The sequence below is a fragment of the Papio anubis genome, chromosome 6 (genome assembly GCF_008728515.1).
Source record: "Papio anubis isolate 15944 chromosome 6, Panubis1.0, whole genome shotgun sequence".
In the NCBI taxonomy this organism is placed as follows: domain Eukaryota; kingdom Metazoa; phylum Chordata; class Mammalia; order Primates; family Cercopithecidae; genus Papio; species Papio anubis.
In genome coordinates this window covers 26377918-26448865 of record NC_044981.1, presented here as the reverse complement: position 1 = coordinate 26448865, position 70948 = coordinate 26377918, and the positions used below count along the sequence as shown (strand labels likewise).

The following is a 70948-nucleotide window of genomic DNA, read 5'->3' as shown; positions in this document are numbered from 1 at the left end:
GGCTTCTTCTGTGTGCTGAGGATCCTGCATACACTTGATAGGTCTCAGAGGGCAGAGAACTAACCTGGAATAAAAATGACAGTTTCCTTCTCCTGGCCGAGCAGGGTGTTGTTGACAGAGCAGGATACATTCCTCACAGGCTTGTCTCTGATGATCACAGCTGTGGTGACCATGAAGAGGCCGTCTGCATCAGTGATGGAAACCTCCTTCAGGGCGGGCACGATCTCACTGTAGGGGTCCCTCCACACTGTGAGGGGCTCTGGGTACCACCCTCTAGATATGCACTCCAGCCAAATGCTCCCATCCTCTTGGACCTTGATTTCAATGAGGGGCTTAGAGCCAAGGCCTGGAGAGGGAGAAGGGCTCAGTCAAAAGGCAGTGGTGTCTTAGCCCCTACTGCACCTTGAAGGAAGGATGCTAGAAAGACCCCTGGTTTTGGAGAACATCAGGAAAGCAATACGCAAAATAAATTGTGAGATCTCTAAGAGAAAAGATCACATTGCACACTTTTCTTTATGCTCCACCTGAAGGCCCCATCACAGCACCAAGCATCTATCTGTCTGCTATAAATGCTTGCTGTGCGATTTATTCTGGCAAAGACTAATTTTCTCACTCCCAGGAGGGTGTGTCCAAATTCTCAACAGGCACGTTGAGAATTTCACTTTCTGTCCTGGGATGACTTCTCTGCAGACCTCAATTTCCTGAAGCTCTAAAATAATACACTGATGACAGAAACCTACCAGGTTGGCAGAATCCCTTTTTTTCCTTTTTTTTTTTTTTTTTTTTTTTAATGTAGAGATGCAGTTTTGCCATGTTGCCCAGGCTGCTCTCAAACTCCTGAGCTAAGGCAATTCACCTGACTTGACCTCTCAAAGTGCTGGGATTACAGGTACGAGTCATCATGCTCAGCCTTGGCTAAATCTTAAGAAACTTTTTGAACCAAAGTCACTGACACTTCTGTCTAGTTCAGGGCCTCACATCATCATGGCTATCTACCTCCATAGGAGGTGATGGTTTTTAGGAGAATGGACCGAGCTAGCTGGCAAAGCCAACTCTTATTCTAATTCACAGTTGTTTACTTCCCAGAGGTTCCACCCAATAGAGAATTTTCTTATAGTTCTTTGAGAACATCAATGTATTAGAAATATCTGGATGCCCCTGGGATCTTAAGATAACCATATCGCCTCCTTAATGTCAGAGATCATCACCAAAAATCCTAATAATTCAGGCTCATCCTAAATATATTCTATCTTTACTAGAATCTTCAATGAAAGAGAATACCTGGAGTGAGAGAGCTGCAAAAGCATGGTCCTGGGAGACCCTTCAGCCGTGTTTGACCATCCAAACTTCTCCTGAATAATTCCTTTGTAAAGTCTCCCAACAAATTATATTAAAGAAAGAAAATTAAAGCAATCACTTAAGCCTAGTGCTTTCTGCTCTGTTTAATTTTTGTCAGGAGAAAAAAACTAGTTGTGCATTTGAAGGCTCACACAGAAATGTTGAATTAGAAAAGAAATTAAAATACCTCAGCAAATTGGAAAACAAACTCCTACAAAACATTCCATGGGTTCAATACGGGTAACATGACACAATAGATTTAAGGGAAAGATCAGCCACCAACCAATCCAACAAGCAGAATACAATAAGCAAGCAAACAAAAAGTCCTACAGCAACCCAATTCAGTCTGGGGAAGGTCAGGACAGGGTTGGTTTTACAGAGAAAGAGTAGTGGGTCCCTGCCACATAGAAACCATTCATTACTGGGCAACACTGCAGTGCTGCTGTGAACACAGTCATGACAATGGGTCAAGAAGCCCTCCTTCCATGATGTTCTGTTTTAATCAGATGTAAGGTTGCCTTAATCAGATGTGAGTAGCAAAGATGGGGTCTCCTACCTGTTATGATTTGGGGCCTCCTGGGAAGAACCCAATTTCCTAGTCCTTGCCTCCACAGGTCTGATGGACTGAAATGCCACCATGAATTATTCTGCACCTTAAAGGCTTTTTCAGTCCTGAAATATACCTTTTAAAGCAAAATACACTAACCCTAAGACTGAGGTAATCACTTAGTGTCACTTTAACAAACTCCTAGAAATCCCAGTTTAAGTGCATTTCTATGCTGAAGCCTTGCCAATTTTTTCCCAGCTAAATTCTTAGTCTTTCTCTGTGGAGTTAGCAGGAATTACATATAATTTTGCTTCTGTATTTAGTTGTGCTTTAATAAAATCACCTATTTACATGTAAGTCACTCTCTCTGCAATCAGTATTTCAGGAAAGAGGAAAATGTCAAGATTAATATTTATCGAAAAATAAGATTTCATATGTCGTAGTTCTCTGGGCAGTTCTTATTGATTCTGATTGCCCCAGGACAATTTTTGACAGTGTCTCCTTTCACTCTCAGAAGTGCACAGTTCAATGCCAAGGCAGGCATAAGACTTTCTTTTCCGAGATTAATTATTTTCCCCCGCTCATGGCCTCAGCTGAGGAATGAGTGTGCTTCTGAAGAAGTGAAGCCCAGGCTGGGCGTGGTGGCGCACACCAGTAATCCTAGCACTTTGGGAGACTGAGGCAGGTGGATCACAAGGTCAGGAGTTTGAGACCAGCCTGGCCAACATGGTGAAACCCCGTCTCTACTAAAAAAATGCAAAAATTAGCCAGGCATGGTAGCGCATGCCTGTAATCTCAGCTACTCAGGAGGCTGAAGCAGGAGAATTGCTTGAACCCAGGAGGTGGAGGTTGCAGTGACCCAAGATCGCACCACTGTACTCCAGCCTGGGCAACATAGCAAGACTCTGTTTTGGAAAAAAAAAAAAAAAGAAATGGGCCGGGCGCGGTGGCTCAAGCCTGTAATCCCAGCACTTTGGGAGGCCGAGGCAGGAGAATGGCGTAAACCCGGGAGGCGGAGCTTGCAGTGAGCCGAGATCTGGCCACTGCACTCCAGCCTGGGCGACAGAGCCAGACTCCGTCTCAAAAAAAAAAAAAAAAGAAAAAAAAAAAAGAAATGAAACCCATAGCTTAGCAGAGCAAACCCACTCATGTGGCCTTTGTGCAGGAGGAAGCCACTCTATCTGTGGAAAGGGGACTCCAGATAGATATCCGTTGGTCTGCAATGGGCCTGAGGTTAAGGGAGAAATTTTCCCCAAAAGTGACACTGTGCAAAAGTAATAAAGCCAAATGAAGTGATGCACCTGCCACCACGAGGTGCAGGATGGCCTCATCGTAGGACCTGCCTTCTTGGAAGTAACAGCGGTAGGTGCCGTTCTCCTGGGTTGTGACGTTGTGTATGACCAGGGCCACACTGCCCCTGCTGATGCCTTTGCTCACAAACGTGATTCTTCCTCGGTACTCCTCCATTTGCTCCTCTGTTCTCTCTCTCCCACCCTTATACACAAACACTGCGGGGGAGAACTGAGACCGGAACCACCGCACCTCCATGTCCTCAGCATTTTTCTCGGGTGACAGATGGCAGCGTAACGTAGTGTTTTCTCCCACCATGGCCAGGATGGGACTAGCTGGCCCCACGACAGTAAACTGGGCTGTTCAACAAAGGGGCAGAATCAGACAAGGACACCAGTTATCACATCTTTAAGGCAAAAAAAAAGAAAAAAATTCCAGGGACAAAAGGAAGCAGATATTTCAAGGCCACAGGAGTTCTTGGGCTGAGAACCCTTCTGGGGACCAGTAGCTGTGGCTGGTCGGCAGCACCCACCCCTGGAAGCAGTAACTATTGAGGCTGCTCCTGCTTCATGAAGGAAACACTGGGGAGCCCGCCCTGGGCACCCTGTGCCACTGAGATTTTCCTCCATTCTGCAATCTAGCACTGTGCCTGAGTGTAGTGTAAACTTGAACTGTCCATTAGGGCAGTGTTAATAGTGAACACTTAGTGTTAACAATTAGTGTTAACTATCCACTAGACATTTAACAGTTCCAATTGAAATGAACTCTAAGTGTAAAACACATACAGATTATAAAGATTTAAAATTTCAAAATGTCAAATATCTCATTGGTAATAGTTTCTATTAACTAAGCATTTAAATATTGATATTTGATTATATGAAACAAAATATATTATTAAAATTTATTTCAAGTATGTTTTTACCTTTTAAAATAAAAAGTAGACTAGGCACAGGGTCTTGTGCCTGTTACTGCAGATATTTGGGAGGCCAAAGTGGTAGGATCCTTAACAGCTAGGAGTTTGAGACCTGCCTGGGCAAATAGTGAGACCCTGTCTTTACAAAAAATAAAACTTGAAGTTGAGTGTGGTGGCCCTTGCTTGTACTCTCCGCTACTTGGGAGGCTGAGATTGGGAGGATCCCTTGAGCCCACGAGTTCCAGGTTACGGTGAGTTATGATCTCATTCGCCATCTGCTTCATTCTAGCCTGGTGACAGAGCAATACACTGTCTCTTAAATAAATAAACAAATAAATAAAAAGTTAAAAAAAATTTTGAAAATTTGCACTTGTATATGCACTTGACCTTTATGCCTCGCTGTGTTTCTTTTGGACTGTGCTGGTATAAATTCAGTGAACATGTTCAGAATGAAGCATAAGTCAACAACCCCACAGTCCTTCCTTCTTTCCCTTTGCAGACTACAGGGTTGATGTTCCTTTCTGAGAGGTGACAGCAGCAAGTGGCACACATCCCTACCTGAGACCAGTGCACACAGGCTGAGAAGGAGGAGGAGGAGGGAGGCTGGCAGGGAGAAGTGCAGGGCAGCAGCTGGTTCCATGAGCACCCAGGGCAGGCAGGGACCAGAGGCCTAGGGTTACAGAAGAGGAAAATCAGCCTAGGAGTCTTGGTACCTCGGTGCTGGTCGAGTTCAGCCTCTCTTGTCACTCAAGTAAGTCTCATCGGTGCCCCAGCTTCTGGGAGTCGCTTGCATATCTCAAGGCTCAGGTATCTCCCGAGAGAGGGATTCCTTAAACATTCCATGAAGTAAGCCATCAATGCAAAGATCAAGGGGGCCGTTTTCCACCTTCCTCAGCTCACTTCTCTGGCCAGAGTCCGGTTTCTTTAGTTGTCCCTAGATTCTTTCACACCCTCCTCCCTCCACTTCCCTGTCCCCGAGACCCAGGTCGGGACACTCGAGGTAAAGCCAGGAGAGGCCGCGCCTCCCCACCAGTGTGGCCTTCCTCTCTCCCAGGACCCCCTCTCTTGTCCAGAGCAGATCCCGCTCCCCGCACCTACAGTCCCCACCCCGGAGCTGTAGCGCTTCCCCTCCCTTTCCTACCTTCTAGAATTAACCTCTGTTTTTCTTTTCCCCTGTGATCCTCACATGACGATTTTCCGATACAACTCACCCATGGGCACAGTCACCACCAGACAACAAAGCATCCCAAAGAGAAGAGAAAAGTTTTGTTCACCTCCCATTAATTGCGATGTTTGGAGTTGCGGGACCCAGGATCTGGGACCTGTTGCCCGGGTGTCCTAAAGTCCCAAGATTGCCACTGAACAGTTTAGAGCCCAGGATTGGCCGAGTGCAGCAGAACTAGCCAATGGTGTCTCGAGCCTTATTTCTCAGCAGTTACTAGGTAGAATACACACAAACCCCCCCCCCCCCCCAAATCTCAAGCAGCAAATAACCTTTTAGGGTTATTAGGTATTTCTATTTCCTTTTTCTTTGTTTGGAAGCAAGACTTTTTTCTTTCTTTCTTTCTTTCTTTCTTTCTTTCTTTCTTTCTTTCTTTATTTTTCTCTCTCTCTCCTTCCTTCTTTCTCTTTCTTTCATGTCTCCCTCGCGCTTTATTCTTTCTCTTTCTCTCGCTTTCTTCTTTCTTTCTCTTTCTTTTTTTCTTCCTTCCTCCCTTCTTTCCTCTCTCTTCCTTTCTCTCTCTTCTCTTCCTTTCTTCCTTTTCCTTCCTTCCTTCTTTCTTTCCTTCCTTCCTTCCTTCTTTCTTTCCTTCCTTCTCTCTCTTTCTTTCTTTCTTTCTTTCTTTCTTTCTTTCTTTCTTTCTTTCTTTCTTTCTATCTTTCTTTCTTTCTTTCTTTCTTTCTTTCTTTCTTTCTTTCTTTCTTTCTTTCTTTCTTTCTTTCGTATTCCTTCCTTCCTTCCTTCCTTCCTTCCTTCCTTCCTTCATTCCTTCCTTCGTTCTTTTTACAAGGCCAGATTCCCCAAGGGGTCGGTGGCTTTGCTGGTATCCACAAGGAGAGGGCTCTCTATGTAGAGGGTGATTTTGCTGGGGAGGAAACATGAGGAGGAAAACATAAGCTGCCCCCTTTCCAAAGCCAGAGGACTCTTGTTCAAGTCGCTGGCTTTGGAGGTTGGGTCTGGCACGCTGGAGGGGAAGCAGGCATGACTGGAGTGGGAGGGGTAGCAAAGGAAAGGAGACAGCAGTTGCAGTGGCTGTTATGAAGGTCTGGTTGTTCATTCCAAAGATATTGGATAAGAGGTGCTGAGAATACTGAGTGAGGATTAAAAACCCTTTCCCAAGGGGAGGTGGCATTCTGGTGAGGGCAGAAGATGGAAGTGGGCAAAGACTTTCTAGTTGGTCTTGACCTTCTGCCAGTAGGTGGTGGGGTTAGGTCCAGGGACCACACACACACACCAGCACACATACCCTCCTCCCCACGAACATAATCCCTCCCCCACAGAATCCAATCTTGTCATTGTATAGATATCTTCCCGAGGCCCATTTGTCAATAACCCCTCAAATGTCTAAATACCGAGTCTGGAACTGGTGTGGTGGCTCACACCTATAATCCCAGCACTTTGGGAGAGGGAGGCAGGCAGATCACTTGAAGTCAGGAGTTCAAGACCAGCATAGCCAACATGACGAAACCCCGTGTCTACCAAAAAAAAAAATTAGCTGGGTGTGGTGGGACATGCCTGTAATCCCAACTACTCAGGAGGCTGAGGCAGGAGAATGGCTTGAACCTGGGAGGCAGAGGTTAGGATGAACCGAGATCATGCACTGCACTCCAACCTGGGTGACGAAGTGAGACTCTGCCTCTAAATAAATAAATAATAAAATATACATAAATAAATGCGTAGTCTGGAGGCCTCCAATTTCCTTCTGATTCAATTCAAAACTGTGCAGCTAACACACCAGCAATGGTTCCACAGTGGCCTTGCATCCCAATGTTGTACTCTCTGTGGCCAGCGCTCCCTTTCCCATGCCATGCCTTTCACTTGAATTGTTTGCTTCATCTCTACGCCTTGAAATCCTGCCCAGCCTTCGTGCCTACTTCCTCCAAAAACAACTCTGGATGTTCCTGCCTGAAGGGTTCTCAGCCTCTTCTGACACCCAAATCTTTTGCTGTTCCCATGTCCTGTTTTGTATTATTGTTATACAGGTATCAACTGTGTTTTGCTGTGACTGGAGTACCTGCTCCTCAGGACAGACTTCTGCAGGATGTGATTCCTCTCTCCTTACAGGGCCCAGCTCTAAGCTCTGCTCTCAGCTGTTGTTCAATGCATGAGTGACATGCTCAGGGTAAGGTCATTTCCACCACAGCATGGCCCAGTTCCTGGAATCATTTGGCACCAGAGTGCGAGAGAGAGATGGCAGCATGATTAAGCCACTCTAGGTCAGAAGTTCAAGGACCAGGAAGGAGGAACCAGTAGGTCCCTTCTGCAGAGAAAGCTCTTTGATGAGACTAAGATAAAGAAAGCCCTAAGAACTGTTTTTTCTATTGAACTGACACTTGAACTGTCTCATTCTCATGCAGCCTCACTCATTACCTGATGTTTCTGGATTATAATTAAAATTGGATTCTGGGTTGAGTGACTCACGAGGGTAAATACATCAGTATTAGAACATTCCAACCGGGACTGGGCAGCTGTTGGGAAAGGACAGAAGAGAAGGATGCAAGGGTCTAAGAGCATGGCCAGCCAGGATGAGACCTGGCTTCACATTTTTATCTGAAGAAATAAGGCCCAGGGCTTTGAAGTAGCTTGTGCCAGCTAAGCCAGGCCTCAACCTCTGCCAAAGTTGATCTGAGAAGGAGGGAAACATGTGTGTTCTGAGAAGGAAGAGGATCAGTTAGCCATGGGGTAGCTTAGGAGGAAAGCAGGTTCTACTGGGGTGTGCCAGGTTAGATAGTAATGACCTAACCCAATCATGCTCTGTCCTGGGAGGGAAAAAGAGACAGAAAGGGTCACTTCAGAAAGATTCTTTATGGACATGGTGTACCAGCCAATCCTGGAAGAACCAGGACCCAGAGTGAGCACTGATTCACTGTTGGTTTGCAATAAACTCAAATCTTTGAAAGTAATATGGGTGTGTCATCTCCAGCTATGGAGTACTCCAAGGGGATCTGCAGGCATCTTGGCATGGAGAAAATCCATTTCTACACTGTCCTGTTCAAATTCTAGTTTCCTGACTCACAGAATCAATGAGCATATTATAATGCTTATGAAGCTTCCAAATTTTACAACTGTCGCAATATTAACTAGTACATTTACCTTGTCTCAACAGAACAAATTTTTTCAAAGAGAAGAAATGATATTGGGCTTCTAAAAGAAACAAACATGATAAAATTGTCTAAACTCTCCATTTGGAGCCTTCTCTCTACTCATCTACTTTTGTCTTCTCTGCAATCCACCATCCTTTAGTCCACACCATGAATGGAACATTTCTTCCCACAGCTCCCATGCACATCTGCTACAGGAGTAACTGGCCACATGTCACTTGGTCCTCTGGTCTAGCCTGGGTCAGATGTCCATCCCAGACCCAGTCCATGTGGTGAGGCTGCAGGGCCGTGTAATATGGATATGTTTTGGAAGACAAGAGGTCACTAATGCTAAATAAATGTGGTGCAGGGAGGGCAGAGAGACCTTGAAAGGCATTCACTATATTCTCAGAGGCAGAGCCCTTAAAACAGGCACTGTTGATGCCCTGTCCCATATTCTCCTGGCCTATCACAGTTTGCCAATAGCTGAGGCACAGTTTCCTGGAAGGATGACAAACTTCCCACCTCCAGTGAGTATCTCCCTTCTCCTTTGCCTGTGAGCTTTATCACACCCGTGATAGTTGCTTTTCTGCAGTTACATAGCCCAATCTTAAAGTGCATTAGAATTAACACTCCCAGGCCAACCTTCAACCAATTCAAGCAAAGGAGGATGGGAAGTGGAGATAAAGTCCCAGGTCCCATAGTCCTTAGGAAGATTCTAAGCTGTATCACACATTTCATGTGGTTTCTTAGAGAGTCCTAAAAGGGATTGAGCCAAGTTATCCACATGGTAACTGACTCATGAGTAAACCCTTTATCCCATTTCTCATGTAATTGGCTTTCTCTCATTTCTCAATTTATTTCTGCACTTGTGTTTCCTGGGATCACTTCCCAAATCAGTGTGGCGAGCTGAATAGTGCTCCCTCAGCACCCCTTTGAGCTATATCCACTAAGAAACTTATGAATAGAATGTATAACATGGCAAAATGGATCTTACACAGAATTCAAATTATGGACCTTAAAATAGAGAGATTATTCTAAACTATGTGGGTGGACTCAGTCAAATCACAGGAGTCTTTAAAAGTAAAAGGTGTACTGAGCGCGGTGGCTCACGCCTATAATCCCAGCACTTTGGGAGACCAAGGTGGACAGACTGCTTGAGCTCAGGAGTTTGAGACTAGCCTGGGCAACATGGCAAGACCCTGTCTCTACAAAAAAAATACCCAGGCATGGTGATGTGAGCTGTGGTCCCAGTTACTCGGGAAGCTGAGGTAGGTGGATTGCTTGAGCCCAGGGGACAGTTTGCAGTGAGCCGAGATCACGCTACTGCACTTCATCCTGAGTGACAGAGCAAATCCCTATCAAAAATAAATAAATAAATAAAATGAAGGGAAAAAAGGAGAAGTTAAAAGAATCAGAGCAATATAATGGAGAAAAAGAACCAGGAGAGGAGCCTCAATGTAGTGTTGCTACTTTGAAGATGCAGGAAGGGAGCTAGGAGGCAGAGTGTGGCAGCCTCTAGAAGTGGGTACAGCCCTTAGCTATAAACCAGGAAACAACTGGGACCTCAGTCCTATAAATGAAAGGAACTGATTCTGCCAACAATCTGAATAAGCAAGGAAACAGTTTCTTCCTTAGAGACTGCAGAAAGGAATCCACCCTGCAGACACCTTGATTCTAGCCTGTTGAGATCCCTGTGGGACTTCTCACCTACAGAACAGTGAGATAATACATTTGTGTTGCTTTAAGTCTATGAATTTCTAGTAATTCAGATGGCAGCAATAGAAGATGCATCCAATAAGGATTTTGTGAAAATGCTGCAGTGAGGTAAACTGAGACTGTGGTGAGTACAGTGGGTGAGCAGAATACTCTACTGTACTGAGTAGACACCATAGTCTAGAAAAAGCCAAGTTGAGGAGTCAGCATTATTAACACATTTATTGAACAACTAGAGCTTAACAAGCACTTGCCAAGTAGAGGGGATAGAGTGGTGAGCAATGATAGTGATAATAATGAGGAGCAGTTTTCCCTAGCAGGCATCAGTTGAAAGAAATATGGGTTTAACATCCACCAATGATCAGGAGTGAACAGATCCTTTTCCAGGAGACTGAGTCCATAGCGGGATTAAAATCATCCCTGTAATTCTTCTAGCTTCCTTCATCCAAATTACTTATATCACAGAGGATATTTAGGGTATTTGTTCTGCCTAGAAATCTTGACTGTAGGAAGCCTTGCTCTGGCTGCACGATCACTTATCACATTTGTTGGGTGGGCACACATCTGTGCCCCATTGAGTGTGGCCTCTAGTCTCTTTCCAAGTCACAGGCCATGTGGGAACTATAACGTTATTCTCTCAACAAAGACACTCTGCAGAGCCACTCCAAGGACTGCTGGGTCTAAGGCTCTGACAGTCAGCTGGGAAGGAGTCAATAGAGGTGTCAACTCCACAACCACCCACAGTGATCTCTATCCTGGAGCTGCCCTGGGAAGGGAACCTCAGGGCTACATGGAGGTTCTTCCCAAGGGGGAAAAATCAGGCTAGAAAAGAATGGGCAATTAGCCAGGGACTGAGGCTGACCATCTCCCAACTGCACAAATTACCGTATGAGTTATGTAAGTTACTTAATGTTGCCCTGCCTCAGCTTTCATACTTGCAAAATGAGACTACCCAATGGGGTGTTGTGAGGATTAAAGGACTGACACTCACCGAAGCCCTTAACACAGCACTCAGAACATTTTAAGTTCTCCATTAATGTTAGTTATTGTTGTTCAGATTCCAGCTCTGTCGTTCACTAGTCATGTCTACTTTGTAAAGTCAATACACTTTTCTACACCCCAGTCTCCTTATTTGCATAAAGGGGACAATAAGGTGGCACCAAACTCAAGCAACTGTCCTATGGAATAATCGAATGAATATCAGTAAAGTGCTTCAGTATGTGCCTGTAGCTTTATGGTTCTGATTGGTTGTTGTGGAGGGGGAGACCCTCAGCTCCAGGCTGGGCAGGGAGAAGCAGAGATGTTACTTCAGCCTGACGCTCCCCACTTTCATTAGCTAAGCCCGGAGTCACTGGTGTTTCCAGGGAATGATCAGGCATTAGGTCAGGATCCGGGGAACTCTCTACTTCTTTTGGTGTTGGGCAAATGGTCAGGGCAGTGGGCTCCAAGATCAAAATTCTGAATACAGGATACAGAGGCTCAGAGAAAGTGGTGTGCAGAAAGGTGTAGATATGAGATCCATCCGTGGCATTGTAGAATGAGATCTCTCCAGTCTCATAGTCCAGGAAGATCCCCACTTTCTTAGGGGCTCAGGAAGTTTCAGGTTTGTTCTGGGCTCAGTGAGAGCCTGATACTTATTCCCATCAGTCAGCCCCATGGTCCAGTATCCATTCTCTGGTGTCATTTTGACCCATCCTTTTTTCCTCTCCATGTTCTTACTACACACCCCAATATGCCACTCTTTTCTGTCCCCCACTTCCACCTCCCAGTAATGTCTCCCTGATGTGAGGTTTTCACACCAAGCACACAGTAACGCCATTCAAATCTCTCAGGGTCGTCTGGTAGGTCATGGGGCTCGTCAGCAGGCTGCACACTCCTCTGGTCCTCAGAAACAAGAAGGATGGCGTTTGCCATGTCTGGATCCAGAATCACATATGCTGCAGAGAGTTTGAGGAGGTGTCCATGGGGTCAGTCATTTTTCCTGGATTTCAGAACCTGAGCATGCAAGGCCTGGGCCATGCTGAGGAGGTCCTTCCAGAACCTGAGGTCCCTAGTCTGCCCTGAATGCGATTCTCTCATCCGTGTCATTGGTGAAAGCCCCAGGGGTCTTGTGACCAGAGGCGAAATGAAAATAAGGTCAGTATCTGGCTAACCTAATACCCTGATGCGGCCTCAAGAAGCAACAAGGATCCTCCTTCTACATTTTTGTTGTTTCCCTCCCCACACTGTTCTGCCCACTGATGCTTTATACTCAGAGGTTAATTTTCTTTCTTTCTTTTTTTTTTTTTTGGAAACAGAGTCTTGCTCTGCTGCCCAAGTTGGAGTGCAGTGGTGCAATCTCGGCTCACTGCAAGCTCCACCTCCCAGATTCACACCATTCTCCTGTCTCAGCCTCCCAAGTAGCTGGTACTACAGGTGCCCACCACCATGCCCAGCTATTTTTTTTTTTTTTTTTTTTGTATTTTTAGTACAGAAGGGGTTTCACCGTGTTAGCCAGGATGGTCTCAATCTCCTGACCTTGTGATCTGCCCGGCTTAGCTTCACAAAGTGCTGGAATTATAGGCATGAGCTACCACGCCCGGCCCTCAGAGGTTAATTTTCAATCTTCACTCGACCACTCGTGAGCTAAATGTGTTCCCCTTTTCTGCAGTTCTATTTTTCCATATATCCAATTTATTTAACAAGGTGGAGCTTCATCTGAAGAATTTCCTCACCTGAAAAATGGGGATAAACATACAAATCTCTAGCGCTGTTTAAGGCAATCATGTTATTTACTCAGCCCACAGCAGGGCATGAAGGAAGCTCCTGATGTTCTAATAGCTGCAAGGCCATCTCTGTGCTAGGCTATATGTGGGGCCTTAGATGCCCCAGATTCACTCTCCACCTTTCAGCTTTCTCCACCCTCTTCTGGGCCCCAGGAATCTGTCCTTTAAGAACAGTGCCACTGGGCTCCCCTGTCCTTTGGTTTGCCATTGGGTTTGGCCAACGGGAGGCCCTGATAGGAGATTGGAAGGAGAAAGAAAGGAGAGACACATCGTTTAATTTCCTGCTTCCTCCCTGCCAGCAGCAGCTAGTGCTGTTCTAACAAGGCCTGACGATTCGATTCTTCTCAGGAAGCCCTATCTTTGAGCTATCTCTTTCTCTGGGTTCCAGTAACTGCCTCCTTTTCCTAGCCCTCGCAGGCTAGGGGTGGAGACAGCTCCCCACTGTTGGGAACCATGGGGGTACTGCACTTTTCCTTGTTGCTTTCCCTTAACCCTCCTTTCCACACACCCTCTTCAACCACGCAGTTTGAACTCATCATCTCTTTCTTACTAGGTTTTTGACCAATGCATATTTATTATTGCTTCAGTCTTCACATCAACCTCCACAAAACACAGTTTGCAAACATCATTTAAAAATGTGGAGTCCAAAACTCAGAAGCATTAAAACCTTTGAGGAGACACAGTCAGTAGGAGACATGGGAAGCCTGGGAAGGACAAAGTTCTTTGGGCAGGCATTGCCTCCTCTCCTTGGCATTTCCATCCTCACTCTTCCTGCAGTATCACTCAGTGTGTGTCTCCTTCTCCTCAGCTCCACCCTTCATGTGTCTTCCTATCCACGAAGGAAGTCAAAGCAAATTTTCTCCCCCAAATCACAAGAGTTGGAGGAGGAAAAAGGCATATGGTCCCTCAGGTTGTTGGTCCAGGGAACATACAGTGATTTACTCACCAGGCTTGAAAAGGGCCATTTTCCATTCTGAAAGGAAGGAGACACAGATAAGAAAAAGATCAGTATTTTTGTTCTTTTCCACACTCCATTCTCCTTTCACTACACGTTTTCTCTGCTTTTCTTCAGAGTCTCTTCCAGGGTTCAGCTTCCCTCCTCTACAGCTCTGATGGATAAGAGGTGGCACCTTCTAAACAATGTCAGACTTGGCTCCCTGTGTCATGAGGGGTGCAGGCTGCATGGCCAGGCTTTGCCTGCGCATGTGCAGGGTCAGCAGTCTCTCAGAGGCTCCAGAAAAGCAGAAGTCACCCCCTCAACATGCAAAATAGAGTCTTCGGGTTAGATCTGATTAATCCAACTGAGAACATTAATGGGTCACAGCAGAATAAAGGTTAAAATATTCATGGCCCATAATCCAGCAAACTCAGAGAGCATCAGGCTCACTCACCATGTAGGAGGAGACGTCTCTCCTCCTACAATAACAGAAAGGTAGAGATGTCACCTGAACTCTGTCTTTTCTGTGTTGGCCCTTTCTGCTTCTTTTTGCATCCATCTAATATTTCTTTTTGACCATTTCACCCTTCCCTCCAGTCTCACTCTGCATGCTCAATTCTCTCTTCACCTCTTCTTCTTAATATCCAGTCTGGGAACATTGGCTGGATGCTAGTGGCAAGGCAGTCACTGTGAGAGTTCCTTCCCAATGGTGTCCTGCCAATCTATTTTGAATCTGTCTATACTCCTGTACCTGGGCATAGGTGTCACCATGTCTATATGCGAATGTCTAGGAGTACAAGATCCATCCTTCTCAATCTGTATCATTTCCTACCTTGCTCTAAAAAGAATTTGGAAAATTTAATGAACAACTTCAGGGACTAGTTTTTGATGCAGTTATAATAAATCTGTACCAACTGAGCCACTGTAGTTACTCCACTTTATTAGACACACTTTTCTCCCTCTCTCTTTTCTAATTTTCTTGTCTCTTAAATCTTCCATTCTTGTTTTCCTTTCAACATCCTCTAGATTATGGAAAACAACAAGTAAGTTTCCTGCCATAGAAAATGCACCTCATCCTTCTCTTCCCTCTTCCTTTTGAAGTGCACCCCTGGATTTCCTCAGGGTTTTTTAAGGCATAAAAGTCTGTGGCCCCTAGTACAAAGAGATTGAAGACTTTCTTTTTCCAAGAATGAGAAAGATAGAAGAAGAGAGAGAGAGACTCCTTCCGGGGAGTTTCTCCAAAGTGCCACAGTTATTTTCTTTTCCTGAGTAAAGAGATCCAGGACCACTTTTCAAACCTGGACAAAGATTTGTAGGCTGGAAAATATCCGAGGAGAGACAGTCATAGATTCAAATTCAGAGAAAATGTCAGAGCCACTCACGAGCCATGTGCTAGATTTTACTCCTCTCTGCAATGGAATGAACAGGGAAGGAAGAGTTATCAAGGCCCTCAAGGAGGGGATAGGAAGACATGCCTGGATCTCCTGGGGAATGGGAAATTACTGAGTTCTTCCTGGAGCTTCTCTGGAAAATAAACAAAAAAAAGAAAAAAAAAAAAGAACAGTTATAGTTGAGGGGAGTTTCGGAAAACAAACCTTAAACATGATGCAGTGCCAGAGTGGGGATGGGGGTGAGATCTTCAGGCTGGGCATGCAAGCCTGGGGCTTAGATTCTCTGTTCACTTTGGATACCTCTTAGGCTTATTTCCTGCTTTGTGGCAGCATATCCCATTTCTCTCATCTTTCACTCTCTTTCTGTCTCCCTGGACAGAGCAATTTTTTCCTTCTGCTGTTGCCTCAAGAAGTAACTGGCTCCTGCAAGAAGCAGCAGCGAGATAGGCAGGGTCCCTTCCAGGGCTGCGATCCAGGACTGGGTGCTCCTGAAGAAGGGATCTACGAAAGGGAGAGCTGTGGGTCATGGGCGCTGGTGCACTCAGCCTCCCCAGCCTCAGCACCCCAAGTTCTAGCTCTTTAGCCCAGGTCAGGGGCAGTGAATCTGTCTCATGAGGTTAAATAAGCGTTCTCTTCCTAAAGTCTCAGAGGACTATAGAGAAGACTTTGGTAAACCCTCACTACAAGCTACTACTATCACTTATCTTGAGATGTCTGCCTCTCATATGGAAATTAACTTGAGCAGAGTCATACTCATTTTTTTCTAAATATTTTTTCAACCAGTAACACATTTACATGGTTCAAAAACTATAAATACATGAAGTCATGCAACTCTCCCAACCACCCAGTTCTCCCTCCCTCCCTCTATTAACTTCTCCTTAGTCCACTTAATATGATGCTTAGGGATATAAACTGTGGAGTCAGAGGGCATGGGTTTAAATGCTGGCTCCCGCTTGTGACCAGCAGTGTGATGTTGGACTACTTACATAACCTCTGTTTGTAGTGGTCTAATCTACAAAATGAGGGTAATGGTAATACCTATTTCCTGAAGTTAGAAAAATTAAATTAGTACTTATAAAGGGCCTGATGGGCTGGGTGCAGTGGCTCATGCCTGTAATCCTAGCACTTTGGGAGGCCAAGGTGGGTAGATCACTTGAGGTCAGGAGTTCGAGACCAGCCTGGCCAACATGGTGAAAACCCATGTTTACTAAAATTACAAAAATTAGCTGAGTGTAGTGGCATGTCCCTGTAATCCCAACTACTTGGAAGGCTGAGGCTGGAGAATTGTTTCAACCTGGGAAGCGGAGCTTACAGTGAGCCAAGATTGTGCCACTGCATTCCAGCCTGGTTGACAGTGAGACTCTGTCACTAAATAAATAAATAAAGTGCCTGATGTACAGTGAGTGTTACAAGATTGCTTGTTAAATTTTAAAACTGTAAATTAATAACACAGTCAAGAACTAAAAAAAGTTATTTAAAATATATTCTTATTTTTCCTCTTATTTAAACCAAAAATGACATTCTATACACATCACTCTGCATCTTGCTCTTTCTGGATAAATTGTGTTTTGGAGATCTTTCCATATTAATATAGAAAGAATTATCTCTTTTTTCTTTCACAACTGGGCAGTATTTCCTTTATGGAAGTTGATCATCAGTAAGCTTCTGCATAGCTTCTAACCTTGTACAATCACAATGAATGCTGTAAGAAACTTTTTACAGGCTGGGCATGGTGAATCACACTTGTAATCCCAGCACTTTGGGAGGCTGAGGCAGGCAGATGAATTGGGGTCTGGAGTTTGAAACTAGTCTGGCCAACATGGTGAAACCACATCTCTAGTAAAAATATAAAATCAGCCAGGTCTGGTGGTGCATGCTTGTAATCCCAGTTAATGGGGAGGCTGAGGCAGAAGGATCTCTTGAACCCAGGAGAAGGAGGTTGCAGTAAGCTGAAACTGCACCATGGTACTCCAGCCTGGGCAACAGAATGAGACTCCCTCTCAAAAACAAACAAATAAACAAACACCCTAGAAACATTTTATATGGATCATCTCATACAAATGCAAGCTAATCTATCAGATAAACTCCCAGAACTGGAATTTTTGATAAATAAATACGTAGTTTGGATAGATCCCCCAATAGAGGTTGTGCTAATGCATACCAAAAATACAAGTGACATGAGCAAATGACTGAGAGTCACTGCCTTCCTACATTCCTGCCATAGCCATGTGCTATCAAGCAAGGCAGTGTGGTTTTGATTTTTGCCAATATCATAAGTGAAAAATGATTTCCTATATATGTTTCCCTAATGAGTGAGAATGAGCACCCTTTTGTGGATTATTTCCTTTCCTGTGAATTAACAATTCATGACCTTTGTTAAAATTTTTTACTCAGTTTTCAAAATCTTCTGTTTCAAGGAGATTAGCTTTCTCTATGAGTTTGTAAATATATATATGTTTTCCCATTTTGTCATTTGACTTTACATAAGGAACTTCTCTTAATGTTTTTACCCAATTCACATTACCTGTCACACTTTCTGTCAGGCAGGAAATGTTCAGTAAATGTTTGTGGCATGAACAGCTTTGTGGAGTGGGGAAGCTCCCCTGCAGCAGGGAGGAGCCTCCAGGTCCCTGCTTTGAACCTTACGTGTGGTGAAGACACCCATGTTGACCGCAGAGACTCACGCAGTAGAAACTCACACATAACCCTTCATCACCTGTCACAGCTCAACTCAGTAAAGCTGAGGCCAAGCAGGTACTGACCTTTGATGGAAATGCTGGCTGTCTTTTCCAGGCCGAGGAGGGAATTTCTGATGATGCAGGATACACCCTCCCCAGAGCTGCCTCTCATGATCACGGATGCTGCTAATGCTACAGGCCCACTCCATCTGCAACCACAGGTGCTTCCACAGCTGGGATGTCCTCTCCCTTGATGTTGCTCCACTGTATTTTGGGTTGGGGATAGCAGCCAGTGGACCTGCACTCCAGATGGATTCCTCCATCCTCATAACCCTTCACTTCAACGTGAAGATCAGAACCCAGTGCTGTGGAAGGATAAATTGGCCTAAATTCTTGAGAGCTCCTGTATCAGGGAGGGTCTTAATGGGAATCAATGGCAGACTCACATTTGATAATTCAAGGAAGATTTCATTCAGGAGCTATTTACACAAGTGTGGTCATGATGGAGAAAACTAAATGGGCTAGTGCAGTATCCCAGAGTCAGTAACAGTGGGGCTATTTCCACCCACTCCAATTACCAGAGGGAGGAGGAGAGGGAGCTGTTCTGGAGACATAAAAGAAGAGATTTATGGATTGAGGACATTCCTGAGTTGAGCTATGACCTTCTGCAAGGCAATGCAGCCAGCCTGAGGGTAACTTGCAGGAAGAAAGCCAGGGAATAAGTGCCCAGACCTCTCCCTTCTCTCTTCCTTCTACCATTGTCTTCTATAGCTCTCCTTAAACCAAACCCAACCAGAAGCCCTGAGGCAAGGGATTGCACTGAGAAAGAAAAAAGCCATCCCAGACATCTGGAACCTGACACCAGGTCTTGGTATCCTCCTGCTGAACATGAACAATTTCACAAAACACAGAAAATAGTACTTTGTCACTACGACAGATCATGGGAAAAACAAGAACACCCCACATCATGTGTGAGTGCAGAGAAAAACATGAACATTGTCCAAACCACAACAATGACCAAACATCCCCCATCGGCAATGAGGAATTGCTGCCTCTTCATCAATTATAGCTTTAGTCTCATCCTAGTCTCCTTCCTCCTAGATAAGCTTGATTAAGGTTCCACTCACAGAATTCATCTCCCCACACCTTCCTGACAGTATCTCATCCAGAGCAGAGGGCTAAGTCTATAAACCCTTCCTGAAATCCCCTAACACAAACCCAAATTGTATAATAAATCTGCTCTAACACCTTCTTACTGAGATACTGCCACAGCTCCCCATGATGTGTGTTCTTCCTCACTGCAACAAGTAAGAAACATGCCTCATTCTACTACAAAAATCTCTCTGGGAGTCACTGATTGGAAAACATTGGCAGCAGATACAATCACTATTCCACCTCCCAGGGCCCATGGTAGTGTGCACTTGGAGACACAACAGAAGCCATCTGTTACGCAACTAAACCAAAATGACTGTGTACCAGTCACTGAAGAGATGGTTTCTTATGCTTCCTATCCCTCACCCTTCACTTCCCTTATATCTCTGGTCGCCAGTGGGAGGGAGTTGTTTACTTGAGCATGTAGGGTATAGCAGGGATTCTTCCTAAAGGAAACCCTGTGTCTTTCTTAAGGGCCTCAGAGAAGCTAAGTTGGAAGGCAGTGCAGACAATTGCTAGTGAGCAGGCAGGAGTGTCTGCAGTGCTTTTGGAAGAGGAACTCTGCATCTGCTCTAGATCCTACAGAGAAATGTTCTCAGAACCAAACCTGGAGGCTCACCTGCAACCTTCAGCTCCACCAGGGCTTTTTCATAGAAGTCACCATCTTGGAAATAACACAAGTACTTTCCATTATCAGAGGCTGTAACATTGTATATTCGGAGAGCAGTATTCCCTGCAGTGATGCCATCCTGAAGAATCGAAGTTCTACCTCAATACTCTGCACTCTGACTGTCTTCCATTTCCTTGCAATCTGCATACACATTCACCACCCTCCTTAGGCTGGAACTTATCCACCTCAGCTCCATGGTCTCTGCACTCACTGTCAGGAACAGGTGACAGGGCAGATCAGAGTCTTCACCTACCATGGCCAGGATGGGCCCAAGGGGTCCAAGCACAGCAAACTGAGCTGTCATCACAAGGAGTAGGCTCCACCAGAGGGTGTTAGAGTTGGGGTCATGAGAGGAAGGGTGCTTCTCAGACAGGGAAGGCGAGATACAGAGAACCTAGAGGGGGACCCAATGCTAACAGAAACACTCTTTGTCTCTTAGTGACATGTGATCCTTCCAGTTGGGATGGACTTCCAGGTTTGGGAAGGAGTCAAAAGTTCTATGAGGACATTAATACGTAATTGTCTGCTTCAGAAACAATCATGGAATCAATCCCTACCTGAGCAAGGAGTGAGCAGCTGGACCAAGAGGAGGCAGACTTGAAAGTTGAGCAGAAGAAAGGCCAGGGAACTTGCCATTTTCATCCGTGCTGCATATCAGGAGACACCAGAAGGTGTGGAGCAGACACTATGGCCCAAAGGAAGCTATAGGATTCCACAGGTCCACTTCCCCAGGGCTAACTCAATTACAGTGACAGAAGAAGATCTTACCGGTGCCAAAAAAGTCTGTCCTTCAGGGTCTTTACTTTTGAGTTCCAACATGGAAAATTACCTGTAAACATGTCTATGTATAATGAACATGTTATCCAATCAAGAAATCCTTGACTCTACTGCTTGAAAATATTCAGAATCCTATCACTTCCCCAAACTTCCCCTGCCATGTCCAACCCTCCACTATCCCCCTCTGATTCATGCAGGACCCTCTTCACTGGGCTCCTTGGATCCACTGGGGTCCACCACAGATGGTGTCCAATACCTTGGACTCCTCAAAGCCTCAACTTTTGACCATCATCATGGTCAAGTCATGGCCCAGTGGACTCCTGGTGGGATTCAGGCAGACTGCCTGGTGGGGGCTCTGGAGTCAGTCAGGGGCTGAACCCATCACATTTAATTCAAGGCTAGAGATCAGAGAGCTGCAAATAAGACCAAGTTTTACTCATCTTTTCTTTCTTCCTTCATAAAGTCATTCAACAAATATTTACTGAGCACCCACAATGGGCCAGGCCTACTATGTTAGTGTTATGGACACAAAAAAGGTAAGCAATAGATAAAGGCTCTAAGATTCACAAGCTGTGTGATCTCGGTTATGGGACAAAACCATTGGAACTTTATTTACTCATTCAATATCATTAAGTGTGAAATTAGAATGTGCACAATCGGCCCAGCAATTCCACTTCCTGATGTCTAGTCCAGCAAAGTACTTGCATAGGTGCAGAGAGAAGCCTCTGTGAGAATGACACTGCAGCACTATTTTTAAAGCATAAAAGTGGTAACCAACTGAACCAGCCACCCAACAGGAGACTGCTTAGAGGAATGATGGCTCATCCCTCGGAGGGAATTCAATGAAGCAGGTAAAAAGAGTTGACTTATTGTCATAACCTAGATAATGGAGACACACTAAGTGATCAAAAAGTATGTTGCAGAACTATACTAATGATTCAATTGAAAAACAAAAGCAAAACTATACATTTCCACATATAGATGTAAACACCTGAAAAAGTGTATAAAAAGGTGCATGCTAAACTGAAGATTGGAGGTTAAGTGAGTGAAAGGACATTTTGGCCTTTTGCTCCCTTTACTATTAAAATATCGAAATGCTTTAAATTTAAAATTTTTCATGTATTACTTAACAGTAATTATTATGAGTGAGAATACTGCTTGGAACATATTAGCTACTCAGTAAAAACTAACTCCTCAACAGTTTCTTCTAAATCAAAGGAGCATGAGGCCTGCAGCCATAACACCTGCTGCTGTGGCTACCTGGGTCTGGGAATGGCCTCTGAGAACAAGGTCTGCAGAGGGAGGTGGGGAGGAATGAAGAGGAAGCACCGGAACAGAGGTCTGTGCAGCCGGCCATCCTCCACCCCTGCCTGGATCTTGCACCCACCCGCACTAAACATTGCATTTCACCACATCTTCTGCTCCCCAAAACTGCTCTTTATGTTGCTACAGAAGGGGTATCATTTTTATTATCATTGGTTTCTGAGTTAACAATTTCTCTGCTCTGCTTAAAGGGAGACATATGTTTTCATTTTTTTTTTTTTTTTTTTTTTTTTTTGGGGGGGGTTTCTCGTTTTTTCCCCCCGGGTGGGGTGCTGTGGCCGGATCTCAGCTCACTGCAAGCTCCACCTCCCGGGTTTACGCCATTCTCCTGCCTCAGCCTCCCGAGTAGCTGGGACTACAGGCGCCCGCCACCTCGCCCGGCTAAGTTTTCGTATTTTTTAGTAGAGACGGGGTTTCACCATGTCAGCCAGGATGGTCTCAATCTCCTGACCTCATGATCCGCCCGTCTTGGCCTCCCAAGTTTTCATTTTTTAAAAGGATATTTATTTTTTTCCCTCCTGATTATAGTCAATATTGCAAATGAAGGAAAGCATAAAGGAATAAAAGTTTAAGTAGTGGCTAATGCCTGTAATCATAGCAATTTGGGAGGTTGAGGTGGGAGCATCCCTTGAGCCCAGGAGTTTAAGACCAGCCTGGGCAACATAATGAGACCCCCATTTCTACAAATCAATAAATCAGTAAAAAACTCTGTAGTAGTAATCATATACTTTGGTAGTAGAAATATAAATATTTCTCAAAGCATTTTGGTCATATATACAGCAAGCATCCTTAAAAAGTTACATGCTGTACCAAGGAACTGCTATTTAAATAAAAGAAGTTGTATGTTTTACCCAAAAGTTCCACTTATTGGAATTATTATTGAAGGAAAAAAACAATCAGAAATTAAGACAAAAATTTATGCCTGAGGCTGTTAAGTATAATAAAATCTACAGAAGCCAAATATAGATAATTGAAAAGCCAAAGTAGGAAAGTGTTAAAAAATAATTGTATATTCATACAGTGAAATAGATTGTATCCATTGGAACACATATGTTAGGTTTTGGGGAAATGATGAATGGAAGGAAAAAGATATACTGTTCCTAAAAGAAACAAAACAAGGTTTAATGTATGGATCCAACATTGTTAAAATTAGAAATAATTGCCCTTCATTAAAAACACAATTCCTAAAGACTGCATGGAAATCTCTTTTGTGATTGAACCATGCATTTTTTGTCTATCCCCCGCCTGTTGTATGTGTATGCTGGTTCAGATTTTTCTATATTATAAATATTTCCATAATGAACAAATTTACATATGAATCTATAAGGCACATCTCTTTCTAGAATCTCTTAGAATAGATGGCTTGAGTTGGCCAGAACAGATTTTAGAGACTTTTTTGCCCTTTTCTGACCACAATACGTTCTTAAGAACATGCAGTTGGAATATTTCTTCATTTATGTTGTCTCCCTTTCCTTCCACCAAATCCCAACATCAGCAGGTCTTTATTCTTTGAACTACTTGTCTCTCCCCGCATACCCACACATGTGTGTGGGTGCCCATGCAGACACACACGCACATACACACACAAACACAGGCACCTCACCCTTTCTCTGGGTGAGTACTTTCCCTGCATGCCCACTCACCACTCTCAGTGATTCAGCCACTGTCCTCCCAGGCATTGTAACCCAGGCTGTAATCAATATCCCCTACTTACAACTTAGTATTCGCCTTTGAAAATCACAGCCCACTGAAGAAGGGTCGTTAATATAGTCCTCCATTCTTTCTACTATGGTTGAGTCTCTCATTCCGAAGAAAGGAAAAAGAAAGCAGAGGCTGTCAGGTCACCGTGAGGAATTGGAATAATCTCTCTTTGGAAGAATTAGTTTCTTGATTGGCTCAGAGGTGATGTTTCTCATCAGCTGCTAGGAAAAAAACCACTGAGGAAGGTTGAAATGAAAACTGAAAGTACATTGAATTGTACACGTTGAAGTAAAATTCCAGCCCTACCTCCCTTACTGTTTGTGTTTCTGTGTTTATCTATCTGAATCATTCTTGCACGTACATGTATATAAGTATTTCTATGTATTTACTTGTCTTAAGTCTTTTATCATAATAGAAATATAAGCAGAACAAAATGGGAAAAGATTATAATGTGGTGAAGAGAGACAGATGTGCACTAATTAAAAGAAGAGAGACAGATGTGCACTAATTAAAATGCTATTGTGGCAGTTTGCTAACATTTGCTAGCATGAATATGGGTACATGGAGGAGGAGGAGATTTTACTGCAGAGTCAAATAACATATAAATGGAAAGAAAGCCAGACACAGTGCACATTTTCAAGCACCTCCAACATCCAGGCTTAGGATCTGTTATCAAATAATATAATTTTTCTGGTTTCCAGAGGCAGTGTTGCTTGACATGTTTTACCTTTTTCAGGAAATTTTTAGTGCAGGTGTTTCTGAGCATCTTCATTCGCCCTTAGCTCCTGGTTTGTGCTATATAGTATTTCCCTGTGTATTTGTTTATTGTGCTGCCAGTGGAGTACATACTCTCTGAAGCTGGACACTAGATAGACTGTGAATGCCATCTCTGTAAGAGGTCTGTGGGACAAACTGGTACTTCCTGTGGCCTAGGACCTCAAAGCACACTTTTTGGATTTGCAAGTCAGTGATCAAAGCTCCTAAAGCTAAGATGTGACTGGGGCTGATGGAATTTGATTATATTGTAAATGATTGAATTTAGGCTGTGCAGTATCTGGCTGAGATGGCTGGTTGCTTCTGAATCATACGTTCCCTCTTTTCTCTTGGTGATAAGGCCTAATTTTCTTGGGTACTGCAATATGCTCTTCCATCTCATAGTTATTGGAGACCAAGGGACTAAGTTGAAACCAATAGTTTGTAGGTGAAAGTTGTGGGCTTGTTTCTCCCAGAGATCCTTTAAAAGCGAGGCCAAAATAGCGGGAAGTGTGAGGTACACTCTCCGTACTTCCTTCTTCCTCTTGCCTAGGATGTAGACTTTTGAACTGGAGATGCAGCAGCCCTCTTGGGACCATGAGGCAACCTTGAGGTTGGAAGCCACATGCAGAGACAGCAGAGAATGAAATCAGAAGAAGGCTGGGTCATGAATGACATCTCTGAGCGGCCAGATCAGCCCTGGACTGCCACCATCTAAATTCATTTTACATGAAAACAAACAAACAAACAAACCAACAAAACAACAAGAAAACCCTTGTTTTGTTTAAGCCAATGGTATTTCTGGTCTCTGTTATCGGCAGAATATCAAAATTTTTCCCTCCCCTTTTTCCTTCCCAACAGTTTATCATAAAACTTGTAAAACATAAAGCAAAGGTGAAAGAATTTTCAGTAAATACCAATATACCTACCATGTAGATTGTAGTGATATAGTTAATATTTTACTAAACTTTCTTACTTTATTATAATCCATACCACTGATCATTCCCTATCCATCTATCATCCTTATTTATTTAATTATTCATTTGCTTATTTTTAAATTCACAGTCTATCAGAAGCTGTGTTGCTTGAAATTATATCAGTAAGAACGATCAACCCACCCTAGCCTGGAGGATTCAAGTCGCTTTGACACAGAGAAGCAGCTGAGATGCTAAGCTTCAGATTAGGAGTCTCTGGGCCCAATACTCCGTATCATTGAACTTTGAAGTTTCCGAAGTATGAGGCCCCTGGGTCCATTTCTCATGCAGTCCTTTATATAGAACTCTGGGAAAGAAGTCTTGGGAAAGAAATGGATGTGAAATGGGGCAGAAATGAATTCAGTGATTCAACAAATTTTTATTGAGAATCTATCATCTAGTAGGTCTCAGCCACTGAAGTTTAAAATTAGTGAGGAGGGGTTGTATAATGGAGTGGATAAGAGCACTAATTCTCAAGCCAGGTGGCCTGTGTGACCTTGGGCTAGTTACCTAACATCTCTGTGTCCCAGTTTCCCTATCTCTAAAATAAGGATGGTAATAGTACTTGACTTTTAGGGTTGCTGTTGTGAGGATGGAATAAGATAATGCATACAGTTTGCTTACAACAGTGTATCAAAAACTAAATAAATAAATAAGTCACAAGAATGTACGCTAAGTGAAAAGTGCACTTAGCCCTCCTTCAAGACCTGGGCACTTGATCCTATCTTCTCTTTGTCTTCTACGAGACCAATTCCAGTGTTCTGCATGCAATGGTGTGGCAAAATGCCCAGAAATCTGTCTCCTTTACTGAGTTAGTCTCAAGAAATATCCATTTCTCATGATTATCTCACCTCTTGTTGCCATTAGGAACTCCCATGAACATGAATTTTCTTTCTGTTATATCTAGATATCTGTCAGCACGTCACACGCACACTGGCTTACTATCTGCTGTCTCTAGGCTTTTTTTTTTTTCTATCTTCATCTCTTTTCATCCACAACTCATTAGCCCTGGAACCCAAAGCCAGTTTACTAACTAATCATGTCTGTTTCTTTGTCTGTAGGGTGGAAATAAGACCTATTCCATAAGTTATTTAAGGAAGAGTTAGCACAGCACCTTCATGTATTAACCCTCAATGCATTTCATTGTCTTCCATTCTGTAAGTTTCAATTCTGATCCCTGCATTGATGACTCCTGAACCCACCTCCCCTGGAGACAACATCAACAGTTGCCTGCTGTGGAGTTGGAGTCTCACTTTGAAGGTGAAGGGAAAATCTCTGAAAAGTTTGACGTGAAAAAATGTGTACATTGAAAATAGCAGTGGGGCAGGTGCAAGGGAAGATGGGAGGTAGGGGGTGCCATTTACATTGTATTCTATGGGATGATGCCTGCTGGGGTTGAATAATGTATCTGTCCTCCTCAGTGGGCCAGATGTTAATAGATAGGGAGACCTGGAAGGAAGCTACTGTGACACTCTAGGCAAGAAATGATGATGGCTTGGAGATGGGGAGAGGAGTCTGGATCAACTATTAATATTAGTACTAACAAATACTTACGTAGAACCTACTATCATGTTGGTACTGTGCTTTGAGATTTATATGTATTAATAAGATTCACAACAACACTAAAAGGTATCTTATTTCCCACATTTTATATGTCAAAGCTGAGGTCCAGAGAGGTAAAACGACTCACCAAGGTCACATGAGTAGTTTCTTTCCAAGCTAGGCCTTGAGCCCAGGCTGTCTGGCAAAAGAGTCTGTGCTCAAACCACTAAGCTGGACTATTGAAAGGAAGTACAAATAGCAGGACTTGGCTATCAGTCAGATATGGTGGGTTAAGAGACAACAAGAGAAGGCTAAAATGACTGTTAGGTGGTGTCGCTCACTCAGATAATGATGGGTAGGCAGGGCTGATGGGAGTTTAGTTTTGGACACACTCATTGTGAGATGCTAGTGGGCACTGACGTCAGGGAATGTGTGGGGCTGGAGACAGAAATGCAGGTGCCGGTGGCATCTGCTCATGGGATAGAGCTCTGAAAATGGACTGGACCCTACAAGAGTATATGTGGTGTGAAAAGAGAGCCCAGGATCAAAGCCTAAGGAATTTCAGCAGTTCTGGAGCAAGTGGAGCAAGAATTCTGAGAAGGATCTCCCTAGGAGTAGGGAAAGACCACAAAGAGGGCCTGGGGGATTAATGAGGCAGATGCCACACAGGAGGGATCACCTACTCAGGCAGGTCTATGAAGAACTCAGGGTTGTCTGTAAAGAAAAGACAGAAGTGTATAAAGACAAGCAAGGCCCAGTGTCTCACAGCTATAATCCTAGCACTATAGAACACTAAGGCAGGAGGATCACTTGAGTCCAGGAGTTCAAGGCCGCACTCAGCTATGATCACACCAAGAACTCGAACCTGGGTGACAGAGCAAGATCCTGTCTCTCTCTTTAAAAAAGCATGGGGCTGGGAGGGAAAAATAGAAATGTATAATGGTTTTAATGGTTGGGAATCCAGTAGTAACTGATAGAACAATGTTTATGGTGTGGTACAGCAGTGGCCATCATCATGGCAGACAGTGCCTGATGGCCATGCATGTGTTCTCTTTCTGAGACTTTGCTTGTATGGAAATAGACTCCTAGAGAGAGGCAGGTGCAGTGTGTTGCCCAGGGAAAGGGGAAGCAGGCCAGTTACAATGGGAGAACCTTGAGTTTCTTATATGTTGTATCCTACAGACTCTGGAGTGGACCCCTTATGATTACTCCTCCTGCAGTTTGTAGCCCATACTTTCCCTGAGGGTGAGCTGAACCTGTGGCTTGCTGCTAACCAATAAAGTATGGTAAAGCTGATGGCATGTCCCTTCCATGACTACATTATGTAGAGTAACACTTTGTCTTGCTAGCTGACCCACTCTAGAGGCTCTGTCTTCCTGGCTGGCTATGAAGAGGAAAGTAGTCATTGTGGGAAACCCACACAGCAGGGAGCTGAGGAGCCCTTTAGGAGCAGACTCCAGCTTCAGCCTGCAGGGAGCTGGGGCTCTCAGTCCTACAACTGTAAAGAAATGAATTCTGCTAATGACCTGAGTGATCTGAAAAGAGGACTCTCCCTCAGTTGAGACTCCAGATGAGGCTACAGCCTGACCAATACCTTGACTTTTGCTTTCTGACGTTCAGAGCAGAGAAGCCCACTAAGCTCTGCCTGGACTTCTGACCCACAGAAACTAAAATGATAAGTATGTGCTGTTTTAAACCACTAAGTTTGTGGTAATTTGTTATGCAGCAATAGATCACTAATGCATTAAAGTGAAACAGGCAGTGGCAGCAAACATGAAGATACAGAAGACAAAGAGAATAACTTGTGTTTCATTCCTGACCTGTTGCCTGGACTGCACATTTGTTATTATTACTATAGTTTTATGTATGAATGTTTGTATGTATGTATGTATGTATTGAGATGGAGTCTTGCTCTGTCTCTCAAGCTGGAGTGGCCTGATCTCGGCTCATTGCAAACTCCACCTCCCAGGTTCAAGTGATTCTCCTACCTCAGTCTCCTGAGTAACTAGGATTACAGGAGCATGCCACCACACCCAGCTAATTTTTGTATTTTTTGTAGACATTGAGTTTCGCTATATTGGCCAGTCTGGCCTTGAACTCCTGACTTCAGGTGATCCACCTGCCTTGGCTTCCCAAAGTTCTGGGATTACAGGCATGAGTCACCATGCCTGGCCTACACATTTATTATTGACCTGCCTACTCTGCATCTCCACGGGGATCTCTAGTAAGTTCCTCAACCTGAACGTGCCTAAAAGTGACCTTGAATTCCATGCTGGCTCCTCCTCTGGCCTTCAAAATGCACTTCTCCCTCAGTTTCCTCATCTCCCTAAGTGCCAACTCCATCTGTACCGCTTCTTAGGACCATAACCTTGTGGTCACCCTTGATGCCCTCCTTTTTCACATCCCACATTTAAGCCTTTTTACCCTGTCTTGAAAATAAATCCAGCATCATATAGTTTCATGGCTCCTCCCTGGTACAAGTCACTGGCATCTCCCCTCTGGATCACTGCAGTAGCTCCCAGCTGGGTCTTCAGGCTTCCATCTACCACCCCTACACACAGCCCATCTCTGTCTAGCATCTGAAGTAAGTCCAGTCCTTTTTCTGCCAAACTTTCCAGTGGCTCCCCTTTCAGAGGTAAACTGCAGGTCAGCATGATGACATTCAGGGCCATATATGATCTGGCCCTCAACCACAGAGGTTGAAAGAATCACTCCAGATTCATTGAATAATATGTCTATTTGTAAATGCAGTAATATGATTTTGGACTATTTTTTTTCAGTCCTGTTGGATTATTGAATTGTCTCAAACCTAAAGTGCTACCTTTCAGGCCAGAATTTTAGATGCCTGATTGTATTAGTCAGGGTTCTCCAGAGAGACAAAACCAATACGATACAGATATAGATATATATGTATGAGTGAGCGTTTATTAGGGAAATTTTCTCATGTGATTATGGAGGCTGAGAAATCCCATGACAGCTTGTCTGTAGGCCGGAGACCTTGGGATGCTGGTAGCATGGCTCAGTTTAAGTCCGAAAGCCTCAGAACTAGGGACGCCGATTGTGTAAATCTCAGTCCGAACCGAAAGACCTGAGAACCCAGGGCATCCTGGTACAATTCCCGAAGCTGAAAGGCTGGAAAGGCAGGAGTTTTGGTGTCCAAGGGCAGAAAAAGAAGAATGTCTCAGGGGAGAGAAGAATTTGTCTTTCCTCTGCCGTTTGTTCTGTTGGGCCTCTAGCCAATAGGAGGGGAGAATTTCCCACTGACTTACATGCCAATCTCTTCTGGAAACACATTCACAGACACACTCAGAAATAATGTTGTATCAGTTGTCTAGGTATTCTTAATCCAGTCAAGTTGACATCTAAAATTAACCAGCACATGGATTAATGTCCAGGATCCACTATTCTAGTTTCCAAATATTGTCTGGGGATTCCTAGGGTGAACTCTGATATACTGTTAAGGAGTCCCCAATGTTAATACTATTTTCATTATAATATTAATAATAAATTTTTTTTTAAATTTCATTCTCTCGGTAGGGTACAATAAGGTTTTTGGGGGCCTATATAACCTGTGATATACCAATAGATTTAATACAAAAGCAGATATGAGAATACAAATGTCTTCCATTAAGCCAGACATTAGATTTGGAAAAAGTTAACCAATGTCACACTTCTTGTTCTTTTGTTTAGACACAATAGTTGATTTTTTTCACAAATCTTTCTATTTATATTAACCTGTAATTGGTGCATTCATGGTATTTTAACATGAATTAGTAAGCTACATTTTAACATTTTCTGTTTCAATCATAAATGCCATAAATATTAACAAATACCAACCCAAATAAACAAAAGCTCCTAAGGCCCTCAGCAGTTATTAAGTGTCTAAAGACATAATTAGACCGGGAAGTTTGAAGCCACTGGTGCCCTCATTGAACCTGAATGCTGACGCAGACCAGGTCCAGTACTACTCTGCTCCGCTGGGACCTCAAACCTCAACCACACTCAAGGACTAACTACTGACTCCTTGTTTATTGCAGGGACACAGGAGCCAAATCACATCCACATGAGTCCATGTTCTTCATTCATCTTCATCCCAGGGCCAGGCCTGTGGGTGTGTGCTCTGGAAATCCTGGGGTTGGGTGGAAATGAGCCATCATATCCCAGGACCCCTTAGTTGTTATGGTGGGGCTTAACCACCGTCACAACCTTGCTCCCTCCCAGCTCTCTGGTTCCACCTCTTCTATCTCTGACCTGCATATCTGGTTCCCTTTTCCCTCTGGTGGTCCTGTGGATTCTTCTGTCCTCTCACATCCTGGTGATGCTGGCCTCATTCCAAATCCACAGCATCTGGTGCCAACTGGCATATTGGGCTCAATGTCATCATCCCGATGTTAAAGAGCAGGTTCACTGCCAATCAGCTTCTCACACTTTCTTCCTGGCTGGGAGCTGTGTAACACCTACTTCCCTATGCCTGGATGTCAGATATAAAAGAAGTTCCTCTTCAAAGGTTTGGCTTGTTCAGTGCCCTTGTTCTTTGTTCCCTACTTATAAGGCCAAACTAACCTCCTTATCCTTTATGTCTCCATGTCTTAGTTTCAGTAAACAACTTTTCCACTGGTCCTTACCTACAGAGCCCACATCTGCTACTCACTCTGTAAATTACCCCTCCCGTTGCAATGGCTCTTCCCACAGAAACTGACCTTCCAACCAGTGTAACCACATCCCTGCCCCTTTCAAGTTAGCTAATCAGGTTCAGCTAAGATTGTGTAGTCCAACTCTGGTGAGTGGTGACTGAACACAGAAGCTGGGACAAGCAGCATTAGGAATAAAAATTCTTTCCCTCTTTTTTGGTGTGTTCTTGTGGTGACCAGACTTTCGAGCAGCACCCTTCTGCAGAAGTAAATTGCCTAGCTGAGAAAGCTTTTTGCCAGAGTGCTGACTCTTCTTTGGGGCACCAAGCATTTATTTCTAACACTGGATCCCATCCCATAGTTACAAGCAAAGGAATTACTAAAGCTACAGCCTAGTGAGGAGTGAACAGGGGCTGAGGTCTGGACTGGGTGTGAAAGAGGCAGCTGGAAGATGTTCTCTTGTGTGACTAGGAGGGAGGAGGGCATGTCTTCTACCAGGGGCATTATGCAATGGCTGCTGAGATGGCCAGGGCTTGTCTCCATGGCTGTGAGACCAGGGAACTGATTCTGTGGGCCATGGTGGGTCCCCGATCTGTGAACTATCAGGCCTCTTCAGGCATCATGATCGCATTGGCTCCTGTGAATGCGGAGCAGATGAAGATGCAGCAGTCACAAGACTGTAACCTGAAGAATGGCTTCAGGGGCCTGGAAAAGGCTGAACAGGGAAATGTGCAGATGTGCGATCTGTCCCTCATGTTGTAGAAGGAGACGTCTCCAGCTTCATACTCCAGGAAGACGCCCAACCGGCAAAGGGGCTCATTCAGAGAGAGAATCCACTTAGCAGAGGTCAGGGCCCAGTATTTTCCTTTATGCATCTCCAAGGTCCAGAAGCCATTCTGAGGAAGTAGCAGGACATCCTATTTCCTCTCAACGCTGTCTCTACAGACCCCCACAGTCCACTCAATTACATTTTCCACCTCCACCTCCCAGTAATGTTTCCCTGAGGCGAAGCTATCCCGGCCCAGGTCACAAAGCTGGCTGTTGAAATCTCTCTGGTTATATAGCATGCTCTCCCTGGAGGGAGCCAATGTCACACTTCTTTGGTCATCTGATAAGAGATCGAGATGAGCAGTGTCTGTGTGCAGGACCACACTGGCTGCAGAGGAATTCTCAGGTTTAGGCCTTGGGTCTCAGGAACCCTCAGGATTGTGTGGTTCCTGGTCCCCAGAGAAGTCTCAGAAAACTACAGGGGAATCCCCGTGAAGGGGCCATTTCCACGAAGGCCCCCTTATCCCAGGCAGCGCATACCCTGAGAGTTACTGAAGCTGCAGGGTTTTTTATTTTTGTTTTTATTTTTGTTTTCTTTGAGATGTAGTTTCACTCTTATTGCCCAGGCTGGAGTACAATGGGTTGATCTTGGTCTACTGCAACCTCCGCCTCCTGGGTTCAAGCAATTCTCCTGCCTCAGCTTCCCCAGTCGCTGGAATTACAGGCATGCGCCGAAACCAGTTTTGCATTTTTAGTCGAAATAGGATTTCTCCATGTTGGTCAGGCTGGTCCTGAACTCCTGACCTCAGGTGATCCGCCCACCTCGGCCTCCCAAGTGCTGGGATTACAGGCGTGGGCCACGGCCCCCGACCTCTGAAGCTGCACTTCTGTCTCTCCAGAGACAGAAGCAGTACCCTCAGGCTGAGAAGAATTGAGGCTCTTTGAAATCCAGAGAGTTTAGGAAACGAGCCCAAATTAATCATTCACACTTTCTCTCAGCATTCTAAGATCTATACCCTTTTCTATTCAAGACCTAGGATCTCTGGGACTTTTTTTAGTTAGAACCTTTTAATTATCTGGTTCAAACCAGCACAGAGGCATTATGTCCTGCTCCTTCTCTCCCCAGTTGATCAACTAAGGTGAGTCTTTCCCTTCACATTGTCCTAGAGGATAAAGGGTCTCTTCATTGGTCCTATGTGTTCCTTTTACCAGATGACAACTGATTTAAACGACTGACAAGGGCACCCTTCAAGGATAAAGAAGGAGAATAAATGTCCCCCCCAAAAAAACCTGTTGCCTGAGGGGTCTGTAGGCAAAAGTAGGGAGGAACTATTTCCATCTAGTTTTGCTTCAACAACATGGGTCTGATGTCTGCAGGTATGACTTCTGTATACCTATTGGATCAACAAACTCCAAATGGAAAAAAAGATTCTGTCCGGGGAAAAGGGGTTTGATCAGGAAAGGAAAGAAACTGTGCTAAAGGAACTGGGGAAAGAACATATAGGTAGATAGAGGAAATGTAGGTGCCTACCTTGGTCCATTTCCTGTCAGTCAGTGCGAGAAACGCTCCAGGCTCTGGGCATTCTGCAAGCTTCTCCCATCTGCATTTATTCTCATTCAGTCTACCTTTCCATTATGTTAAAATGATTTCCTCTATTCTCCATGGTGAAATATCTGGTTGTGACATTTTGCTGTTTTTTCCCAAGTTGACAGTGGCAATTTTGAAATTCACCTAAAGAGGAAAGGTCCATGTGTCATGGTATCTGGTAAAACTTGGATTCTGTGGTGCTTATGGGCAGAGGGGCTGTATCATACGATGGGAAGTGCTCATTGGGAGTGGGCAGTTGGGTTCTGTGCTCTCCCAGTCACCCAGACACCTCCCCTGGCAGGCTATACACAAAGTATCAGTGCTCTCTTAGAAGCAGAAAGGCATTTCTGGCCACCTATTTGTATACCATTCTGTCAGGCTTATTGGGAACCTTTATAGCCTCTTCCCCACATGGGCCTTCAACTATACACAGTCTACACTATCCCTAGTATATAAATTGCTAAGACAGCATTGTCTTCTTTCAAATTGATCCAGAATCAAAGAGCAAAAACCAGTGAAGCATAACTCTTGGGGAGGCCACTATCTATGGGAAACCTCTTGTCATCATGCATTAAATTATTCCAAAAGAGAAAGGATCCTGGGATGTAAACCATAGGGTTGATTTAGAGCTGCTGGGATTCCCTGACAGAAGAACCATGATGCATCACTGCTGGGACACTGTTGATGAACAGACCCCAGTTCCCTGCTGTCCCCACCTCGCCCTGAGTCCCTTGCTCATCTTGTCTAATGAGTCCCGTTAGCTAGCTGGTGGGGAGAAAGGTGAGATCTGAGGGAACATCAGGAGCACTCATCAGCATGTAAGAATGTTCTTCACCATCCTCAAGGGACAGACAGAGGTGAATGTCATGAGATGTTGCTAACTGAGCAGAACTCAAATTGTATATGGAGTAGTTCAGGAAAGGCTAAACTTACGCAATTCTTCTTGAAGTTGCTCTGAAAAACAAACAGAAACAAAACCATATCTTCAATAGAAGAACTAAAAGAAGTTGGGTTTATAGTAAACAATGCAGGAACCATCCTTTCTATGAACAGCAACATCTCCCTTCCCTCATGCCTAGGGCACTGTCAGAAATCAGAAATGACATGTGATCAGGTGGCTGGGTAGTACCGGTACATTGTTACGCTTGCTTTTGCTCAACCATTTAGTACTTTATGTAGCCAGGTGAATGAATGCAATGGTGGCAGAATGAAAGAACAAAAGCTCTGAGAGATTCCTTCCAAAGACATGAGAGTTCCAAGTCCTTGCTGCTGCTGCCGTGTATTTCCTCTCTCTTCCATACACTGGTACCTGGGAGAGCTGTGTCTTTTCTATAATGGTGAACTGTCCTCCTACTCTTACTTTTTTTTTTTTTTTTTAAATTACAGACAGGGTCTCACTTTATTGCCCAGGTTGGTGTCGACCTCCTGGGCTCAAGCGATCTGCCTGCCTCAGCCTCCCACAGTACTAGGATTGAAGGCATGAGCCACTGTACTCGGCCTCCTTTACCTTGTATTTGAAGTTCTTTCTTTTTCCACACGTTCTTTCTCCAGTTCCTTTAGTGCAGTTTCTTTCCTTTCCTCTTCAAACTCCTTTTGCCCTGAGAGAATCTTTTTTCCCTTTTGCAGTTTGTTGATCCAATAGATGCATACAGCAATGGATATCATCAGAATAACCACGATAACAGGCAGGATCACCACACAGGGAGACCCGCTGGGCATAACGGATTCTCAAAAGGCAGCCAGAAATACCCACTTATTTTGAAACAGAACATCCAGGTGAGAGCGCCCCTAGCAGCACATCTCTAGAGCTCCTTAGCCACCTGCTCTGTTAGTTTCTCCCTCAGAAAACTTGGATGGACAAAGTGATGCTGGCTCAGCCCTGGCTGACACCTCAGTGGCTCCCAGGGCCAAGGCCCAGAGGTAGCAAAGCAGAAACATCTGGAGTCACTGTGGGAAGAACCAGGGTGCATAAAGCTAACCTGCCATGCTGAATCAACACAGCCACCACCCTGCCTCAAGCCACCATCACTCACACCTTGAATACTCCAGTGCCCTCCTTCTTGTTCTGCCCTTACCATCAGTAGTCCATTCTCAGCAGACCAACCCAAGTGAGATCATGTTAATTTTTAGCTCAAAACCTTCCAATACTTTCCATGTCACTCGCTGTAAAAACCACAGGATGTTTGTGACTTGCAATGCCATATAGAATGTGTTTTCTTTGCCTCTGTGAATTCATCTCCTCTCACTTCCTGCACTCACTCCATTTCAGCCACAGCAGCATCACCTCCTGAGGGTCCTGGAAACTGCCAGAGATGTTCCTTCCCTAGGTCCTTTGCATATGCTTTGCCTGTTGCTGGGTTGCTCCATCCTCAAGCATCTGATGGTTCCTTGCCATCAGATGGGATGACTCCATTTCCATCTTTACAATGAAGTCTTCCCTGACCATTCTGTTAATAATTGCAATGTCTCATACCCTGACCTCTCTTTGTTCCCTCCTTGCTTAATGTTTCCTATAGATATTCATCACCGTCTGATAGAATATATGGTTAATTATTTAATCACTTTTTGAAGGAAGAGATCTTGATATATTTTGCTCAATGGTTTACCCCGGGTTTCTAGAACACTGTCTTGAACATACAATATGCTTCTTGAGCATTTGTTGAATGAATTATTAGTGTGTATCAATAAGGATTTTCCCCAGCTCTGTCCCTTGGAAAATCCCCTGGGCAGGAAGGGGTTCCTCCACATTGTGAGGGGCCTTGGGTACCACCCTCCACATATGCACTCCAGCCAGATGCCCCCACCCTCATTGCCCCTCATTTCAGCGGGGGGATCAGAGCCCAGTCCAGGAGAGAGATATCAGGGCTCAGCTAAAAAGCAGTGATGTCTCAGTGCCTATTGCATCTCTTCTGTGAAGAAAGAAAGTAAAGGAAAAAAAGGAGGTAGGAAGCAAGAGATTGAAAAGAGGAAAAAAAGGATGAGGGTAAGGAAGAAAGAACCTTGATGTTAGAGAACACCAGGAGACCAACGGGCCACGTAAACTGTGAGCTCTCTAAGAGAAAAGGATCCCACTGCACCCTTTTCTTTGTGGTCTACCTACAGGCCCCATCCCAGCACCAAGCATTTATCTGTCTGCTATAAATGCTTGTTCAATTTATCCTGCCAGACTTATTTTCTCACTTCAAGGTGGGTGTTTCAACTCCAACTTCAAACAGGAAGGTTTTGGATTTCACTTTCTGCCTCTGGAACTTCTTAGTAGACCTCAGCTTCCAGAAACTCTAGAATGATAATGAGGAGGACAGAAATCTGCCAGGCAGGCAGAATGCTAAGAAATCTTTTGACCTAAAGACACTGACCCTTCTGTCTAGTTTAGGGCTTCACGTAACCATGGCTCTCTACCACCCATAGGAGGTGATGGTTTTTAGGAGACTTGACATGGTAGCCTGCAAAGCCAACTCTAATCCTAATTCACACTATTTACCTCTCAGAGGCTCCATCTGTTAGGCAATGGCTCTTTTGTTTTTCTTTTTAATTTTATTTATATATTTTTTTAGAGACAGGGTTTTAGCTCTGTTGTCCAGGCTGGAGTGCAGTGATTTTAGCCTGGTGAAACTCCTGTTGGACTTCTGACCTACAAAACTGTGAGATAAATTTGTCTTGCTTTAAGTCAATGAATTTGTGGTAATTCAGATGGCTGCAGTAGAAAAATGGATACAATAAGGGTGTTGGGCAAAAGTTGCAATAAGGTAAACTGAATCTGTGGTGAGTACAATGGGTATGTAGACTACTCTGCTGTGCTGAGTAGACTTATTAGAGTCCAGAAAAAGCCAAGTTGAAGAGTAAGCATTATTAACAAATTTATTGAACAACCAAGACTTGACAAGCACATGCCAAGAAGAGGGGATACAATGGTGAGCAACAATAGTGATGATAATGAGGAGTAGTTTTCCCAAGCAGGCATCAGTTGAAAGGAATATGGGTTTAACATCCACTAATGAACAGGGGTGGATAGACCCCTTTCCAGCAGACTGAATCCATAGAGGGATTAAAAATATCCCTGTAATTCTTCCAGCTTCCTTCATCCAAATTTCTTATATCACAGAGTATTTGTTCTATCTGGAAACCTTGACTATAGGAAGGCTGGCTCTGGCTCCACGATCACTTATCACATTTGTTGGGGGTACATATCTGTCTCATGCCCCTACCTCTCTTTTCCTTCCTTGCTTAATGTTTCCTACAGATATTCATCACCATCTGATAGAATATATGGTTAATTATGTAACCACTTTTTGAGAGAAGAGATCTTAATATAGTTTGCTCAATGATTTACCCTTGGTTTCTAGAACAGTGTCTTGAACATACAATATGATTCTCGAGCATTTGTTGAATGAATTATGGGTGTGTATCAATAAGGATTTTCCCCAGCTCTGTCCCTTGGAAAATTCCCTAGGCAGGAAGGAGTCCCTCCTGCCAGGGGGGCAGAAGCCTAAGAAACCTTTTGACCTAAAGATATTGACCCTTCTTTCTAGTTTAGGTCTTCCATAACCACCACTCTCTACCACCCATAGGAGGTGATGGTTTTTAGGAGACTAGCCTTCAAAGTCAACTCAAATCCTAATTCACACTGTTTACCTCCCAGAGGCTCTGTTACCTACCAGGGCTTCATTATACATTGAGTGTGGCCTTTAGTTTCTTTCCCAGTTACATGTCATGTGGCCTTTAGTCTCTTTCCCAGTTACACGTCATGTGGGTACTGTGAGGTTATTCTCTCAACCAAGACACTCTGCAGAGCTAATCCAAGGAGTGCTGGGTCTATTGCTCTGACAATCAGCTGCAAAGGAGTCAAAAGGAGTGCCAACTCCACAACCACCTACAATGATCCTTACCCTGGAGCCGTCCTGGGAAAAGAACCTCAGGGCTACAGGTGGGTTTTTCCCATGGGGGAAGAATCAGGGTGGAAAAGAATGGGCAAATGGCCAGAGACTGAAGCTGACCATCTCCCAACAGCACAAATTACCGTAGGAGTTATGTAAGCTACTTAATGTTGCCCTGCCTCAGCTTCCATACTTGCAAAATGAGACTACCCGACAGGGTGTTGTGAGGATTAAAGGAGTGACATCCACCAAAGCTCGTAACACAGCACTCAGAACATTTTAAATTCTCCATTAATGTTAGTTATTGCTGTTTAGATCCCAGCTCTGTTGTTTACTAGTCATGCCAAATTTGGAAAGTTAATTCACTTTTCTGTACCCCAGTTTCCGTATCTGCATAAAGGGGACAATAAAGTGGTATGAAACTCTAAGATTTGGTATACAGAATAAAATAGAATGAATATCAGTAGCGTTCTTCAGTGTGTGCCTGTAGCTTTATGGTTGTGATTGGTTGCTGTGGAGAAGGAGACCCTCAGATTCAGGCTGGGCAGAGAGAAGTAGAGACATTATTTCAGCCTGAGGCTTCCCACTTTCATTAGCTAAGCTTGGGCCACTGGTGTCTCCAGGGAATGATCAGGCACTAGGTCAGGAATAAGGGAACTCTCTACTTCTTTTGGTGCTGGGCAAAGGTTAGGGCAGTGGGTTCCTAGGTCAAAATCCTGAAAATGGTATACAGAGGCCCAGAAAAGGAGATATCCAGGAAATTGTGAATATGCGACCCATCCGTAGCATTGCAGAATGATATATCTCCAGTCTCATAGACCAGGAAGATTCCCGATTTCCTAGGGGCTCAGAAGTGTCAGGTTGGTTCTGAGCTTAGTGAGAATCTGATACTTATTCCCATCAGTCAGTCCCATAGTCCAGAATCCGTTCTCAGGTGTCATTTTGACCCAACCTTTTCTCTGCACAATCTTACTACACACCCCTATATGCCACTCTTTCCTGTCCCCTACCTCCACCTCCCAGTAATGTCTCCCTGACATGAAGCTCTCACAGCCGAGAACACAATAATGCCAATCAAATCTCTCAGGGTTGTCTGGCAGATCCTGGGGCTCCTTGGCACGCTGCACACTCCTCTGGTCCTCAGAAACAAGGAGGATGGGGTTTGCTGTTTTGGGATCCAGAATCACATCCGCTGTAGAGAATTTGAGGAAGTGTCCATGGGGTCGAGCATTTTTCCTGGATTTCAGAGCCTCAGCATACAAGACCTGGGCTGTGCTGAGGAGACCTGAGTCCAGAGCCCGGCGTCCCTAGCCTGCCCTAAATGTGACTCTCTCATTGATGCCAGGAGAGAAAGCCCCAGGGATCTTGTGTCCAGAGGGGAAGAGGAGGGTGAAATGAGAGTTGCCTCAGCATCTGCCTAACCCAACACCCTGATGCTGCCTCAGGAAGCAGCAAGCATCCTCTTTCTACCTTTTTCTTGTTTTCCTCCCCACACTGACTCTGCCCACTAATGCTTTATGATCAGAGGTTAATTTTCAACCTTCACTCGACCACTCATGAGCTAAATGAGTTCCCCTTTTCTGCAGTTTATTTTTCCATACATCCAATTTGTTTAACAAAGGGGAGCCTCATCTGAAGCATTTCCTCACCTGAAAAATCAGATTAAAACATGAATCTCTAGCATTGTATAAGGCTATGATGTTATGTACTCAGCCTACAGCAGGGCATGAAGGAAGCTTCTGATCTTCTAATAGCTGCAAGGCCGTCTCTGTGCTGGGCTCTATGTGAGGCCTTATATGCCCCAGGTTCACTCTCTACCCTTCAGCTTTCTTCACCTTCTTCTGGGCCCCAGGAATCTGTCCTTTAAGAACAATGCCACTGGGCTCCCTTGTCCTCTGGTTTGCTGTTGGGTTTGGCCAGTGGGAAGCCCTGATAGAAGATTGGAAGGAGAAAGAAAGGAAAGACACACCTTTTAATTTCCTGCCTCCTCCCTGCCAGCAGCAGCTGGTGCTGCTCTAACAAGGCCTGTCGACTCTCTCAAGAAACCCTGTCTTTGAGCTACTTTTCTCTGGGTTCCAGTAACTGCCTCCCCTCCCTAGCCCTTGCAGGCTAGGGGTGGAGACAGCTCCCCACTGTTAGGAATCATGGGGGCACTGCACTTTTCCTTGTTGCTTTCTCTTAACCCTCCTTTCTGGAAACCTTGTTCAACCACCCAGTTTGAACTTGCCATCTATTTCTTGCTAGGTTCCTGCCAAGCAAGTTCATTATTCCCTCAGTCTTCACCTCAGCCCCCATGAAACACAGATTGCAATCATCATCTAAAAATGTGGAGGCCAAAGCTTGGAAGCATTAAATCCTTTGAGGAGACACAGGCAGTAGGTGGCATGGGAAGCCTAAGAAGGACAAAGTTCTTTGGGCAGGCATCGCCTCCTCTGTTTGGCATTTCCATCCTCACTCTCCATGCAGTATCACTCAGTGTGTGTCTCCTTCCCCTCAGCTCCACCCTTTATGTGTCTTCCTACCCACAAAGGATGTCAAGGGAGCTTTTCTTCCCCAAATCACAATAGTTGGAGAAGAAAAAAGGAAAAAGGAATATAGTCCTTCAGGTTGTTGGTGCAGGGAACATACAGTGATTTACTCACCAGGCTTGAAGAAGGCCATTTTCCGTTCTGAAAGGAAGGAGATACAGATAAGAAAAAGGTCAGTATTCTTGTACTTTTCCCCACTGCATTCTCTCCTCACTACATGTTTTCTCTCTTTTTCTTCAGAGTATCTTCCAGGGTCCAGCTTCCCTCCTCTACAGCTCTGATGGATCGGGGTGGCACCTTCTCAAAAATGTCAGGCTAGGCTCCCTGTGTCATGGGATGTGCAGGATGCATGGCCAGGCTTTGCAAGCGAGTGTGCTGGATCAGGAGTTTCCCAGAGGCTCCAGAAAAGCAGAGGTGAACCCCCACCACACAGAAATTGAGTATTTGGATTAGATCTAATTAATCCAGCTGAGAACTTCCACGGGTCACAGCAGAGAAAAGGTTGAAATATTCAGGGCACGTGACCCAGCAAACTTACAGAGCATCAGGCTGACTTATCAGTTTCAGACGAAGACTCCTTTCCACCTACAATGAAAGAAAGGTAGAGGTGTCACCTGAACTCTGTCTTTTCTGTGTTGGCCCTGTCCTCTTCTTTTTGCGTCCATCTAGTCTTTTTTTTTTTTGACCATCCCACCCTTCTGCATGGTCTCCATCTGCAGGTACAATTCTTTCTTCACTTCTTTTTCTTAATATCAAGTCTGGGAACATCGACTGAATGCTAGTGGCAGGGCAGGCACTGTGAGAGTTCCTTCCCAATGGGGTCCAGTTCATCTGTTTTGAATCTGTACCTGGGCATAAGTGTCACCATGTCTATATGCAAATGTCTAGGAGTACAAGATCCATCCTTCTCAATCTGTATGATTTCTTACCTTGCTCTAAAAAGAATTTGGGAAATTTAAAGAGCAATTTCAGGGACTAGTTTTTGAAAGCAATTATGATCAATCTGTACCAATTGAGCCACTGTGGCTACTCCTCTCTATTAGACACACTTTTCTCCCGCTCTCTCTTCTGATTTTCTTATTTCTTAAATCTTTCATTCTTGTTTTCCTTTCAACAGCCTCTGGATTGTGGAAAACAAGTAAGTTTCCTGCCATAGAAAATGCACCTCATTCTTCTCTTTCCTCTTCCTTTTGAAGTGTAACCCTGGATATTCTTCAGTGCTTCTTAGAGCTTAAGGGTCTGTAGTCCCTAGTACAAAGAGATTGAAGACCTCTTTTTTTTTTTTTTTTTTCTAGAGAGAAAAACCACTGGGTGGTTTCTCCAAAGAGCCACACTTGTTTTCTTTTTCTGGGTAAAGGGATCCAAGATCGCTTTTCAACCCTGGGATATGACTTATGGGCTGGAAAATAACAAAGCAGAGAGAGAGTAATAGATTTGAATTCAGAGAAAATGTCAGAGCCACTCACGAGTCAAGTACTGGATTTTTCTCCTCTCTGCAATGGAATGAACAGGGAAGAGTCATCAAGGTGCTCAAAGCCGGGATAGGAAGACATGCCTGGGTCTCTGGGGGAATGGGAAAACTTACTGAGTTCCTCCTGGAGGCTCTCTGGAAAATAACCAAAAACAAAAAACAAAACCAAAACAAAAAAAAGATGAACTGTTATGGGTGAGGTGGGTATTTCGGGAAATAAACCTTAAACATGATGCGGTGCCAGGGTGGGGGAAAGAGGTGAGGTTTTCAGGCTGGGGCACGCAAGCCTGGGGCTTAGATTCTCTGCTCTTGTTGGATACCTCTTAGGCTTATTTCCTGCTTTGTTGCAGCATATCCCCGTTCTTTCATCTCTTGCTCACTTTCTATCTCACTGGATAAAGCAGTTATTTCCTTATGTTGTCTCCACAAGAAGTAACTGGCTCCACCGAGAAGCAGCAGCAAGATAGGCAGGGTCCCTGCCAGGGCTGCGATCCAGGGCTGGGCACTCCTGAAGAAGGGGTCTGCGAATGGGGAGAGCTGTGGGTCATGGGCGCTGGTGCACTCAGCCTCCCCAGCCTCAGTGCCCCAAGCTTTAGCTGCTCAGCCCAGGTTGGGCGCAGGGAAGCTATCTCATGAGGTTAAATAAGGATTCTCTCCCTAAAGTCTCAGAGGACTATAGATAAGACTTTGGTAAATCCTCACTACAAGCTTCTACTATTACTTATCTTGAGATGTCTGCCTCTCGCATGGAAAGTAACTTGAGCAGAGTCATACACATTTTTTTCTAAATATTTTTTCAATAGGTAACACATTTACATGGTTCAAAACTACATATACATAAAGGCATGCAACTCTCTCATCCACCCAGTCCTCCTTCCCTCCATGTATTAACTTCTCCTTATCCACTTAATATGATGCTTAGGAACATAACCTGTGGAGTCAGAGGGCATGGGTTTAAATGCTGGCTCCCCCGTGTGACTAGCAGTGTGATGTTGGACTACTACATAACCTCTCTGTTTGTAGTGGCCTAATCTATAAAATGAGGGTAATGATAATACCTATCTCCTGAGGTTAGAATAATTAAATTAATACTTATAAAGTGTCTAATGTACAGTGAGCGTTACAAAATTGCTTGTTGAAGTTTAAAAATATAAACTAAATAACCCAATCGAGAGCTAAAAAAAAGTAAATTAAAGTATATTCTTATTTTTCCTCTTGTTTAAACTAAAAATAGCATTCTATACACGTCCCTCTGCATCTTGCTTTTTCTGTGAAAAATGTACCTTGGAGATCTTTCCATATTGTTATGAGAGAATTGCTTCTTTTTCCTTTTACTAACTGGGCAGTATTCCCTTGTATGGAAGTTCCCTGGCAGTGAACATCTGCACAGTTTCTAACCTTGTGCAATCGTAATCAGTACTATAAGAAATCTTTTACAGGCCGGTTGCAGTGACTCATGCCCGTAATCCCAGCACTTTGGGAGGCTGAGGCGGGTGGATCGCTTGAGGTCAGGAGTTCGAGACCAGCCTGGCCAACATGGTAAAACCCCATCTCTACTAAAAATACAAAAATTGGCTGGATGTGGTGGCACACGCTTGTAATCTCAGCTACTCGGTAGGCTGAGGCAGGAGGATCACTTGAACCCAGGAGGCGGAATCTGCAGTGAGCCGAGATTGTAACACTGCACTCCAGCCTGGGTAACAGAGTGAGACTCCGTCTAAAAAAAAAAAAACACACACACAACAAAAAACAGAAACCTTTTGCATAGATCATCTCATACAAATGCAAGCTTATCTATCAGATAAATTCCTAGAAGTGGAAGTTTGGATCGATAAGTATGTAGTTTGGATAGATATTGCTATAGAGCCCTCAATAGAGGTTGACCTAATGCACACCAAAAATACAGCAAGTTACACGAAAAAATGACTGAGAGTCACTGCCTTCCTACATTCCTATGAGAACCATGTATTATAAGCCAAAGCAGTTTCGTTTTGATTTTTGTAAATATCGTAAGTGAAAAATGATTTCAAATGTTTCCCTAACGAATGAGAATGAGCTCTCTTTTGTGGGTTATTTCCTTTTCTATGAATTGATAATTCATGAACTTTGTTAAAAATTTTTTTACTAGATTTTTATTTTATTTTATTTTATTTATTTTTTGAGACAGGGTCTCACTCTGTCATCCAGGCTGGAGTGCGGTGGTCTGCTCTCAGCTCACTGCAACATCTGCCTCCTGGGTTCAAGTGATTCTCATGCCTCAGCCTCCTGAGTAGCTGGGATTAGAGGTGCACACCACCACACCTGGCTAATTTTTTGAATTTTTAGAAGAGATGGAGTTTCACCACGGCCAGGCAGGTCTCAAACTCCTGGCCTCAATGATCTGCCTGCCTCAGCCTCCCAAAGTGCTGGGATTACAGGCATGAGCCACCATGCCTGGCCAAAACTTTTTACTAGGTTTTTAGAATCTCCTTCTTATTCAAGGAGATCAGCTGTTTCACTATGATAAGAGTTTGTGTGTGTGTGTGTGTGTATATATATATGTATGTATGCGTGTGTGTGTGTGTGTGTGTGTATATATATATATATATATATATATATATATATATACACACACACCATTTTGTCATTTGACGTTATATAAGGAGCTTATCTGAATGTTTTTCCCCCAATTCCCATTGCCTGTCATACTTTCTGGCAGATAGGAAATGTTCAGAAAATGTTTGTGTTGTGAACACCTTTATGGAGGAAAGAAGCTCCCCTGGAACAAGGCGGCGCCTCCAGATCTGTGCTTTGGGCCTTATATTCAGTGCAGAGACCCAGGTCGTCCTAACACATCCCCCTTCATTCAACTGCCACAGCTCAGCTCAGAAACCTGATGCCAAGCACGTACTGACCTGCGATAGAAATGCTGGCTGTCTTTTCCAGGCCAAGGACAGAATTTCTGATGATGCAGGACACACTCTCCCCAGAGCCGCCTCTCATGATCACAGATGCTGCTACTGCATATAGGCCCACTCCATCTGCAACCAGAGGTGCTTCCACAGCTGGGATGTTCTGTCCCTTGGCATTGCTCCACTGTATTTTGGGTTGGGGATACCAGCCAGTGGACCTGCACTCCAGATGGATCCCTCCATCCTCATAACCCTTCACTTCAACATGAAGATTAGAACCCAGTGCTGTGGAAGGATAATTTGGCCTAGATTCTTGATAGCTCTTGCATTAAAGAGGGTCTTAATGGGAATCAATGGCAGTCTCAGATTTGATAATTCAAGAGAGATTTCATTCAGGAGCTGTTTACAAAAGTGTGGTCATGATGAGGGGAAAACTAAATTTGCTAGTGCAGTATCCCAGGGTCAGTAATGTGTGGCTATTCCCACCCACACCAATTACCAGAGGGAGGAGGAGAGGAAGCTGTTTTGAATACGTAAAAGAAGAGATTCATGCATTGAGGACTTCCTTTAGAGGAGCTATTACAATTTCAGCAAGGCAATGCAGCCAGCCTGAAGGTACCTTGCAGCAAGGAAGCCAGGGAATAAGCACCCAGACTTCTTCCTCTTCTCTTCCTACGATTGTCTGCTGCAGATTCCCTTAAACCAAACCCAACCAGAAGCCACAGGGCAAGGGACTGCACTGAGAAAGAGAAAAGCTGTTCCAACATAGGGAAACTGACACCGGGTCTCCGTGTCATCCTGTTGAACATAAGCAATTTCACAGAACACAGACAATGCATCTTGTGACTATGATGGATCATGGGAAAAACAAGACCACCCCACATCGTGTGTGAGCATAGAGAAAAACATGAACACTGTGCAAACCACAGCAATGACCAAACATCCCCCATCAACAATTAGGGATTGCAGCCCTTCATCAATTACAGCTTTAGTCTCACCCTGGTCTCCTTCTTCCTACATAAGATTGATTAAGGTTGGAGACACAACAGAAGCCGTCTGTTACACAACTAAACCAAAATGATGGTGTACCAGTCACTGAAGAGATGGTTTCTAATGTTTCCTATCCCTTGTCCTTCACTTTTCTTATATTTCTGGTCGCCAGAGGAAAGGAGTTCTTTACTTGAGCATGTAGGGTACAGCAAGAATTCTTCCTAAAGGAAAACCTGTGTCTTTCTCAAGGGTCGCAGAAAAGCTAAGCTGGAAGGCAGTGCAGGCAATCGCTAGTGATCAGCCAGGAGTGTCTGCAGTGCTTTTGAAAGAGGAACTGGAACTCTGCATCTGCTCTAGATCCTACGGAGAAATGTTCTCAGAACCAAACCTGGAGGCTCACCTGCAACCTTCAGCTCCACCAGGGCTTTTTCATAGAAGTCACCATCTTGGAAATAACACAAGTACTTTCCACTGTCAGAGGCTGTGACGTTGTGTATTCGGAGAGCAGCCTTCCCTGCAGCGATGTCATCCCGTAGAATCGAAGTTCTCCCTCGATATGGTGCACTCTGCCTGTCTTCCACTTCCTTTCCATCTGCATACACATTCACCACCTGCCTTAGGCTGGAACTCACCCACCTCAGCTCCATGGTCTCTGCACTCATGGTTGGGAACAGGTGACAGGGCAGATCAGCGTCTTCACCCACCATGGCCAGGATGGGCCCAGAGGGTCCAAGCACAGAAAACTGAGCTGTCGGCACAAGGGGGAGGCTCCATCAGAGGGTTTTGGATTTGGGGTCATGAGAGGAAGGGTGCTTCTCAGACAGGGAAGGCTAGATGCAGAGAACCTAGAGGGGAAACCATTCCTAACAGAAGCACCATTTGTCTCTTAGTGACACATGATCCTTCAGGTTGGGATGGATTCAGGTATAGGAAGGAGTTAAAGGTTCTAAGAGGGCATTTAGGTAATTGTCTGCTTAATTATATAACTGAGGCAATCATCTACTTCATAAACATAAATGTGGAATCATGGAATCGTTCCCTACCTGAGCAAGGAGTGAGCAGCTGAAGAGGAGTGAGCACCAAGAAGAGGGAGACATGAAAGTTGAGCAGAAGGAAGGCCAGGGAACTTGCCATTTTCATCTATGCTGCATATCAAGAGACACCAGAAGGTGTGAGACAGACACTGTGGCCTGGAAGAAGCTATAGGATTCTGCGTGGAAACGTCCACTTCCCCAGGGCTAACTCAAGTATGGTAACCGAAGAAGATCTTACCTCTGCCAAAAATGTCTGTCCTTGAATGTCTTTACCTTTGAGTTCCAGTATGGAAAACCATCTGTAAAAGCAATATCTGTTATCTGATCAGGAAATCTCTGACTCTACTGCATTAAAATATTCGGAATCCTATCACTTCCCCACACTTCCCTTGCTAGGTCCAAGCTTCCATCATCCCCCTCTGATTTATGAAGGACCCTCTTCACTGGATTCCCTGGTTCCACCCTTGTTCAACTCTATGGGTGTCCAACACTGTGGACTCCTCAAGGGTCAAACTCTTGGCCATTATCATGGTCAACTCATGGCCTGGTGGCTCCTGGTGGGATCCAGGCAGATTGCCTGGTGGAGGCTCTAAAGTCATTCAGGGGCTGAACCCACCACATTTAATCACAAAGACATTGATTGGGAGAGCTTTGAATAGGACCAGACCTTACTCATCTTTTCTTTCTTCCCTTCATAAAGTTATTCAACAAATATTTACTGAGCACCCACAATGGGCTGGACCACTATGGTAGAGCTAGGGACACAAAGAGGGTAGACAATAGGTAAAGGCTCTAGAAGTCACAAGCTTGATGATCTTGGTCATGGGACAAAACCATTTAAGCTGTAGTTACTCAAAAATATCAAGTATGAGACTTAGAATGTGCACAATTGGCCCAAAAATTCCACTTCCTGATGCCTACTGCAGCAAAGTACTTGCATGGGTGCAGAGAGAAGCCTCTGCGAGAATGACGCTGCAGCACTATTTTTAAAGTATGAAAGTGGTTACCAACTGAACCAGTCACCCACAAGAGACTGGTTAGAGGAATCCCTATGATACAGATGTATGATACATCTGCCTGTCTTCCACATATCATAGGGATATGATACATCCCTATGAGGAAATTCAATGCAGCAGTTAAAAAGAGTGATTTAATGTCACTAGCCTGGACAATGGAGATATACTAAGTGATCAAAAAGTACCTTGTAGAACTATACTAATGATTCAATTGAAAAACAAAAGCAAAGCTATATATTTCTGCAAAACTATATATGTAAATGCCTGAAAAAGCCTAAAAAGAGGAATGCTAAACTGAAGATTGGAGGTTAAGTGAGTGAAAGGACACTTTGGCCTTTTGCTTCCTTTACTGTTAAAATTGTTGGAATGCTTTAAATTTAAAAATTTCATGTATTAGTTAATAATTAATAATTATTATGAGGAATAATAGAGACTGGAACATATTAGTTGCTCAGTAAATACTAACTCCTCAACAGTTTCTCCCAAAACAAAGGAGCATGAGGCCTGTAGCCATAATACCAGCTGCTGTGGGTCTGGGAATAGCCTCTGAGAACAAGATCTGCAGAGGCAGGTGGGGACAGATGCAGAGGGAGCAAGGGAACAGAGGTCTGTGCAGCTGGTCATGCTCCACCCCTGCCTGGATCTTACACTCACTATCAGACTAAACATTATATTTCACCACATCTTCTGCTTCTCAAAACTGCTCTTTATGCTCCTAAAGAAAAGGAGGTATTATTATTATTATTCCCTAAGCTAAAAATTTCTCTGCTGTCCTCAGAGGGAGAACTTTTAATTTTAGGTTATTTATTATTCATTCTTTCTACTATAGACAATTTTGCCAATGAAAAAAATATAAAAGGAATAAAACCTTAAATACTCTGTAGTTATAATCATATACTTTGCTAATGGAAGTGGAAATGTTTCTGGAAGCATTTGGCCGTATATACATGGCAAGGGCTTTTAAAATGTTGCATCTTTTGCCCTCAAAATTCCAATTATAAAAGTTAGCATTGAAGAAAAAAATTTAGAGATTGATGCAAATATTTAAGGTTAAGGCTGTTCAATCTAGTAAAATCTACAGTAACAAAATGCAGAAACTCAAAAATCCAAAATAAAGAAAGAGTTTAAAAAACAATTGGGGTTTTTGTTTGTTTGTTCTTTTTCTTCTTTAGGAGCAGCTTTCTGAGTCAGAGTAGGCTCAGAGAGACTCTCAATTATTATATATTCATACAATGTAGTAGCTTGTATGGGAAAGCATACTTTAGGTTTTGGGGAAATGATGAATGGAAAGAAAACCAAGTACTATCCCTAAAAGATACCAAAAATGGTTTAATATAAGGATCCAGTGTTATTAAAATTATAAAGAATTTCACTTAATTAACATTATGATTCCTAATGGTTACATGGAACATATTTTATGACTGAACCATGCATTGTCTATTCCCTACCTGTTGTATATGAATGTTGGTTCAGATTTTACTATATTATAAATACTTCTGTAATAAACACATTTACATGTAAATCTATAAGGTACTTCTCTTTTTTTTTTCCTTCTTCAGAATCTCTTAGAATAGATGCCTTGAGTTGACCAGAACAGATTTTAAGGGTTTTTTTTTTTTTTTTCCCTTTCTGACCACAGTACGTTAAGAAGATGCAGTTGGAATATTTCTTCATTCATGTTGTCTCCCTTTCCTTCCACTAAATCCCAACCTCTGCAGTTTCTTATTCTTTGCAGTACTTCTCCTGTCTTCCCATGTGCCCATATGTGCATGTGCAGGTGTGTGCATGTACACACACACACACACACACACACACACACACACACAGAGGCACCGCACCCGTTTCTCTGGGCGAGTACTCTCCCTGCATGCCCACTCACCACTCTCAGCGATTCAGCCCCACTCCTCCCAGGCGTTGTAGCCCAGGCTCTAAACCATTTCCCGCACTTACCGCTTGGTGTTCCCATGGGAGAATCAGAGCCCACAGAATAAAGATGGTCAATGAATAGTTCTCCATTCTTTCTATTACGGCTTAGCCTTTCATCCGGAAGAAATGAAAAAGAGAAAGCAAATATTGTCTTCTAACCATCAGAAACAGTAACAGAGTGGCTCTTTGGAACAAATAGTTTTTTGATTGGCTCAGAGGTGATGTTTCTCATCAGTTGCTGGGCAGAAGCCACTAAGGAAGGTTGAAACGAAAACTGAAAGTACATTGAATTGTACATGTTGAAGAAAAACTCCAGCCCTATCTCCCTTAGTGTTTGTGTTTCTGTGTTTATCTATTTGAACCGTTCTTGTGTGTGGATGTATATAAGTATTTCTTTATATTCACCTGTCTTGTGTCTTTTATATCATGATAGAAATATTAGCAGAATGGAGTAGGAAAATAAAAAAATTAAATGTGCAAAGAGAGGAAGATGTACACTAATTAAAATGCTTCTGTGGCAGTTTGCTTGCATGTAGATAGGTACGTAGAAGAGGAGGATCTTTTTTACAGAGCCAAATAAAGGTACGAATGGAAAGAAAATGAGACAAACTGCACCTCTTTAAGAACCTCTGGCATTTAGGCTTAGGATATGTTATCAAATAATATAGTTTTTCTGGTTTCCAGAGGCAGTGCTGCTTGACATTGTTTTACGATTCCCAGGAAATTCTTAATGCAGATCTTTCTGAGCATCTTCATTCACCCTCAGCTCCTGGTTTATGCTATATTGTATTTTCTTGTGTATTTGTTTCTCATGCTGCCAGTGGAGTACATATTCTCTGAAGCTGAACACTCCATAGGCTGTGGTCTCTGTAAGGCTCATTTCCTTTACACCATCTTGTAAGGAGTTTATAGGACAATCTGGTTCTCCCTGTGGCTTAGGACCTCAAAACACACTTTTTTGGGTTGCAAGCCAGAAAGCTCCTAGGGCTATTATGACTGGAGCTGATGGGATTTGATTATATTGCAACAGTTTGAATTTAGGCTGTATGGTGTCTGCTTGAGATGGCTGGTTGCTTCTGCAGCGTGCATGCTGCCTTCTTCTTAGTGATAAGGCCTAATTTTCTTGGGTGCTGCAACCTGCTCTTCCCCCTTGTAGATAGGGGAGGCCAAGGGACTAAGTTGGAGCCAATGGTTTGTAGGTGAAAGTTGTGGGCTTGCACTTCTCCCAGAAATCCTTCAAAGGGAGGCCAAAATAGCTGGGAGTGTGAGGGTACACTCTCCCTACTTCCTTCTTCCTCTTGCCTAGAACATAGACTTTGGACCTGGAGGTACAGTAGCCCACCCTGGGACCAAAGCGTAAAGGAATATCAGCAGTTATGAAGCAAGTAGAGCAAGAATTCTGAGGAGTATCCGTGAGTAGGGAAAGACCAAAAGAGGACCCTGGGGACTGATGAAGCAGATGCCAAATAGGCAGGAAGATTTACTCAGGTCGATGGAGAAAGGACAGTGTGTATACTGGATTTGATGGCTGGAAAGTTATTCTACCTGGCAGGAACAATTTTTATGGCTTGCTGTTAACCAATAAAATATGGTAAAGCTGATGGGATGTCCCTTCCATGATTGCATTATGATGTGTAAGACTGTCTTGCTAGCTGACCCACTCCAGAGGCTCTGTCTTCCTGGCTGGCTTTGAATAGGAAAGTAGTCATCCTGGGAGATGCACACAGCAGGGAGCTAAGAAGGCCTGTAGGAGCTGAGAGCAGCCTCCAGCCCCAACCTGCAGGGAGTTGGGGCCCTCAGTCCCACAACTGTAAATAAATAAATTCTGTCAACAACCTGTGTTTTCTGGAAAAAGGATTTTCCTATAGTCAAGACTCTAGATGAGGCTATCGCCTGGCCAACACCTTGACTTTTGCTTTGTGAAGTTCTGATTAGAGAAGCCCACTAAGCTCTGCCTGGACTTCTGACCCACAGAAACTGAAGTGATGAAACTGTACTATTATTTATTTATTTTTGAGACAGAGTCTTGCTCTATTGCCCAGGCTGGAGTGCAGTGGCACAATCTTGGCTCACTGCAACCACTGCTTCCTGGGTTCAAGAGATTCTTGTGCCTCAGCCTACCAAGTAAATGGGATTATAGGTGTGTGCCACCATGCTAGGCTAATTTCTTATCTTTTATTTTTTGCGTTTTTAGTAGAGATGGGGTTTTGTCATGTTGGCCAGGCTGGAGAAGTATGCTGTTTTAAACCACTAAGTTTGTGGTAATTTGTTATGCAGCAATAAATCACTGATGCATTAGGTAAGTGAAACAGGCAGTGGCAACAAACACGAATATAAAGAGAATAACTTGTGTTTCCAGCCCTGACCCATTGCCTGGACTGCACACTTATTATTGACCGGCCTACTCTACATCTCTGCAGCGATCTCTAGTACGCTCCTCCACCTGAACATATCCAAAAGTGACCTTTGGATTCTGTGCTGGCTCCTGCCCTGGCCTCCACAACCGGCTTCTCCCTCATTTTCCCCATCTCAGTAAGTGGCAACTCCATTTGTACAGTTTCTTTGGACCAAAACCTTGTGGTCACCCTTGATGCCCTTCTTTTTCACACCCCACCCGTAAATTTACCAGCAAAGTCTTTTTATTCTGTCTTGAAAATAAATCCAGCATCATAACATTTTCATGGCTCCTCCCTGGTACAAGTCATCTGTATCTTTCCCCTGGATCATTAGCTCCCAGCTGGGTCTTCAGGCCTCCATCCACCAGCCCTACCCACAGCCCATATCAGTCTAGCATGTGAAGTAACTTCTTAAAACCTAAGTAAGTCCAGTCGTTTATCTGCTCTAACCTTCCAGTGACTCCCCTCTCAGAGGTAAAGCCCAGGTCAGCATGATGACTTTCAAGGCCATATGTGATCTGGCCCTCAACCCCCTCTGGCTTTGTCACCTCCTATTCTCCTGGTCACCCTGTGTGCTCCGGCCACCCCAGCCTCATTGCTATTCTTCACATATACCACAGTGCTTCTGACTCTGTGCTCTGGCACTGCTGTTCTCTCAACTTGGAATGCTTTTCTCCCAGGTATTCTGTGCCTCGCTCCCCTTGCTTGTAACCACCCTATTTTAAACTGTAACTTCCAACCGGGCACGAGGGCTTACACATATAATCACAGGGCCTTGAAAGATCAAGGGAAGAGAATTGCACGAAGCCAGGAATTCAAGAATCTGGGCAATATGCATAGCAAGATCCCTGTCTTTCAAAAAAATTAGGCTGCAGTGAGCTATGATCACTCCAATGCACTCTAGCCTGAACAACAGAAAAAGACCCCTTTGGAAAGAAATGCTAGTTCTGCTATTCCAGGTTTATTTCTCTGCTGAGCACTTATCATCATCCAACACATCATATATATTACTACTTATTTTGTTTCCTGTCTGCCTCCTACCACAAGTTGTGTTGTTTTTGAATGAGAACTTTCTGTTTTGTTCACTTCTATGACTCCACCACCTGGAATAGTGACTGACACATAGTTAGCGTTCATGGATCCTTGTCGAATGAATGAATTAATGAATTGGCCAAATAGAGAAGCCCGAGGGAAGCTGGGGTGGGGGGCTCCCCAATGTGGTTGCAGAATTAGCCTGAGACAGGAGAAAGAACACCTGCTTGTTGAGATCAGAGGAAACAGATCAGGAGGGGCAGGTGTAGGAGATGGAGCAGGAAGTTTGGGACCTCCCTTTTCTATTTTCTCTCTGAGGTGGTAGACTATGACACTATCTGAGGTGTAGGGAAAGGATGTGGTGATGAGGATAACGGCTAACAGTCACTATCACAGATATGCGCTGTGTTCCCACCAGGTGCTCTCCACACCGTATCTCATTCCTAAACATCTGCTAGAGAAGTAGATGTCATTAACTCTATTTCTAGATGAGAAAAATAGAGTTCCAGAAAGGTCATGGAGCCTATCCTGTCTGAGTGGGTAGAATAGGGGTCACCCAGGTGTGTTGACTAGGGAGAGGAAATGGGTGTAAAGGCATGAAACTGCATGGTGTGTTTGGGGCACTGCAGGTGTTGTGGTCAGGCTGAGGGGTGGCACATGGCCAGGATGTCCAAAGGTAGAGCAGAAGTAGGTGGTCTGGACCACTAAGTGCCTTCAGTGCAGATAAAAAGTCCAAGGAAGCCAGACACAGTGGCTCACACTTGTAATCCCAGCACTTCAGGAGGCCGAGGTGGGTGGATAACAAGGTCGGGGGTTCAAGACCAGCCTGGCCAATATGGTGAAACCCTGTCTCTACTAAAAATACAAAAACTAGCCAGGTGTGGTGGCGGGTGCCTGTAGCTCCAGCTACTCGGGAGGCTGAGGCAGGAGAATCACTTGAACCTGGAAGGCAGAGGTTGCAGTGAGCTGTTATAGTACCACTGCACTCCAGCCTGGGCGAAAAAGGAAGCAAGACCCAATCTCAAAAAAAAAAAAAAAAAGAAAAGAAAAAAAGTCCAAGAAAGCTGAACTTCATCTTTTAGGCCAGGGTTTCTTCAGCTGAGTTATGTAAAAAACTTATTTAGACAAAAACTAATTTTTATAATACATCTGAAAATATATCTTCTAACTCCTGAGAGAGATGGGAACTAGTTTAAAAATGCAGCATTAAAAGTTAAAATTTGTTATTAGGGAAGTCATTTGTCACTGATACGATAATAAACAGTAGTTTCCTTGGAAACTGGAACCACTCCACAATAGTTGATTATAAGGATGTCAACCAGATGATAGAGAGTCTGCTTAGGTTACGCTTTTTAGATTTAAATTGGCACTAAAATAATTTTTAAAAAATTTTAACATTTCTGTCTGGGCGTGTTGGCTCATTTCTGTAATCCCAGCACTTTGAGAGGCCAAGGCAGGCGGATCACTTGAGGTCAAGATTTTGAGGCCAGTCTGGCCAACATGGTGAAATCCCATTTCTAACAAAAAATACAAAAATTAACCGGCTGTGGTGGCACATGCCTGTAGTCCCAGCTACTCCAAAGGCTGAGGTGGGATAATTGCTTAAACCCCGTAGGCAGAGATTTCAGTGAGCCGAGATCATGCCACTACACTCTAGCCTGGGTGACAGAGTAAGACCTTGTCTCAAAAAAGAAAAAAGAAATGAAAAGGATGGTAGTTGCTCTTGGTTGAAGGGAAGAAGGAGCCCAAGGGGTTAAGTGGTTTGCTGGTGGCTGCTGTTGAGAGAAGGACCATGGTAAACTGAATCCCAGGGGTCTGCAATAAAAGAAGAAAGAGACTGGGTGTGGTGGCTCATGCCTGTAATCCCAGCACTTTGGGAGGCCGAGGCGGGCGGATCACAAGGTCAGAAGTTCGAGACCAGCCTGATCAATGTAGTGAAACCTCATCTCTACTAAAAATACAAAAATTAGCCAGGTGTGGTGGTGTGCGCCTGTAATCTCAGCTACTCAGGAGGTTGAGGCAGGAGAATCACTTGAACCTGGGAGGTGGAGGCTGCAGTGAGCTGAGATCGCGCCACTGCCCTCTAGCCTGGGCAACAGAGCAAGACTCTGTCTCAAAAAAAAAAAAAAAAAAAGAAAGAAAAGAAAGAAAGAAAAAGTTGGGGAAGCCGTCCATGCTTGTGAGGGGGCCTGGGGCTAAGCAATAGAAAAAACTTGCTGCTGAGCATTAGGAAGTTTCTCTCTCTTGAAACTGTGCTCAAAGAGGATGACCTTCCCCAATAGAGGAGGCTCATTCTTAGTTTTTAATTTAATTAATTAATTAATTAATTAATTATTATTTTGAGATAGAGTCTCACTCTGTCACCCAGGCTGGAGTGCAGTGGTGCAATCTTGGCTCACTGCAACCTCCGCTTCCCAGGTTCAAGCAATTTTCCTGCCTCAGCCTCCCAAGTAGCTGGGACTACAGACATGTGCCACCACACCCAGCTAATTTTTGTATTTTTAGTAGAGACGAGGTTTCATCACATTGGCCGGGCTGGTCTCCAACTCCTGACATCAAGTGATCTGCCCACCTTGGGCTCCCAAAGTGCTAGGATTACAAGCAGGAGCCACCACGCTCAGCCGGATCATTCTTTGTTCAAGGATATATGAGTAGCTGCACTCACCCCCTTGCTAGAACCTCCAAAAAAGTTCCTTATTTTTCTCATTTTCCGGAATAAAAAGAAATTACTTTTAAAATCAGAAAACTCATAAGCAGATTATTATTTTAAGGATTAAATCGTCATCCCAGGACAAAACCTGGGTAGCCATAGGCAAATCACTTCCTCTCTGAACATCAGTGGTTTCATTTATAAATGAGGTGGTTAGACCACAGTGATTTCTACAGTTCTCGGATGTGTTTAGAAAGCTTTTTTTTTTTTTCCTAAATAGAGACAGGGTCTCACTATGTTGCCCAGGCTGGTCTCGAGGTCCTGACTCAAGTGATCCTCCTGCCTAGACTTCCCAAAGTGCTGGGATTACAGGTATGAGCGACTGCATTTGGCCTGGAAAGCTATTTTGTTGTTGTTAAATCATATGTGCTCTATAATATAGAATGTATACATATGATACCACACTTTGGTGACCTATCAATTTCTTCTCACATATTGTAGTTGCCTTAGAATGTGGAGGCGGCTAGAAGGCATGATGAATAGCAACAGCAGATCACTGGCCTCTGACAACTGTCAGTCAATTGAGAAACGTGGATTACATATGCCCCCAATTATTATCTGTATAGTTGTGAGCACATAAGTCAATAGACATACAAGTGCTTCCCATGGTTCTATTACTTTATTCCCAAGTTTCACACGTGACTATGGCCAGCAGCCTCTGAATATGTTAAAATGAAGGAGATATCAACATAGCATCAAGAAAACATTATTATTATTATTATTATTATTATTATTTTCTTTCAGAGGGAGTCTATCTCTGTCGCCTAGGATGGAGTGCATGGGCGCAATCTTGGTTCACTGCAACCTCCGCCTCCTGAGTTCCAGTGATTCTCCTGCCTCAGCCTCCTGAGTAGCTGGGATAACAGGCACCCACCACCACGCTTGGCTGATTTTTGTATTTTCTGTAGAGACAGGATTTCACCATGTTGCCCAGGCTGGTCTCGAGCTCCTGACCTCTGGTGATACCCCCGCCTCGGCCTCCTGAAGTGCTGGAATTACAGGCATGAGCCACTGCACCCAGCCGAGCGGAGGTTGCAGTGAGCCAAGATCGTACTCGATCTTGCACTCCAATCTGGGTGACAGAGTGAGACTCCGTCTCAAAAAAAAAAAAAAGAAAATATTATGTTTCTGAGTTGGGAAAATTTTCTCAGTCTCTCCATATTCTATTCCACAACGCCTCCCCCCTTTAAAAAATATGAGATATTTTAAAATTATTATTTTTCTGGGGACTTCTACTGCATTGGAATAGGAAAATTGTCTAAATCCCTAGGGAGACACTACAGGTCACAGGCAGATATCTCAGGGCCTCATTTCAGACCTGACACTAAACTGTGTGATCTGGAGCTAGCCCCTTAAAATGGCTGGGCTTCAGTTCCATCTTAGACTGCTTGGCTGGACTTTGCTAGATCACCTCTAAAGTCCCTGGTATTTCTAATATTTTGATTTTACGATTCTTCCCTGCCCCTCCCTCCATACTGGTTCTAGGAGACAAGTGGAGCTGGGCTCCATTTACAAGCAGAGACTCCTACCTATTTGCTGTGAACTAGACACAGAGGATGGGTAGAGGGGTTAAGAGAAGAGTTAGGCAGAGCCCTCAAGGTACCCTCTGAACTCATGTTCCCATTCTTCTATCTTCTTTATGCATATCTACCTGACAGTCTCGCCACAGCCCATTCTCAAACACATCTTTGTTTCCGCTATTGATTCAATCTTTGGATCACTTTGCTGGGCTGGGCCAGGGCTTTAGTTAGGACTGTCCTTGTTCCTGTATCTCAAACTGGAATACAGTCACAAGCAGGAGAGTCTTCAGCAGCCGAGTCATGTATTCCTATTGGCTGAGCCTTCCTGAGGGTTCCACATAGGTTTGTGTCTGGTTGAGATGCCCATCACTACAACCACCCCTACCCCACACCCCACTCCCAGCACCAGCAGCAGCTACTGCTGAAGCAGATTACAACAGGGATGAACTCTGGACTGTGCACCCCTTTCCCCTGTATTTGTGATGTAAGATAGAGTTGCTTTCAGAGAAATAAGCAAGTCTAGGGTCAGCCTCATCATAGTACTGTCACTCTGGCTCTCAGGACACCTTGCATGGGGTCTTTGAACTCAACAGGCCTGCTGGGATACTTCAAGTGTGTGCTTGGGAAAGAGCAGATAATGTGGATGGGGGCCCTGGAAATGGAGAACAAGCTGAAGAAAAGCAATTTTGTATTAAAACAACCCCCCTGCAGTCCAGGCACAGCGGCTCACACCTGCAATCTTAGCACTTTGGGAGGCCGGGGCAGACAGATCACTTGAGGTCAGGAGTTTGAGACCAGCCTGACCAACGTGGCAAAACCCCATCTCTACTAAAAATACAAAAATTAGTCAGATGTGGTGGCACACGCCTGTAATCCCACCTACCCTAGAGGCTGAGGCAAGAGAACTGCTTGAGCTTAGAAAGCAGAGGTTGCAGTGAACCGAGGTTGGACCACAACACTCTAACCTGGGCGACAGAGCAAGACTTTGCCTCAAAAAAATAAAAAAATAGGACAACCCACCACAAAAAGCACAATGCAAATTGCATCTGCTAGACACTTTTTAATTCTTTGGTCCTACAGGGATTTGCAAAAAGATCAGGTGGTGGGGGCATAGGGTCAGGTGGCAGTTGCTAGGGAGCAAGTTCAGGTACAGATGAAGTCAGAGAAATATGTAATTTTCCTATTAAGAGAACATTAATGGAGGGCAGGTGGAATGGGCAAAGCTACTGAAATGAAGCTCCAGAGCAGTTGGGACCCAGAAAAGATAGAGATCAAGTAAGTCATCAACTATTAATAGCCTTAGTAAACTTTGGAGGGATAAATGCTCTGCAAGCTTCTCTTCAAAATCTGAACCTGTCTCCTGCTGTGGCAGCATTTAAATCCAACAGATCCAGATGCAGGCAGTAACTGTGCTCTTGACCAAAAAGCATGGCATTTTGGTTGAGTGTGAGCTCCAGGCTTACACCGTCTGGATTCACATTTAGCTCAGCCAGCCTCTCTGGCTGGGTCATCTTGGGCATATTATTTATCCCCTGTAAGCCTCCTCTATAAAATGGGCTTAATTGTAATGACAGCTTCATAGGAAGGTTGCAAAGATGGAGCAATGGTATACATGTGAAGCCTTTCATGCAGTGTCTGGTGCATGATGCTCAGTAAACATTATCTATTACTCTAATAACTCTTACTCCAATTTACCCATAAAGGTAGTTATTTATTAACATCTAGCTCTCCCTATAGAGTGCAAATCCTTGCAGGGGGATACCTGGGCTGGTTATTCTTTAGCTGTACTTTCCTCTTCCTCCCAGCTTCCATTCTCTGTTCTTTTCCAGCCTGCTCTGAGCCCCAGGGGCTAACTTCTGAGAACTGTGTCAGCAGCCTTTGCTTCTGGTGGGGATCCTCCAAAGGTTAGAAAGGCAGAGACTTCAGGATATCTATCCCCCCATCTCCCTCCCTACAGGCAGCAGATGACAGTGGCCACCTTCCTACGGTAGAAGCCACAGCTCCTGTCAGGACCCTCTATTGTGGCTACAAGTCTTACGCACTTTGAAAATGCTTTTTCCTTGCTTCTTCAGACCCATGGCTGTGGCCTCAGGGTACATCACCACCTGCTGTTGGTGACAAAAGCCTTTCCCTAGTCTTTGCAAACGATCTTGTTACCTACTTAAGGGGTAGATGGTTGGCAAGTGACAGTCCAAGGACACAACCAAGGAGGTTTTAACAAGAGGATTTTATTACTTGGAACAAGTCGAACCCAAGGGATAATTCTCCAAAGCAGTGCCTCCAGAGCAAAGGTGAAAACAGGGTTTTTCTTAGGCTGTTTAGCTAAGTCATTGTATGTAGAGGTGGAATAAAGGCAGCACAGGCATAGTACCCATCATGCTTCTACATATTAATACATTGAATGTACAGAAGATGGTGAATAAGCCCTTCCCTGGGTGGGGATTTTAGTACGGTAATGAGTGTTCACCAAAGTTCATATCGTCAACTAAGGCATCTCTGGTTCCAACCCATTTTTGTTTTGCCAGGACTGATCTTCTTCCTGGAACTTTTCTGAAACAAGACAAGAACTGAAAGTGCACCAGTTACAAGTGGGTACTTTTTCAGTCTGTACCTGAAAGTCTGGGATACAGTCCCTCCATTAAACTCTCTTCAATTGCCTTCCTGGACTGTGCCCTATTTCCTGCCAGGACGATGATTTGGTGCTTTACTTCACTGAATTTTTTGTTTTCAAATGTCATCTTGTCAGTGAAGCCTTCTTTTATTCTTCTAGACAAAGGAAAAAAAAAAATTCTCTCCTTCCTCTGAACATTTAAAACACATTATAAGGCCAAGCACAGTGGATCACTTGAGTCCAGTAGTTCGAGATCAGCCTGGCCAACATGGTGAAACCCCATCTCTACTAAAAATACACAAAAATTAGCCAGGCATGGTGGCTCATTGTTGTAACCCCAACTACTCAGGAGACTGAGGCAGGAGAATCACATGAACTCAGGAGGTAGAGTTTTCAGTGAGCTGAGACCACACCATTGCACTGCAGCCTGGGCAACAAGAACCAAACTCCGTCTCAGAATAAATAACTAAATAAAAATAGAAAAATTAGCTGCGTGTGGAGATGCATGCCTGTAGTCCCAGCTACTCTGGAGGCTGAGGCAGGAGGATCACTTGATCCCGGAGACAGAGGTTGTAGTGAGCCGAGATCACACTACTCAATGCAGCCTGGGAAAAACAGCAAGACTCTATCTCAAAAACAAAAAAAAGAAAAGAAAGAAAAAAAAAAAAAAAAAGAAAGGAAAAGAGTGGGCTGGGCACGTTGACTCACGCCTGTAACCCCATCACTTTAGGAGGCCGAGGCAGGTGGATCACCTGAGGTCAGGAGTTCGAGACCAGCCTGAACAATATGATGAAACCCTGTCTCTACTAAAAATACCAAAAAAATTAGCCAGCTGTGGTGGCATGTGCCTGTAATCCCAGATACTCAGGAGGCTGAGACAGGAGAATCGCTTGAACCCGGGAGGCAGAGGTTGCAGTGAGCCAAGATCATGCCATTGCACTCCAGCCCAGGCAACAACAGCGAAACTCCGCCTCAAAAAAAAAAAAATGTAGATTTTTTTTTTCCCCACAAGAGACAACTTTGTAGGGCCATTTCAAGATATGACAAGGAAATATATTTGGGGCTAAAATATTTTGATTTATTTTCTCATTTATTACGTGAGATACTGCCAGAGCCAGGTTGGAAAGCAAACCAAGTCATATAGGGTTAAATAAAACCCCTCTGATGAAACTTTACGGTTTGTAGGGGTGACTCCCCAGGTCCCTTAGGGAGGAATTTGGCCAAGATAAGAAAAAAAATCAGAGTTTAGTCCTCAAAGACAATGCTTCCCTGAAAACTGTTGCTATTTCTATATATTCATTATTGAACATGCAAGGTATGTATCCTGTTAGAGTAGTGTCAGCTTCTGTAACAAACATATTTAAAAGTTTCAGGCTGGGCGAGATGGCTCATGCCTGTAATCCCAACATTTTGGGATGTTGAGAAGTGGAAGGATCACCTAAGCCTAAAAGTTTGAGACCAGCCTGGACCACATAGGGAGACCCTGTCTCCTTAGAGAAATTTGAAAATTACCTGGGCATGGTGGTGTGCACCTGTGGTTCTAGATACTCAAAAATTGCTTGGATCTGGAAGGTCAAGGCTACAGTGGGCCATTAACATGCCACTGTACTTCAACATGAGCTACAGAGTGATACCCTTTCTCAAAAAAAAAAAAAAAAGAGAAAAAAAGAAAGAAAAGTAGTAAGTTTCAATGGCTTAACCTAATAGCAATTGATTTCTTGCTCACATACTTGTCAATAAAGTTGTTTCCTCTTGGCAGGCAGTTTCACTGGTGTGACTTCTTTCTGCAGGACTGTTCTCCAGGTGGCCAGGGACTGACCCAGTTCTCCTCCATTTCTTGCTTGTAGTCTGAAGAGCAACTGTAGAGTGTGTGGGAATGCCCATATCCCGAGGTAGGGAGGAACTGCCTGAAACAGCCTGGGCCTGGCTCCTGGCTCTCCTAAAGAATGTAACGTCTTGAGTTAAGGAGGAACTGCTAGGACAACTAGAGCTTTGTTCCTCTCTCCCTGGAAGTAGGATGAGGTTTAGCCTGGTGATTCCCGTGACCCCTGATGTATGGAGCCTGGAGTAAGCTGCTTTGGGGGACCCTCAGCTGCAACACCAGTAGGGCATGTGCAGTTGAAGCTCCATCCACCCAAGGCAGCTTTCACAAGCCTTGGGGAGCAGGCACACAATGGATTCTAGGCTTCTGTTGTCTCTTGCTTCCTATCTGTAAGTAATACATTTGCTTCATGTAACTTGTTGCATGTTAGTGTCTTCTGTCTCACCAGGCTCAGGCAGGTTCACAAAATTCACCAGTGCATGGTGAATGTGGTTCACAAAATTGCTGCAGTGAGCAGGGCCCTCTTTGATAGAACCATGACTTATTGATGAAGTGGAAGGAGTGATACCCCGAAGTATCCAGCGCAGGGTGTAGACATCAACCTAGAGGAATGCAGGAGCTGGACAAGCAGCTGGATGATTTATGAAAGGAAGAATGAGAGGTGAGATTATAAGCCAACAATAAAATTCGAAGGCCTCTAACCTTCTGAATGGATCTTTCCTCTTGGCCAGGGCATTCCAAAGTTCACCCTGATTATCTGGTTTAGGCCATGACAGGAAAAAAGGGTCAGACATGCCTCATTATACCCCATGCAAGTTTGGCTTTCAGGAAAAACTGACCAGCATTAACATCAACACGTATCTTAAGTCTGATAAGAAACATTTACAATCTGGTCTCTCTGAAGCCTGCTACCCGAAGGCTTCAGCTGCATAATAAAGCTTTGTTCTCCACAACCTCTTATCATCATAACCCAGACATTCCTTTCTATTGATAATAACTGTTTCAACCAGTTGCCAATCACAAAATGTTTAAATCTACCTATAACCAGGAAGCCACACCCTCACCCCACCACCCTTTCTCAGCTTCGAATTGTCCTGCCTTTCCAGACCCAACCAATGAATTTCTTACATGTATTTGATTGATGTCTCATGCCTCCCTAAACTGTATAAAACTTGGCTGTGCCCTGATCACCTTGGGCACATGTTTTCAGGATCTCCTGAGGGCTGTGTCACGGGCCATTGGTCACTCATATTTGGCTGAGATGGCTGAGAATAAATCTCTTCAAATGTTTTACAGTTTGACTCTTTTTGTAAACAGGACATAGGTCACCCCCAACCCTGCGGATATGAGTGAAATGGCTGCACTGACTGAGGCAGAGAGAAAAAAATATAGAATAGGACAGTGGCAAGCCGCCCTCTGATTGTTGGCCACTTGTATGGTTGTTCATTCTCGAGAGCTAGAGAACTCAAGAAATGGATACTCAGATGACCCCTTAGGTCCCTGAGAGGGAAGAGGAAGAGGTCCTCTGGTGGTCCCTGAGGCATCTGAGAGGAAACCAAACACAGTTCATAAGGGCATTTACAGAGCGGAGACTCATTATCCAAAGAATAAATACGGAGAATAGCCAGCTAAATCTTCTGCAGCCTGGGTGGTGTGTTTGTCTAGCTCCTGCACCCCTCTAGGTTGATGTCTACACCCTGGGCTGGGTACTTCAGGTATCACTCCTTCCACTTCATCAATAAGCCATGGTTCTATCAAAGAGGTTCGATCAAATCCAAATGCCTCAGGCTGAATGACCCAGTTGGGAATGGGGCCAAGGTCTCTGGTTCCCTCCCCACTGGAAGTCAGTCACTCTATATTCCTGTCAAGCTAAAACAGGAGTTCTTGTAATAAGCCAGGAACAGAAAGACAAACTTTGGATGTTCTCAGTTATTTGCAGGATCTAAAAATCAAAACAATCAAACTCATGGAGATAGAGAATAAAAGAATGGTTACCAGAGGCTTGGAAGGGTAGTAGGAGTGGGAGGAAGTGCAAGAGGACGTGGGGTTGGATGGTTAATGAAAAAGGGCCGGATGTGGTGGCTCATGCCTGTAATCCCAACACTCTGAGAGGCTGAGAAGGGTGGATCACCTGAGGTCAGTAGTTGAAGACCAGCCTGGCCAACATGATGAAACTCCGTCTCTTCTAAAAATACAAAATTAGCTGGGCATGGTGGCATGTGCCTGTAGTCCCAGCTACGCGGGAGGCTGATACAAGAGAATCGTTTGAACCCAGGAGGCGGATGTCACAGTGAGCCAAAACTGTGCCATTGCACTCCAGCTCGGGCAACAAGAGCAAAACTCCATCTGAAAAAAAAGAAAAGAAACCAAAAGAATGAAAAAGACCTAATGTTTGACAGCACAACTATATATAGCCTATAATATGATTAAAATAATATTTTAATTGTACATTTTAAAATAAGAGTATAATTGGATTGTTTTTAACACAAAGGATAAATGCTTGAAAGGATGGATACCCCATTTTCCATGATGTGATTATTACAGATTACGTGCCTGTACCAAAATGTCTCATGTACCCCTTAAATATATCCACTTACTATGTGCTCATAAAATTTAAAATTTAAAAATTAAAAAAAAAAAAAAGACCTACTTGCTTTGGCAGCACATATACTGAAATTGGAATGATATAGAGAAGATTAGCATGGTCCCTGCTTTTAAAATTAATAATACTCCTTTAAAAGATAAAAAGGGGGAAAAAAGGAATTCAGATTTTTCTGGGGTTCTTAGATATTGGAACCCACGTGGCAATATTTCCAGGTATCCTTAAGGGAAAAATTAAATTGGTGACATTAAGAGGCTTGGGGACAAAAGCAGTGACCTATGGTGCTTATCTGCTGAGGGGTGCCTCTGGCCATTTGAGGTGCCAGTGACTTTGGTTCCTGTGGCTGAATGTCTTATAGTCATTGACATTTTGGCTGCTTGGGGCCCAGCACATCACCACTGCCTGAGGGGTGTGCCCGCTCACAGCTAAGAATTCCAGCCATTACGGTGGGGCATATCCATGCCTGCCTGCCACCTAAGCCACCCAAGCCCCAATGGGTTATTCAGCAAAACAGTACTGCATACTAACTGAAGAACAGGACATTATTGTGTTAATTATTGTTACAAATAGAAATGCTACAAACCACCCTGTCATAATGTAACAGCTCAGTTTGGCTAGTCAAAAAGGCTTTCGGATATGGAGACTAACAATGGACTGTCCGTGGGCTAAATGCGAAGGCCACATTGGCAGTAAGCCAAAAAAGTATTCTAGATACAACCAAGCAAAAAAAAATTAATCTTGGAGGCATCCACTAATAAAAAGGGGGTCCAACAGCTGGTAGGCCTCTTTGGGTACTGGGGCATTGGAGACAGCATGTACCCCATCTGAGTGTTCTTTTGCTCCCCTAAGTCAGGGTGACCAACAAAGCCACCAACTTTGAATGGGGCCCTTTGTAGCAGTGGGCCTTGGAAGCAGTTAAATAAGCCATGGTCCAGGGACTGCCATTAAAACCTTTAGAACCTGCTAGCCTGATGGCATTCGAGTAGTCCCCACTTATCCTCGGGCAACACATTCCAAGACCCCCAGTGGATGCCTGAAACTATAGATAGTGTCAAACACTATATATACTATGTTTATCATAGACATACCTATGGCAAAGTTTAATTTATAAATTAAGTACAGTAAAAGATTAACAACACTAGCTTAAAGTAGAACAATTATAACAATACACTGTAATAAAAGTTATGTGCATGTGGTCTCTCTCTCAAAATATCATCTTGTGTTGTACTCTCCCTTCTTCTTGCGATGAGGTGATAAAATGTCTAAGTGATGAGATGAAGTGAGGTGAGCGAAATAGGCACTGTAACGGAATGTTAGGCTACTGTTGACCTCATGATACATCAGAAGGAGGATCATCTGCCTGGGTGATCCTGGATCACTGAGCCATGATAACATCTGTGGTTGTATGTCAGGGGCAGATGATGTCAATGACTAATGGGCAGGTAGCATACACAGCTTGGATACGCAGGAGAAAGGGATGATTCATATCCTGGAGAGGGTGGTATTTCATCATCCTACCCAGAGTCACTTGCAATTTAAAACTTATGAATTGTTTATTTCTGAAGTTTTTCATTTAAAATTTTTAGACCAAGTTTGGCCAGGAGCAAGTCAAACTGCAGAAAACAGAACTGTGGAGAAGGTAGAACTACTCTACAGGAGTTACAACCCCCATTCCTGCTGACTGGAGTGTGTGGCAACAGAAAACTACCTCTGGGATACACCAGTCTCTCAGATTTTGGACCCCGAAGCTACATGAGGCAGCCACCAAATACATTGAATGTACAGAAGATGGTGAATAAGCCCTTCCCTGGGTGGGGATTTTAGTACGGTAATGAGTGTTCACCAAAGTTCATATCGTCAACTAAGGCATCTCTGGTTCCAACCCATTTTTGTTTTGCCAGGACTGATCTTCTTCCTGGAACTTTTCTGAAACAAGGCAAGAACTGAAAGTGCACAAGTTACAAGTGGGTACTTTTTCAGTCTGTACCTGAAAGTCTGGGATACAGTCCCTCCATTAAACTCTCTTCAATTGCCTTCCTGGACTGTGCCCTATTTCCTGCCAGGATGATGATTTGGTGCTTTACTTCACTGAATTTTTTGTTTTCAAATGTCATCTTGTCAGTGAAGCCTTCTTTTATTCTTCTAGACAAAGGAAAAAAAAAATTCTCTCCTTCCTCTGAACATTTAAAACACATTATAAGGCCAAGCACAGTGGATCACTTGAGTCCAGTAGTTCGAGATCAGCTGGCCAACATGGTGAAACCCCATCTCTACTAAAAATACACAAAAATTAGCCAGGCATGGTGGCTCATTGTTGTAACCCCAACTACTCAGGAGACTGAGGCAGGAGAATCACATGAACTCAGGAGGTAGAGTTTTCAGTGAGCTGAGACCACACCATTGCACTGCAGCCTGGGCAACAAGAACCAAACTCCGTCTCAGAATAAATAAATAAAGGTTATTACCATTAAAAAATAAGTTTAAAAAGTAATTAAATATTATTACCATTAAAAAATGATAATGGCTACTCCTTGCCACTGATCAGAGGGAGGACTCTATCAGCTAGGTCTGAGGTTCCCCATTTTGTGGGTCAGAACAGCTTAAACATCTTGCTGACTGTGAAGGTGGGGAAGGACATGAAGAGAAACAGATATTGCTCTCCGCACCCCAGAGAAAATGTTAAAAATCATTATTTACCCTAGGGCGTGGTTTAGGATAGAGGAGACTCCCTTATACCCGAAAATATATTTCTAACCTGCTTGCTATTGCCTGAAGTCTATTTAATGAGGGAGATAGCCTTTTATTCCACAATTAGAAATGAAAGACCTCAGATGCAATGTAAAATGAGTTAGAGCAAATGAATTTTTAAGTAAAAGGTAAACAATAATGATAATTTCTTCCTCTCTCCTTCTCTCTCTTTCTCTCTCTCCTTATGCAACCAACGGTTTGGTCATCTACACTTTATCTTTCAGGCATGATCTTCATTACTTCAAGTATGCAAATGTGAAACAGATAAGGGCCTTGCCTTGCAGAGTTTATCTGATAAGGGATAGTGTTAAAAAGTCAGCAAGTCCTGGGTATGTGAAACTGAGTACCAAGAGGAGACTGGATATCGTGAAATCAAACTTCTCGAATTCCACAAATTGGCCTCAGGTACAGTCTATTTTTGAAACAAACAGAAATGGAGTTTAAAGACGTTCCACATTTGATGGATGCATGAGCTTTTAGAAGTGCTCTAACTTTCCCTGTTAGTTGAAAATTACCATCCTGGGAGCTGAGACTGACATTTTTGCAGAACAATCCTCTTTCTCCCTCAGCTCCCAACATTTTTTTTTGAAATAGCGTCTTCTTCTGTTGCCCAGGCTGCAATGTTGTGGCTCCATGACAGCTCACTGCAGCCTTGACCTCCTGTGCTCAAGCGATCCTCCTGCCTCAGCTTCCTGAGTAAGCTGGGACTACAGGCATGCGCCACCACCCCGGTCTTTTTTTTTTTTTTTTTCCTTTCTTTTTTTTCTGTAGAGACAGGGGCCCACTATGCTGCCCAGGCTGGTCTCAAATACCTGGGCTCAAGTGATCCTCCCACCTGGGCCTCCCAAAGTGTTAGGATTACAGAGGTGAGCCACTGCACCCAGCCTGAACACCGTTGTTTTTGAACAGTGCCTGACACATAGTAGGCATTTGGTAAATACTTGTGGAATGGATTCGTGAATGATGTACTTTTATTCCTAAATGAATTCTGAATACTTTGTGACCTGTCTTAATTTTTTTTTTTTTTTTTTTGAGACCGAGTCTCACTCTGTCAACCAGGCTGGAGTGCAGTGGCCTGATCTCTGCTCACTGCAAGCTCCGCCTCCTGAGTTCACGTATTCTCCTGCCTCAGCCTCCCGAGTAGCTGGGATTACAGGCGCCCACCACCACGCCCGGCTAATTTTTTGTATTTTCGGTAGAGACGGAGTTCACTGTGTTCACCGTGGTCTCGATCTCCTGACCTCATGATCCGCCCGCCTCGACCTCCCAAAGTGCTGGGATTACAGGCGTGAGCCACCATGCCCGGCCTGTGACCTGTCTTTTTATGGTTCAACAATGTACTAGGAGCGTTTTCATTTCATTTTAAAATTCTATTTTCAAACTTTATATTTTGGAAATTTTCAAGAAACACAGAAGTAGAGAATATAGTATAAGGCCAAGCGCAGTGGCTCATGCTTGTAATCTTAGCACTTTGGGAGGCTGAGGTGGATGGATCACCTGAGGTCAGGAGTTCCAGACCAGCCTGGCTAACATGGTGAAACCCCATCTCTACCAAAAATACAAAAATTAGCTAGGCGTGATGGTGCATGCCTGCAATCTCACTACTTGGGAGGCAGAGGTTGCAGTGAGCCCAGATGGCATCACTACACTCCAGCCTGGGCAGCAGAGCTAGACCCTATCTTAAAAAAAAAAAAAAAAAAAAAAGCCAGACCAGGTGCAGTATCTCATGCCTGTAATCCCAGCACTTTGGGAGGCCGAGGCAGGCGGATCACCTGAGGTCAGGAGTTCAAGACCAGCCTGGCCAACATGGTGAAACCCTGTCTCTACTAGAAATACAAAAAAATTAGCTGCGCTTGGTGTTGGGCGCCTGTAATCCCAGCTACTCAAGAGGCTGAGGCAGGGAGAATTGCTTGAACCGGGAAGTGGAGTTTGCAGTGAGCCGAGATTGTGCCACTACACTCCAGCTTGGGCAACAGAGCCAGACTCCATCTCAAAAAAAAAAAAAAAGCCAGGCTCAGTGGCACAGTGGCTCACACCTGTAATCCCAACACTTTGGGAGGCGGAGGTAGGCTGATCACCTGAGCTCAGGAGTTCGAGACCAGCCCGGCCAACATGGTGATACCCTGTCTCTATTAAAAATACAAAAATTAGCCTGGCGTGGTGGCGTGCACCTGTAATCTTAGTTACTTGGGAGGCTGAGGCAGGAAAACTGCTTGAGCCTGAGAGGCAGAGGTTGTAATGAGCCAAGATTGTGCCACTGCACTCCAGCCTGGGTGACAAAGTGAGACTCCATCTCAAAATAAATAAATAAATAAATAAATAACAAATTAAAAAAATAAATAAATAACAAATTAAAAAAATAAAAGAATACAGTATAAGGAAGCCCTTATACAAAAAGAAAAATAAATAAGCAAAACAAACAAACAAACAAAAAACAAAAGAAGCCCTCGTGTGCCCATTCACAATTTCAGCAACTTTTAACATTTTGCCAGATGGAAAGTGTTCTGTCTCTTTAACCTCCCTTTTCTTCCCACATGCCATACATTTTCACCCCTAAGTATTTTCTGTGCATTTGTGTGTGTGTGTGTGTGTGTGTGTGTGTTGTATGTTTTTGTGACAGGATGTTGCTCTGTCACCCAGGCTGTAGTACAGTTGCACAATCATAGCTTACTGGAGCCCCAAACTCTTGGGCTCAAGCAATCTTCCTGTCTCGGCCTCCGAAGTAGTTGGGACTACAGGCACACCACCAACCCGGCTAATTTTTATTTTTATTTTGTAGAGACCGGGTCTTGCCCAGGCTTGTCTTGAACTCCTGGCCTCAAGAGGCCTCTGCCTCGGCCTCCAGAAGCATTGAGATGAAAGGTGTGAGCCATTCTGCCCAGCCTCACACATAAGCATTTTAGAATGAATCTCTAGTAAACTTTTTTTCATAACCACAGTGCTTTTATCATGTTTAGTAAAATTAATACTGCATTTTCTTCAAATCATCTAAACCCAGTCTTATACAAATTTCCCCAGTTG

At 44.0% G+C, this 70948-nt stretch overlaps 2 protein-coding genes and 3 pseudogenes across 17 annotated transcripts in view; 1 reads left to right on the top strand and 4 right to left on the bottom strand.

Moving 5' to 3' along the window:
* The window catches only part of BTN2A2 (butyrophilin subfamily 2 member A2), an 11891-nt gene extending 6385 nt beyond the window's left edge, over positions 1-5506 (bottom strand). For 2 of the 7 annotated variants that reach the window (XR_004184529.1, XM_017957662.3), the window contains exons 1-4: positions 5230-5501; positions 4647-4758; positions 3187-3534; positions 65-346 (exon numbers count right to left, since the gene is read on the bottom strand). Coding sequence is in view for 6 of the 7 variants with exons in the window: in XM_017957662.3 (XP_017813151.2) it covers positions 65-346; positions 3187-3534; positions 4647-4728 (712 nt within the window). In the remaining variant the exon portion in view is untranslated. Of the gene's footprint in view, positions 1-64; positions 347-3186; positions 3535-4646; positions 4759-5229 lie in introns of all 7 variants that reach the window. The other 5 variants (XM_021936637.2, XM_021936636.2, XM_003897189.5 and 2 more) reach the window with 4 other exon arrangements.
* Positions 5507-10301: 4795 nt separating this feature from the next.
* Positions 10302-33807, bottom strand: LOC103883550 (annotated as a pseudogene). Its single transcript, XR_004184509.1, has 10 exons — positions 33700-33807; positions 23514-24967; positions 20257-20528; positions 19649-19996; positions 17962-18242; positions 15500-15700; positions 15284-15332; positions 14263-14287; positions 13818-14004; positions 10302-12043 (listed from the first exon to the last, which is right to left on the bottom strand). The product of XR_004184509.1 is annotated as a butyrophilin subfamily 3 member A3-like (transcript).
* Positions 33808-33869: 62 nt separating this feature from the next.
* LOC101001046 (butyrophilin subfamily 3 member A2) lies at positions 33870-50698 on the bottom strand. Of its 9 annotated transcripts, XR_004184530.1 has the most exons (12): positions 50511-50697; positions 47783-47843; positions 47554-47655; positions 46911-47258; positions 45524-45805; positions 42950-43150; positions 42744-42764; positions 42625-42651; positions 41697-41743; positions 41273-41299; positions 34690-34710; positions 33870-33900 (listed from the first exon to the last, which is right to left on the bottom strand). XR_004184530.1 is itself a non-coding variant. In XM_031667641.1 (11 exons), exons 3-9 carry the CDS (start codon positions 47648-47650, stop codon positions 41703-41705), a joined length of 1017 nt encoding a protein of 338 aa, XP_031523501.1. In that variant the 5' UTR covers positions 47651-47655; positions 47783-47843; positions 50511-50697; the 3' UTR covers positions 34823-34839; positions 41273-41299; positions 41697-41702. The 9 variants fall into 9 exon arrangements, 7 of the variants coding, with proteins under 7 accessions (XP_021792333.1, XP_031523501.1, XP_031523500.1 ...); XR_004184531.1 differs by lacking the exon at positions 42744-42764 and having other exon boundaries at positions 50511-50698; XM_031667641.1 differs by lacking the exons at positions 33870-33900; positions 34690-34710 and adding an exon at positions 34823-34839.
* Positions 37597-41298, bottom strand: LOC110742961 (annotated as a pseudogene).
* Positions 50699-65227: 14529 nt separating the features above from the next.
* LOC116275540 lies at positions 65228-65313 on the top strand (annotated as a pseudogene).
* Positions 65314-70948: the final 5635 nt, after the last annotated feature.

Bases quoted from the DNA above. Each gene is read 5' to 3' on its own strand.
- LOC101001046 (XM_031667641.1), bottom strand. From the start codon at position 47,650: ATGAAAATGGCAAGTTCCCTGGCCTTCCTTCTGCTCAACTTTCATGTC. The intron at 42,765-42,949 runs GTATCCAACAAG...GTTATTTTCCAG, and splicing joins GCAGGAAATAAGCCTAAGAG to AGAGCCTCCAGGAGGAACTC. The intron at 41,744-42,624 runs GTGAGTGGCTCT...CTTTCATTGTAG, and splicing joins AAAAATCCAGTACTTGACTC to GTGGAAAGGAGTCTTCGTCT.